Here is a 59,750-nt window from a genome sequence, read left to right on the forward strand (position 1 = left end):
CCCTCGCAGCCTGCAACCCTGGGCAGCGACTGCGTGTGAATATCAGTCTATTGGATTGAGATTCATATCCTATTTGAGGGTCAAAGACCAAGACCTCGTGAGCTTGAACTTCTATCAGCCTAAAGCTGATCAATACCTGGAGATGTATTTGATCCTGGCTGCTAGCACAGATTAAGTGGCCATAAATACAATCAAAAACGTGAGGCTGCTGGGGGAGCAGGAGCCCAGCCGCAGAGATGCCAGCTCCAGTGGGATTTCTGGGAGCAGGGACAAAGCTGCAGGACTGGGTCCTGTAATTTTGGGGAGGCTCAGCCCAGCACGCAGCTGCTGGAGGAAAAAAGGAGGATTTGCAGCAGAGTCAGGACCCAGCGGTGTTTTCAATGATGTTCCTGTTGGACATGGGACCTCTTCAAGTTCCCAGACCCCAGGTATCCCAGGATGTGAGGGGACTGCTCCTGACACAGATCAGAGCCAGCTGCACAACCACTGCTCAGCTTGGCATGGACACCACGGGTGGAAATACCGGGAGGATTAATTGAAAAAACATTAAACAGATCAAATAAGTCCCTTTTTTCCCTGTGTCCCCTCTCCCCCTCTATCTCCAAGTGAAACTTTAAATATATGATTAAAATGACCTATTAAAGAGAAGAGACTCATTCCATTTGAGTATATTAATGGTGATTCTCTGCTGGCTGAGGAAGAAAAAAATCCATAATCATAAGCCTTATTAAAGAACAATATCCTTCGAGAGCTTATTGTTTTCCCCTTTAGAGAGTGAGAAGCCTTGAAAAATAGACCTGGAAACAGAGAGAAATAAAGACACTCTGTTGCACTCCAGACACCACAGCACTCAGGGAAATTACCTCCCTATTTTTAGGCATGTTTACAACAGGCCTATTTGCACTATTACCTTTGATCCTAAACTCTAATTTAAATTATTCTTTTAAACGCTTGGGAGATCAAGAGGGGAAATAATTAGAAGTGGCAGGAAGTCTGAAAAAGCAAGAGGCACTTCTCTGCAGAAGCTGGCTGTGAGATGGGGTGGAGAATGTGACTCTGGGCAAGCAGCAAAGGGCACAAACCATCCTTGCTGTGTGTGGGGGCACCAGTGGCACCATCAGGGCACCTGCAGGATGCAGCTCCCTCAGTGCTGATTTTAGGAGAGAAGCCTCTGTCTGGCCATAATCAAATACAAGCTGGTGTTTATATTTACATGGTTTCACGTCCTTGCAGTGTCCTTGGGGGGAAGAGACTTCATTATCATAAAGAATATGTTTTTATTCCACTACATAAGTACTACTTATTATAGTCTCATATATTTTCTGACACTACCAAGGGGTCTTTATTGTTGTACATCAAGGTCACTGACAAGTAATATATTCAATCTATTAAGTTATTAGGGAGATAAATAATTTGGATGCAAGCTGAACTCTGAACTTTTACCTTTTCCCCTGACAGCCGGGTAGTTTCTTGGCATTCATACTAATCTCAGCTCTGCTTGAATAGTAATTCCATTAGGGTTATGGCTGCAGCTATACATATGCAATGACCTCAAGCACAATTTCTTTATGGACATGGGCAATAGGAATATTAAAATTTTAAGCCAAAGAGGATGTAATGTAACTTTGCATTATTTATTGTAGACACAAATCCTTTATAATATTAAAGGATAAAGAATTAATAAAAGAAAGATCCCATAAACAATCCATAAAGTCAAATGTAGTTCTTGATTTAATGCAATTGCTTTTTAGTGTCTTGTGGTTACAGACTTACACTTCATTAAAAAAAATCTAGTCAAGAACCAGGAGCATCCTGGTAACTCAGTGGTCCCTGGGTGCTTTGGAAAGCAGCTTTAACCCTCTGGTTCTGCTTGTGACAATCTACCCAGGGATGGTCATAAGCCAAGGAGTGGGTAAGCTTATCCAGAGTTATTACAGTTATTTTAGTCCCTGAAACCAGGACTAACTGGTTATTTCAGTCCCTGAAACTGGGATCTCTGCACCTGCTAACAAAATTTCACTCTCTGTGAGACCACACAAGCCAGGTCTTCTTGCTGCCAGGACACCTTGGGATTGGCAGGGCCCCAGGGCAAGTCTCTAAATTGGGAATTGCTGTTTCTCCCCTCCCAAATATTCCACCAAGTAGTTTTCACTCCTGACAAACCCAGCTGCAGGGACTGTGTGCCTCTGAAGCTGCAGTATGGGAACGTCATGTGCCAGATTATGGGAAAGGAAATCATCCCTGAACACTGGAGCAAGGACCTTGCTTCCTCCAGGCTGATGTCGTGTGGTCCTGGTATCCAGAACTTTAACACATCATATTTGATAGGTGTTGACAACCAATGTGTTAAAGCTGCTTTCATGTAAATTCTCTCTTATTTAGGCCTCTAATGTCAAGAGAATGTAAACCTTGCTGAAAACACCAGTAACCTAAAAAATTAGCTAAACTTTGGAGGGAGCTTTTCTCTAATGAGAACAGAATGAAAGTGGAGGAAATAAACCAACAAGACTTTCCTACTAAATTTTATATTGCAAATACCTGCTGCTGTAACATTTTGCAAGAGAAAACCTATAATTATTACTCTTTTCCTGTGTTTATTTGGGATTGGAGCTTGGGATACATTACCTCCAGGGCATTCTAGAACTATCCCTGTTAACTAACCTGGATTGTTTTTCCAGAGAGGAATAGCTGTGTGATCCTGCCTCTAACTGTCCAGGGAGATGTTTTATTTTTTTTATTCCTGCTGCCGAAGACAGAAGTCAAACCCATCTGGGGTGTAACACTGCCACAGTCAGAGTTCAAGCATTTCTTTTCACATTCTCCATTCTCACTTCTTTTTTTTTTTCCTCCCTCATCCATCATCCCCTGCCCACACCCTTTCAGTGTCTTCTTCCGACTGGGAAATCTCTCAGGGGCTCAGAGCAAGTGGTTCCCCAGGCACCTGCAGCCCCCACCCCACTTTCCCTGGGGATCTACACACAGAACACCCCCCAGCACCCCAGCCCATACAGATCTGCCCAAATCCTTCCTTCAGCCCCAGGGCAGCAGGAGCTTTGCCCACGGGGAATGTTTGTGTATGATGTTTTCACACTACAATGTGCCAATCAATGGGCTTGATCCAGATTTGATGTTTTTTTCAGTTTTCAATTTTTTTTTTGGCTGTACTTGCTGGGAATTTGGGCTGCTCCAGCTCTGCCCCAAGCTTTTGCATTGCAATAAGGAAAATTCACTTTACAGCACCATTTTCAAACCAAACCTCTCATGTGTGCTAGTAATTCAGATTTAATAGAACTATTGCTGATTAAATAATTACCCATTGATTGTAGTAGTGAATTGGGGGTTACTGAACTTGAGAAAAGAGCCTTTAAGCACTTAGATTGCAATAGTGAAGCTGTTCTGCCCAGCAGGGCTGGTGACCTGTCCATGAGTGGGCACAAAGCCAAGCAGAGTGAGGAGCTTTGGAACTCCCCCCCAGCAGCTGGTCCCTTCCCCAAGTCTGCTGTTCAATAAATCAGTGATGGATGGGTCTGTCAGGTGGGCACAGCCCTAAAGAACACCCCTGAGTTCTGCAGAATGGCTCTTGGGATGCTCCAAGGAACAGAGTTTGGCCCTTCCAAATGAGCATTCCAGCCTGAGGAGGGGTCCCCTGCAGCCAGGGTGGGCTGGGATATTCCTGCAGCATGCTGGGGAGCACAACCCCCCTCTGCTCGGGGAGGGACACACGAGGGTTTAGCTCTGCTGCTGCAAATCAAACGAATGACATGGATTTGTGGCCTATCATCTTGACAGCCTCCTTTAAACTGCTTATTTTAAAACAGGATAAACAGAGGATTAATAACCTTGCAGAACACAGAGAGCCTGGTTCCTCCCAGGGAAGCCTCTGTAACATCCCTCCCCAGCAGCTGGGCGAGGATCTCACCCCCCTCCTGCCTTGCACCCTGGAAATTGTGTCCCCACGAGTGAGCTGTGTCCCCCTCAGCCTGCAAAAATAATTCAGGATATGCCCCTGACTCAGTCATAGGAATAAGGGGATGCTGAAAGATGATTTTCCTCTGCACTGCTTGATTTAGGAGGGAAGAGGTCTGTGTAGTAAATCTGAATATTTTCTTAATCATCAAAATAAAATTATTTCAAGGCCAACTCATGTTCCCACACTGAGGAACAGTCTGCTCCCCCCACCCCTCACTCAAGTTGGATAGAAATGCTCTTCCAAAACATTATTGGAAGTTAAAGCTGTTGAAAAAATCACAGATTCCTTCCAAAGGAATCCTCTATTTACAAGTACACTTGTATTTACACAGTTGTATTTACAAGTGAGTAACTCCACTGAGCAGCACAGGGGGGATTTTACCCAAGTCCTCCTGTCACTCAGTCTTTCAGGGCAGATTTTCCATCCGTTGCTGCTGGACAGCCCCACAGAGCCTGTGGGTGAGCAGGGAACACCAGCAAGGTCCCTTTCACACTTCTGCCAGACCTTGCTGACTTGAAAATGCCACATTTGCAGCAAAGCAGCAGCACATCTAATAAATCACATCTGTACACTGCTTTATTCACAGGCACTGACAGTTTAGGATTGACGACACCCAGGGCAACCTAATGTCAAGCACTCCTAATGAAAACTATCCCATTTTGCTCCAGTAGCAGCAGCTGCCAACAGACATAATCTACTGGCATATGGAGAAGGCCATGCTAATCCCTGCAAGGTCATTAACAAGAGGGTGAAAATTACATGCAAAGCACCAGCTGTGGCATCCCTGCTGCCTCACACTTGCTGTAGCAGGGGCAACAGAGGTGAAAAATGTGGCTACATCTGAGCAGGCCAAGAGTTGTGGTAGAGCAGAGCTATTTCCACCCCTTCCTTCCCCAGAGCAGGGGTCAGTGCTGCTGGGAACTTGTGTTGATCTATTGGAAGGGAGGAGGGCCCTGCAGAGAGACTCAGATCGGTTGGATGGATGGGCAGAGTCCAACAGCATGAAGTTTAATAAGTCTAAGTGTCGAGTTCTACATTTTGGCCACAAAAATCCCCTACAGCGTTACAGGCTGGGGACAGCGTGGCTGGACAGTGCCCAGGCAGAAAGAGACCTGGGGGTGCTGGTCCACAGCTGGTTGGATATGAGCCAGCAGTGTGCCTTGGTGGCCAAGAAGGCCAATGGCATCCTGGCCTGCATTAGGAATGGTGTGACCAGCAGGAGTAGGGAGATCATTCTCCCCCTGTGCTCAGCACTGTATGAGGGCACACCTCGAGTGCTGTATCCAATTCGGGGCCCCTCAGTTTAGGAAGGATATTGAGATGCTTGAGTGTGTCCAGAGGAGGGCAATGAGGCTGGTGAGGGGCTTGGAACACAAGCCCTGTGAGGAACGTTTGAAGGAGCTGGGGTTGTTTAGCCTGGAGAAAAGGAGGCTCAGAGGTGACCTCATTGCTCTCTACAACTTCCTGAAGGGAGGTGCAGACAGGTGGGGTCGGTCTCTTCCACTGGGCAGCACTGACAGAACAAGAGGACACAGCCTCAGGCTACGTCAGGGAAGGTACAGGTTAGATATTAGGAAAAAATTTTTCACTGAAAGAATAATAAAGCACTGGAATTGTCTTCCCAGGGAGGTGGTGGAGTCACCATCTCTGGATGTGTTTAAAAAAAGACTGGACATGGCACTTGGTGCTATAGTGTAGTTGAGCTGTTAAGGCATAGGTTGGACTCGATGATCTTAGAGGTCTCTTCCAACCTCATTATTCTGTGATTCTGTGATATTCTTCCTGGAAAAGGAGCTGGGAGACTTTCAGGTGTCACAATCTGCCGTGGCTCAAGGAGAGAAGAGCTGCAGGATGGCTGGAGCTCACAGGAGAACAAGGAGGTCTTGGCTCCCCTTGGCACACGGGCAGCAGCCACATCCCACCTTCCCAACAGCCTGACGCTGCTGCCCTCAGTGGAACAGATGCAAAGAGCATCTTCACACCCATCTTTCCAAGCAAATCCATGGAGATATGGTGCCTGGGGAGTGGTTTAGTGGTGAGCCTTGGCTTGATGGTCTAAAGGGCTTTTTTTTCGCCCATAAAGCATAGAATTACAAATGTCTTCCCAGCAGTGAGGAGCAGGATTTCACATGGAAGGGAAGCAAAGCCTCCAACCTCTCTTTCCTCCAACCCCTAGTCCACAAATAAGGCCCCTGTCACTCCAGGCTCACCTCAGGTTTGTACATTTTAACATTTATGTGCACATGAGATCTGCTTCCATAATCCCAAACTCACTCCCAGAGAATATCCTACCCCCATATTTACATAGGAATTCAGGATCTCAGTTTATCTTTCCATTAAATTGCACAAACATTTTTATAAGGTATAAATCAAAAAGTCTGTTAAAACCCCTCAGCAACGACTACCTAAAACAAATCTTTTCCAATTTAAATCCCAACCTGCATAATGATCAATCCCATAAACCCTCTAATTGTTAGCATTACTTTGGGTAATGTTTAAAAACATTAATTTCAAAAAATGTAATAGGAAAAAAGCTCTTTAAATCGGCAAAAAGATAAATGGTCTCTAGCAGCATGACCTTTCCCCATACCACAGTGACATTGAATCATTTTAAAGTTATTTACATTTTCATTCTTCCCTGGAAAAACGTTGACAAGGCTTTCACCGACCATAATGGATTCACAGTAACATCTGTGGGAAGTGTGACTGCATCAAGAGCCCTTCCTCGATTCCTCGTCACACCAACCAGCTTTAATTAATAGTGGAGAGGTGATTCCAGAGTGAGTTGGGCTGGCTGAGCTGTGGGAGGTGCCACAAGAGGGGTTGAACCAGCAGTGTGTCCCTGCCTGGAGCCCACGTGCCTTCAACTCTGCTTTTGCAAGGTGAATTTGGCTCATCATCCCCATCAGGCTGCAGGATGGGCTGTGACAGCACAAAAATACCTGAGATAAGTCTTGGCTTTTCTGTCCAGTCTGTAGTGGAACATCCCCCTGGCAGCTCCCTGGGCAGAGGCTGTGTCGTGGTGTGCACACACTGTCACCAACACACCAACAAGTGCTGCTGCAGAGACCTGTGACCTCAGCAGGCAGGATGAAGTTTGGCACCATCCCTGCACGAATTCCCAGCAGGAGCAGCGATAGGCTTAAGAAAAAATGAAGAGAACTCTGGTTTTCCCTTCCTCCGTCCTCTGCTGAGCATTTGGGGCTTTAGAAAATAAAACATCCATGTGGCAAGCACATTTCTCTGTCTCTCAGGATTTTTTCATAGAGGAGCACAGAAGAAAGAAAGAGAAAACAATTTCTATTTCTGCTCCTTGTTTTTCCCATGTGGAATGTGTTTGGAGAATTGTTTACCTGGGGTGAGTGCTTGGTTGGATTCTGGTGAGGATTGTTTGAGCCTGGTGGCCAATCCAACCCACCTGTGGCTGGGCTTTCAGAGAGGGTCACGAGTTGTGAGTTAGTTAGATATGGGAGTTAGAAAAGGTAGGTTTGTAGTTTTAGTATCTTCCTTTATATAGTATGGTAATGTATTATAGCATAGTTATAATAAAGAAATCATTCAGCCTTCTGGACAGGAGTTGGACATCATCATTCCTTCCCACTGGGTTTGCCTGCATTTTACAGTACATCTCCCCTGGTGGAAGCAGGGGGTGTCTCCTGAGTGACTCCTGTCCCCAAAGACACAGCAAGCCAGACTCAGCCCTGACTCATGAGCCTTCAACAGCTTTCCCAGATATTCCAGCAACCTTCCCTGACATTCCTGCTGCCCATTCCAGCCCTGTCCCTGCAGCCCACTGGGCACAGCTGTACCAAGGCTCCCCTCACTGCAACTCGAGCCCTACTTGGCTCCTTCTAATATTCATGACAAGTAATGTGTCAACCCCCAGAGGCACCAAGGGATCCTGTTTCAGCAGTGCTGTGCCCAAAGGGGTGACACAGGCTCACCTGGGCTCCAGGGTCACGCAAGGGACCAGGACAGGTGCCAGGGCTCAGGGACACGTCCTGTGGCTGCACATCATGGACAGACTGCAAATGTCTGAGCTGCTGCTTCGGTGTTGTTTTGGTGACAGCTCCTGCCAACGCTGGCACTGAGGGGTGGCTCAGGACTTGCTGCATCCCTGAGTTTGGTCCAAACACTTCAACTCGCACACAGGACACAACCCTCATGTTGAAGTGGGACAGAAATATCCCACCTGATCAAAGCATGGCAATTAGCGTTCATCTAAGTTGATGAGATGCTTCAACTAACACAAGGGAATTTATTTCAGAACATAATGATTTTTCTGTTGGCAAATGTAGTGATAGAAACCTGCACAAATGTGTATTTCGATGGAGCTGGCTCGGGGTGGTTGTGCTGCCCTGGTGCTGTGGCATGGTAAATATCAACATCCCACAATTAGCATGCAGCTTATTAATCCCTGCAAATAAATGAGCCTGGTCCTCCAGTCCAGAAAAACACTTGGGGGACCAATTCTTTATTTCCGAGTGTATGATTAGTACAAATTAAAACCAGAATAAGTTTTAATTTTGCCTCATCAAGCAGGTTCATCAAAACACCCTTAACCCCCAGAGTCAGATCCCAATAAAGGCATAACAAGGGGATGTTTCAACTAGAATGATTAGGATAGTCCAGGAAAATTAATTTTGAAGTTCATGGCAGCCTCCTGTCAGAAACAGGCCACAGTGAGGAGGGGATGTTCAGGAAATGAAAATGAAAAGGCTGTGCTAAGCACTGCTGGTGGCAAGGACCTGGCTCTGCTCCTTCTCAAACACTCTCATAAAAGAATCACATCCTATGAAGCCAATTCAACGTGATACACTCAACAACTGGAGCCCAATTCCCAAATACAGAGCCCTGCTGCCCAAATCCTCCCTCCTTTTCTAAGGGCTCCCCGTGGCTCTGGTTTGGGCTGCTCAGAGCCACTGGAGCAGGTGCTGCTGCAGAGGGGCCCGAGGGGCTGCACATTGACCAACAAACCCAGGGCACCGAGGAGAGCACGGGGTGTCCAACTTCACTCTCCAAAAAGCACACTTCAAACCAGTTTCCCTTCAGCACTGCTGCCTTCTGCCACCCTGGCTCTGCCCAGCACACACAGCCTTGCTTTGCTCTGTCAAACCCACAAGGCCCCACCTGGGTTGGGGGATTTTTCATCCCAGTGCAGCCAGGGATGGTTCTGGTGCAGGGATCCACAGTGCTCAGCCCTCCCTCAGCCCCAAGGAGAACACCAGTCCTCCTCTTCTGCACACACAGACACAGCTGGGCTTGTGCCTCTGTGTGTCAGGACCCCCCTGTCCCCAGCACAGGGGTCCCCAGAGATGAGGCAGCAGCAGCCCCAGAGCAGGGTTCCCCCCAGGAACAGCAAAGCAGCAATTTCAGCATCTACTCTCCAGACAATAACTCCTTTCAAATTATAATTCACGTTTGAGAAAACAAAACAGAGCCCAACAAATCCTAGTACAGCTTGTAGCATACAGAAAGAAAAGTAGCCACAGCTCACGTGTGGCCTCAGAAAATGGAAACAGCAAATAAGTTCAGCCTCTCAAATCAGGCTGTGTTAAAGTGAAGGCTCATTATACAGCAAACTGAGATCATCTAAGCTTTGAGGGTTTTTGTTGGGTTTTTTGGGGTTTGTTCTTTTTTTTTTTTTCCATTTGAGAAAGGAATCAGAGGTCCCCCCCTTATCTGCCTCATTTATGGTCCACACAAACGCCAGGACAAATCCTGGGGAAACACCAAGCACCACATCCTGAGATTAAATCAACCCCACACCTCATGATTTTGCAACCATCTCTCCCAAACACAACCAGCACAACTGATCACTGATCAGCACAATAATCCAGAGGGAAGACTCAATCCCAGATCCTATATGGTCAGAGAGTGACCCCGTGATTGTTGAGGGAAATTAGGAATCAGCAAGGACACAACCCTGGCTAAGGGGAACCATTAAATAATTCCTCTCTGGCCTCACCTGCGGAGCCCGGGCGGGCCTTGGTGAGGCCCATCCCTTTTTCCAGGCAGATTTGGGGAAACCAGCTGTTTCATGTGGAAATCAGCCTTCCACCCCAAACCCTGCCAGCCCTGTGTGGGTGTCTGGGAGGGAGGCCCTGTCCCTGCACTTCCTTTCCCTCCTGTGCTTTGCACTTCTGTTCCCTGCCCTGATTTACCCCAGCACGGGCGAGGGGAGCCCAGCCCATCCCTGCTGGTAATGAGTATTCCAGTGGGCTGCTTCCATGGATTGAGAACAACATCCTCCCTGGGCAAAACAGAAGTGATTCCTGAATTAATTTAGATTTCCCGCTGCCTTGTTAGACCAGCTGGATATGGCACGCTTCATCTTCCCTGCAAACAGTGCCGCCGTCCCTGGGGGACACTCAGCACTTTATAAACCTGTCAAGCCCTTAAAGCCGGTGACCGTGAGGCTTCACAACAAAACGTGGGGAGGTTTATGGCCACACACACACACCAGCCAGTCCCAGAGAGGAGCTGCAGCACGGATGGGTTGGGACTGAGGGGATGTTGTTTTGTGCTGCGCTTTCATTTAAAAGCAAGCAAGCAAAAAAAAAAAAAAAAAAGAAGCACCGCATGATTTATTTTAAAGCATCCAAGCTGCTGCAGCCTGCAGTGCTTTGAGAGCGTGTGTGTATACATGGGAAATGGGAGATTGTCTCCAAAGTAATTTGCATTCATTCCCCTCTCCCCCTCCTCCATGCAGGGAGTGTTTTTAAAAGGGCCGATCCTGCACACGGCTGAATACCTCCAACTTCGGGGTGCAGAGCACCTGATCGAGCTGGTTTTTATTTAGGAAACATACTGTTCTGCCAGTTCCCCCTTCAAGTGCTAATTTACTCCTCTACTCTTAGACAAGCTTCACAAAATATTTTTTTTTTTTACACAAACAACATTTTTCAGCACCTCTGTGACCCCGCTCAGGCCGAGCACTCCGGGCGGAGCTGGGCGGGCAATGCCCGGTGATGGCCGGGGATGCTCCCGCTGTCCAGAGCCGAGCCCAGCCCTGCAGCACAGCGGGTTTGGGCTCCAGGCTCGGCTCGGTCCCCGGGGCCGTGCTCAGCTGCCGGACGCTGCCTGTCCCCCAGCTGGAGGGGCTGCCAGCTCCCGGCCGCTCCGCTGTCCCTCGCTGTCCCCTCCCGGCCGTTTGCTCAGCCTGACAAGTCGGCATCTGATGGAGCCGCTGCCGTTTGGGTCCCTCAGGGATTATAAGATGACTGCAGCAGGTCCCAGCTATTCTCTGCAGCCCAGCATGTTGTTGCTTCATTAAACGCCAAATTGTTACATTAATTCTAACTGCCCTGTAGAGATGTAGCTGTCAGGAATGATTTACTCGCCTCCAGCTGACTCGGAGCCTTTTTCCAGGCTCTGCAGAGGCGCTGGAAGAGGCCAGGGCCTGGGTGGGAGTGGGGTGCAGGACTTGTGTCCAGCCTGACACTGGCTCTGCCCTCCCTGGAGAGACACGGACACCCTTCAGACCTCAGTGGAAGAAGAACCAGGGAGCTAAAAAACGTGTGGAATTTGCTTTTGCTGAGCTGTGGGTGGCTGGTGAGACAAGTTTCCTGTTGACAGGCAGCATCTTTGCTGGAATCTTTACTGAGACCAAATCTCTGGGACTATCCCTCGTGCTACCCAGCAGCTCTGCCTGTGCTGCAGGAGGAGGACCTGGAGGTTTTCCTGCCTTCTTCCCGAGGAGGGTGATTTGGGCAGGGGGAGGCCAGGTGGGACATGAGGGCTGTGGGAACACCTCTGGTCAGATGCTCTGATACATCTGGGAGAAGCCACCAGAGGGACCTGAGGATGAGCTGGCTGTGCCCACCTTCCCTGCTCCCTGTGGATGAGGGGTTTCACCTGGCCCACACCCCAAAAGGGGCACTGAGGTCCCCAAGCTCTGTGCCCAAGCTCTTGGTCCCCTTTTGCCACCTCCTCCCCTGGATCAGACTGGGCTGGAGAGGAGGTGTCTGTCCCCTGGGCACGAGGGATTTGGTTTCATTGGCCTCACACAGGAAATCCAAATAAGAAAAAAATAAGCTTCTTCTACTATTTGGCATAAAATCTAAACATTTCTGTAAGGAACACAAGTTTAGGCACAAAGGTGAAAAAAAAAAAAATTGATACAGTAGATTTTCCTCATTGAGAAGACAAAAAATTTCCTGCCTCCCATGTCATGCACTGATGGAAATCAGTGGAGGTTGTAAAGCCACCTGCAAATTGAGCAGTGCAAACCTCCTCTTCCTAACTCTGCCTGGGTTTTACAAGCTGCCAGTCAGTCGGACAGTGTTAGTTTTATTTGCCTCTTTCAAATTGGTTTTCTTTTTAATGGGAAGAAAGCATTTATATTAATGGAATCCTTGAGCCTCGGCCCTGAAAGGAGAGGCTGAAATGCAATCCCTGAATTTGAGCTCAGGACACTCGGGGAGCTTTTTCCCCGTTCAGAGCAGCACAAGCGCCGGCAACTTCCAGCCCCGTTCTGCCCTTCCGAGCAAAGCACAAAGGCAGGGGGACATTTGCATTTCTTCCTTTCTTAAATTCAGCCATCCCCTGGGAATTCCCGAGGGCAGAGGAACAACAGCACCCGTTATTTACTGAGAGGGAAACGATGAGAAAAATATCTGTAAAACACAGGTTCAATTACTACAGTTATTAGACTTTTTTTATAACAACAGAATTATCCTAAAACCAACTGCATTTCTGTCTTTCTGTTGTTATTTCTTAATTTTTAGGAAATAAGAGTGGTTTTTTTGGTCTTTTATATGAAAATATTATGAATACTTGAACTGCCAAAATATTTTGATGCAAAACACCTTCCCAGATTTGGAGAGGGCATTTCTAGACACAGAATTCTTGAAAATACAAGCTCTTCTTTTCTCTTTCAGTGAAGTTCTGCGATCTGCTTGTTTTAAATCCCACAGTTTTCTATTTACTCCATAAATTTCCATAAGAAATGTGACTGTGATGTAACTACAGGCTGGCAGCAACAGTTGTCTCTTTATTATTCACTTCTGGAGAAGGAAGGAGAAGCTGCCGAGCCCAGCTCTGGACTCAGGAGCTCAGAACTGAAGGAAACAAATTTTTGCCTGGGATTTCTCCAGCCCCTGCCATGGCTCTCGGAGTGGATCTCCTGGAGAGAAAAGTGGGAGTGTCTCTGCTGGGTGAGCAATTCTTCCCTAAAGCCGTGACCATGGAGCTGCTCTGCTTTGGGCAGGCTCCTTGTGCTCCCTGAGAGCAGAACCTGGGGTGCCAGGAGGGAAAGGAAGGAGGGGGCGATGAGCATCGTGAGCAGCACAGCCCTCGAACTGCCCAGCAGCGGCCACGTGTCCTTTAGAAAAGGCGAGGAATAAAAGCCGGGATGTTCCAGGTGTCCCCCGGGGCACGGGGGCTGTGCCAGGCGCTGGCAGCCCGCAGGGCACCCGCGGGTACCGGGGCATCGCCCCGGGCTGTGCTGCTGCTCTCATGGGCATGGAAAACCTCTGGGCAAATATTCCCTGACTTCCCAGGGGAGTGGGAACCTCAGAGCCCCACGTGTGTTAAAAAGTGTCTGTCCTCAGGTCCTCGAAGCGGAGAGCTCAGCACCGAGCTCCCAGCAGTGTGACCGCGGACACGTGGATGTGTGTGCTTATCTGGATATGGATTCCTGTGTAAATGCCTGTATATGTTCGGTCAGACTGACTCCCTTAGGAGTTTTTTCCCTTTCTTTCTGATTGAAATATTTCCATATCTGTGTTTCACGTTCGCAACTTTCTGCAGACAGACAACATCGGATTCTACTTCCTGTTGCTGTATCAGCCACCACCTTTGCCACAAATGCTGAAAAATAATAATGTCCCATCAAAAATATGATCAAAGCCAGAGCAGTCCTGTTCAGATCTCCCAAGGACTGCCAGCCTCCCATGTCCTCATTTTTTTTTGTTCCAAAGCATTTCCATATCAGTGGGTTTGCTTCTCTATTGAAAGGGAATATTTCAACACTTTGTTCAATCATGGCATCAAGTTTTAAGAGCTTTTAGTTTCAGGTTTTTTATTTACTGATATTGATGTGAATTTAGCAAAAGACTATGTAAAGTTTAGCTGACAAATTTATTTGTAATCTTGAAGTATTTGATCATCAGAGAGAAAGCGAGAATATAAATAAAAGACACTGGACATCCACATAATCTACAGTTAATTCCATAATTTGTACAGATAACAATATACATATTGTCTTGCCTTTCCTCACAATCAGCTTGCACGATATCCGTGGAAATACACAAATGCCTGGAACAGAGACGTGGCCCCAGGGAAGGGGGTTCTCACTCCAGCAGTGCCTGGGGAAGGGCTCATCTTAAACCAGCCCGACCCCCCGAGAAGGTTTTTGGCAACAAGACATCAGGGTGATTTTTGAGACACTTTGCAGTAAAACTGATGCAAAGAAATTTGAAGGAAAAGCATAAGATCCACAACCCAGATCCACCACCGGTGTCCCTGGGTGAAGAAAATTCACCTCTTGACCTCGTGATAAACGTGGAATTACTTGGTAATAAATACATCTATTCACGGTTTAATGCTCATATGGAAGAGTCAACCTAGCAATCTACAAATTAAAGAGGGGAGAAGCAGAATTAACATATTATTTTCATTTTACAAAGGAAAAGGGCTGTTGATAAATGATTGGCATATTAAAGAGCATTTCGTTTTAGAAAAGTTAATGTAAATTCAAAGTAAAACAAAACATACCGCATTGGTGCACTTTTAAAAAATCTGTTGGAAGAACAGAGAAGTTTCCTACCATGGATTTCTGTAGTGATTCACTATGAACATTTCTCCTATAGAAATATAGACATTGTCACACCTTTCACCGTGGATGAGGATTTTATTTGCCCTTAAAAATGTTTCGGTGTGGATGGGCGACGGAGCACGTCCTTGCTTTGGAGAATGCACTGACAGCAAAACGCAAAATACCTCATATCAAATCTGTAAAGCACAAGTCTTGGTGTTTGGTAAAGACACGAGAATCAGTTTGGTTGGGACGCTCCGGGTGCCAATGGTTGCAGTGCCAGGGCCTTTGTCCACCATCATCATCATCACCATCATGCCAGGGTCCTCTCCGAAATCCCCTCTGCTCCCTCCGTGTCACATTCCTGCCCCGCTCGGCACTCACGGCTCGTCCCTCTGTCCTTTCCAAGAGCAGGTGACATTTAACAGCACCGAGTCCTTTCCCTTCCCACTGCCTGGGGGTGGCCCCGGTATCAAAACTGAGCGTGGTCCACCTCATCCAGCCAGGAGGCCGGGCTGGCCGGGAAATCCGGGTACCCCCCGCTGCTGCCGGTGGAGAGGTCGGAGCTTGGTCCATTCCCGGCCAGGACCCTCATGGGCTGGGGCACCCCTGGTCCGCTCTGTCCCATGATGGCCAAGCCGTTGTCTGGGTAAACCAAGCTGGAGATTAAGGGCTGGTGGCCTGGCAGAGCCTGCAGGGACGCCGGGGACGGGGGGATGCCGTAGGGGCTGTTGGAGCGCAGGTCGTGGTACTGGTCCTGAGCCGGGATCCCGCCGTGCTCCAGGGCGAAGCTCCCGTTGGTGCCAGCCTGCCGCCCCAGCGCAGGGGAGGCTTCGCTGAGGTTGCTGTAAATCCCATTGGAATGGCTCATTTCGGACATGGAGGGCTCATCTGAAAGGGAAAAGGACTGGTTTTACTGGAGGAGCAATGGTCAGTGCTGGAGTGCAAGAGCAGCAGTCACCCAGGAACTCCAGCAAACTCCGGGTATAAATAGATTAAAAGGATGGGAGCCAAGCAGTCACACTCTTCCACTTGTAATTCCTTATTATTCCCATCCTTGTCAATAAATCTTCATAGGCAGCCATGGGATTATTTTTTTTTTCTGAGTACAAACATCTAATACGTCTTGGATTTTAAAAATATGCATGAAAAGTACATATTAAAATATAAGACTGTGATTTAAAAATAACTCTTTAAAGGGAAAGTGAATTCGATGTCTTTCCACTTTTTTTTTCTATTTGGTTTTGAGGTTTATCTTGAATTTTGATATCACTTTTAGGAGCTACCTGAACCAATGCAAGATAAATTCCCCATTGCTCAGGAAAGGAGACATTAAATTAAGATATTTGTCTGCTCAGGAACAGGCTAATGAAACCACAGAAACACAAACTGTTTCTGTTTCTGTGTTTTTAAGCCATTTGTATGGCTTAAAAACACTCCTGAGAAATGAGCAATATTTTTTAAGTTCCCAGCAAAAATTGTTTGTATTCGTTAGGGGCTTTATGGACAGTGAGAGCTGCTCTGTTGCCGGGGATACAAACCTGTTTGTGGCATCGAGCTCTCAGTAATTGTTCGACATTTTTTAGTTATTATTTATAGACTATTCATATTTAATGAGCTGATACACAGTGTGTATAAACAGACTCGAAAATCAAATAGTTTTTAGGAGCATGGGAGGGGAGCTGAGATGAAAAAGTGTGTGTTTATAAATACACAGTCTGTGTAAATATATACAGCGGTTTGCATTTCAGTTTCTCTCCCATTCCTGAAAATGATAGAAAAATTTGGGATGGAGCGTTGGGCTGGAGTTGGGATTGTGTCGAACGTGTTTCTGCAAGTGTAACCCAGCCCGGGGCCCTGTCCCTGCCCCTGCGGGTCTGGAGAGTGCGGGGTGAGCTGCTCTTGCTCTGTCCTGGGTTTGTCACCAGAAAGCTCGGCCCCAAAAGGGGACACTCTGCTGCAGAAGCCGCCTAACACGCAACAATTTCCTTTTTGCAGCACCGGAACAGCTCCCGCAGGACTGAAGAGTCCTAGTCTGGGTTTCCCGGTTTTTGTATTTCCAAGAATCCCTTGAAAAGGCCGTGTCTGTGCAGCGGCTCTGACACCGCAGCGCTGCCCGGGGAGCTCTCCCTGCTCTTCCCGCAGCTTTCGGGCCCGGCCGGAGGCAGAGCGGAGCTTCCCCCGCCGTTCCTCGGGCCCGCCTGTCCCTCGCTGCCGCGGCTCCGGTTCCGCCCGCGGTGGATCCCGCGGCTCCTCCCTTCTCCCGCCTCGGCCGCTCGGTTTCACCCGCTGTTTTACTGCCGCAAATTCCGACCGCGGCCCCGAGGGGGTGAAAGCAGCCGGGGCACGGCAGCAGCTTTTGGGGGAGGACACAGCCCGCGCTCGCAAAGCCCGGCTGGGGCTGCGGGGACCGACCTGTGAAGGAAACCTCGGCGTCGCTGTCGGGCCCCTCCTCCTGGATGCTGTCCTTGTCGGACTTGGATGTCCCCCGGGAACGCTTCATGTTCCTGAAGTACTGCCCCCACCGCTGCCTCCCCGCGTCCTTCTTCAGCCTTTTCTCCTTGGCCCTGCGGTTCTGGAACCAGACCTGCGAGCGGGGCACGCCGGGGAGCTCCGTGCCTGGGGGGCCGCTCCCCGCCCGCCGCCCCCGGCCCGGCCCGCCCGGACCCCGCTCTCACCTGCACCACCCGCATGTCCAGCCCCGTCTCCGACGAAAGCTGCTCCCGGACGTGCCGCGCGGGTTTGGGCGAGTTGTTATAAGCGTTTTTGAGGGTCTCCAGCTGCTTGGCCGTGATGGTCGTGCGGGGCCTCTTGGCCGTAGACTCAGCCTCTGCCGACACGGGGCGAGTTAGGGGTGAAGTTACCACGGGGGACGCGGGACCCCCGACCCTCCCCGGTCTCTCCCTCCGCCCTCCCGCCCGGTGTGTGAGCCTGTCCCGGAGGGCAGGAGCGCCCCGGGCCGCCTCCCTGCTGCCCTCGGGGGTGGAAGGGACAGGGCAAGGGGTACCTCTCTGCTTGGCCGTCTCGTAGTCCGCCTTGCAGACCAGCCTGCTGTCCTCCATGAGGTAGAACTCGTCGCCGGTGGCCAGCTGCCGCTTGCAGACGATGCAGGCGAAGCAGTGCAGGTGGTAAACGAAGTCCTGGGCCCGGCGCACCACCTGGGTCGGGGGGATGCCCTGCTGGCAGGCGGCACACTTCGTCCCGAAGCGCCTGAGCATGGGGGACAAGCGGCGGCCGCTGAGCTGGGGGAGGCCGGGCGCGGTCCCCGCCGGGCCCGGCGCTGTCCGCGGTGCTGCCCCGGTGCCGCTGTCCCGGTGCTGAACCCCAAACGCGCCCGCGCTGTGACACCCGCCCGTCGCCGGCCGCCCCCCGTCCCTTCCCGGGCCGTCCCCACGCACTTGAAGAAGTCTTCCTTGCAGTAGACGCCGTCCCCGCGGCTGAAGCACTTCTCGGCCAGCTGCGTCTGGCAGTCGGAGCATTTCAGGCACTTGCTGTGCCAGTGCCGGTCCAGGACCTTGAGGATGAACCTGTCCACGATGTGCTGATTGCAGCCGGCGCACAGCGGGATCTCTGCGGGGAGGCAGCCCCCGTCAGCCCCGATGGCCCCTCCGCCTTCCCGACCGGCCCGGCCCGCCCCGCCGCCCCGGGGCTGCTGGTGACCGACGGTGGACCCGGGGGTGGCCCGAGGAACAGCACGAAAAAAAGCATTATTCGCTCAAATTCGTTGTTGCGGCGTCGTGGAGAGCAGCGAACGCCCGGGCCGAGCACACTCCGGGAGAAGTGCCCGGGAGAACCGGGATAAACAAGAAGGAAAGTGATGGAAACGGAATTAACCCCCCGAGCGAGCCGCCGGCAAATCTATAATTATCCCAGGCTCTTTTTCCTTTTCCTAAACTTCCAAAATTCACCTGCGAACAACGGCGGGGTAGCCCGAACTGGGTGGGGAAAGAAACTACCAAAAATTACGAGAATTGCACTGAAAATAAAAACGCGGCAGTCTTGTCCCGTCCCCCTCTAGATACCGACAGAGATTATACAGAAAGAGATAAGGATACAGTTATGGAGAAACAGAGATATAAAAATAAACAGATACAGCAGATAAATGTACATATAGATATAAACATAAATATATAGATTTCACTATATAGGTATAGATAGAGATAAGTAGGTGAAAATACGAATATGAGGTACATAAATACAGATATATCGGTATAGATAGAGGCGGAGAGATGTATGACACGGCTGTACAGAAACAGATGGGTACGGACACGAGAGCATTTCTATGTAAAGATAATTCTATGTAGATATAGGAGCTGGATCGCCGTGCACAGGGGTAAGAGGTGGAGGTGATAATCGTTATCCTTAACAATTCACCGCGTCCAAACAAACAACCCCAACAGCGGCAGCGCTAAAGGCGGCGGCCCCGGCCAGGACGGAGCTCCGGCACCGGCAGCGGGCACGGTAGCACGGCACAGCCCGGTAATGTCCCGGTCCAGCCCGGTCCGCGGCTCTTACGCTGCATGGCGATCCGCGGGCCGCGGCGGCTCCGCTCCCTCAGGCGGGCCGCGGGCTCTGGCGCATCTTCCGCGGGGCGAGGGCGCAGCCGCCGCCGGCCCCAGCCCCGCCGGACCGGGCGCGGAGCCGCCGCTCTCCCCCCGCCGGGCCCCCCCAAATCAGCGGCTGCTGTCCCCCGCTCCGAGCGCTGCCACCCCCGCGCCGCCGGGGATTTAATTCGCTAAAGCGGGTTATTTTTAGACGCCGGCCCTCGCCGCCGGTGCCGGTCTGAAGCGCCGGGCAGGGCACCGCGGCGCGCTGTATTTAATCCCCCCCGCCCCCGGGGCCGGCGGCACATCCCCTCCCGCCGCCCCTTCCCGGCTGCGCTCGGCGGGAGGGACGCGGCTCCGGGGAAACGAACCCCGACGGGGCCGGCGGCGGGCGGGGGTCGCGCCGGGGGAGGCAGAGCCGGCCGCTGCCCCGAGCTCGTTGTGAGCCGCAAACCCCGGGATTTGCCCCCGGCCCGGGAAAAGCACCCCACGGTTCGGCCCCCCGGCGGCGCCAACCCCCCCGGGACCGGCCCTCGGCCACGGTAAGCGCCGCCGAGCCCCGCCGAGCCCTTCCCGGAGCCCCGACGGAGCCCAGGACCGCGAGGCCGTGAACGAGCATCGTGTCCTGCGGGAAAAAGGAGTTTGCGCGTCCTTCGTTCTACCGGGGGCTCGATTGCGGCGGTGTCGCCTCCGCCCCCGGAGAGCACAAGCAGCTCCCGGTTGCCGGGTCAAACGCGCAGCTGCCGCGGCCGCGATGTGCGCACCGTGAAGAGCCCACGGGGACAGCCACGGAAAGGCGAACCGGGGGACGACCGGGGGCACCGGCCCGTTCACGGCGGCTGCGGGGCCGCGCGGTCGGGCCCGCTCACGGTGGCACCTCTGTCCCCGCACACCGGCGGGGCCCCCGCCCCGGCTCGTCGTTGATATTTTTTTTTTTTTTTTTAAGCCCCATCGAAAGCTTTCGATGTTGGCGAGAACCGGGACGGCCCCGCTCCGGGACCGGACCCGCTGCCCCAAACCCGGCTCAGCCTTCCGCGTGGAGCCCCGGAGCCCCGGCCACGCTGGGGGAGCGCAGCCCGGTTCTCCCCGCCCCGCCGGGGCTGACCCCGTTCGTTCAACGGGACGAAAGAACGTTTAAGAGCAGAATTAACGGAGTTTCTCTAAAGTGGGGAAAAAGCCGCGTGGGAGGCGGGCAGGAGGGCGCGGGTGGTCCCCGCAGTCGGTGGGAACCGTCGGGCAGCGGGAAGTCCCCGATTCGTCCCTGTTCTCGTTGAGCGGGGAGCGGGGGGACCCCGGGGCAGGAGCCGCCGTTCCGCCGGGCCGGGCAGAGCTCCCGTGAGCGCGGGGCAGCCGCCGCTTTTCCCCGGGATCGACGGACACCTGGAGCAGCGCACGGGGGGCAGCGAGGGGGGCTCTGGTATCGGGGACGAGGCAGAGGAGAGCGAGAGAGAGCGCGGGACGGGCGGGACGGACCCGCCGATGCCGTCGGGCCGCCCTTCCCCGCAGCCAGCCCCGACCGCGGCCCCGACGGTGCCCCCGGGACACAGACGGAGCACGGCCGGTCCCGCGGCTCCCAGAGCAGCCGCCGCTGCCTCCGCGGGGGGACGCGGAGATCTGCGCGCCTCCGCCTCACCTGGGCTCCGCGGGAAGGGGCAGAGCTCCGCTGCCTTCTCCGAACCGGCGCGCACCCGCTCCAGCAGCATCGCGGCCTCCGTGGGCGCCGTCCGAAGTGCGCGGGTGGCTGCGGAGGAGTGGCGGAGCGGCGCGGAGGGGCGCGCAGGGAGCGGCGCGGGGCTGGGCGGAGCGGGGGGGCGCGGGGGGCGGGCCGGGGGCGGCACCGGGCCGCAGCTGGGCCGCGGTTCAGCGCCGGGCTCTTTAGCATCACAAAAGCGGCCGAGGGAGCGCTGTCCCCGCCGTCCCACGCGTGGCCGAGCCCGACGCGTGGGCTCGGGCTGCAGCCGCCGCCCTCGGGTGCAAAGCGGCCCCGGGGCCCCCGCGAACCCCCCCGGCGGCCGAACGAAGGGGGTCGGGGGAGCCGCCGTCGGGGGGAGCCTCCGCCCGGGCCCGGCTGCCCGCCAGCCGCCCCCGAGCCCAGATTTCGTTTGTCCCCGCAGTGCGGGGCTCCCCTGAAGGCGCTCGTGGGCAGCGGGGGGGTTCTTTCCCCGCCGCTAATTAATTAACGAACGCGGAGAGGTAGCGGGTGCCTGACCCGCCGCCAGCGGCGTGCGGCGGCTGCAGGAGGTTAATTGCGCTAATTGAGGACGGTGCGGAGCCGGACGGAGCGTGTGTGTGCGGAACACGCGGGGCTGTGCGGGGTTTGTGTGAGCGCGGCGGCCCCGGGGCTGTCTGGGGAGGTCTGGCCGGGCACACAGGTGTGGGGTGCGTGTGCCCGTGCCCGGAGCCCGTGCTTGTGTTCTGTTCCACGGCACCTCGCGTTCCCGCGTGTGCGGAGCTCTCGGTGCGCTCCCAGGGGCGCGGGGGCCGCGTTTGTCTGCGGAGAGCCCCGTGCGTGTGTGCACCGCTTGCCGCAGGCAGCCGGAGCTGATAATTGTGGTTGTTACTGTGAGCCCGTTAATCCCCCCGAATCCCTTTACCTCCTGCTCGCAGGGGATTACAAATTAATAAAAGCAGCTTAGGGGCGGGAGCCTCCAAACTCACATATGCTCCCGCCGACGGCAGCACCGCGACTTTCGCCCGCCGTGGAGCCCCCAGCGAGCCCCGAACCCCAAGGCACCCAGCCCAGACCACCCAGCCCAGACCACCCTCCCCTCCTCCGCGTCCTGCGGGGCCGAGGGCCGGGTCGGGGCTGTCCCCTGGGATGTTTCATCTGGCAGGGGGCAGGATCCAGTCTGCGGGACTGTGAGGCTGGGAAATGCAGGGATTCACTTTGGGGACCAGGACTGGGGTCCCCAAATAAAGCACCCGGGAACGCCAGGCGGGAGTTGGGGTCCAGGTGCTGCCCGGGTGTGGCCGGTACCGTGCTGCAGTGACACCGGGTGCCACCAGCACCTGCCCCTCCCCAGGGCCATGAACATCTTCTGGGGGCAGCTGATGACCCACACGGTCCCTCCTAAGATCGGTTTTTAAGTGGATTTTTAGTCTGAGCCTCTAAGGAAGCAAACCCGGGTGTGGTGGTGCTGGTTCCCCCGGGCACGGGGCAGGGGTGGGGCAGCTGTGGCCGGGCAGGAGCGAGGGCAGGGGCTGTGTCCCACTCAGGAGCGAGGGCAGGGGCTGTGTCCCACTCAGGACAGGGGGCAGGGGCTGTGTCCCACTCAGGACAGGGGGCAGGGGCTGTGTCCCACTCAGGAGCGAGGGCAGGGGCTGTGTCCCACTCAGGACAGAGGGCAGGGGCTGTGTCCCACTCAGGACAGGGGGCAGGGGCTGTGTCCCACTCAGGACAGGGGGCAGGGGCTGTGCCCCACTCAGGACAGAGGTCAGGGGCTGTGTCCCACTCAGGAGCGAGGGCAGGGGCTGTGTCCCACTCAGGAGCGAGGGCAGGGGCTGTGTCCCACTCAGGACAGGGGGCAGGGGCTGTGTCCCACTCAGGAGCAAGGGCAGGGGCTGTGTCCCACTCAGGACAGGGGGCAGGGGCTGTGTCCCACTCAGGACAGGGGGCAGGGGCTGTGCCCCACTCAGGACAGAGGTCAGGGGCTGTGTCCCACTCAGGAGCGAGGGCAGGGGCTGTGTCCCACTCAGGAGCGAGGGCAGGGGCTGTGTCCCACTCAGGACAGGGGGCAGGGGCTGTGTCCCACTCAGGAGCAAGGGCAGGGGCTGTGTCCCACTCAGGACCAGCAGTGGCACCTGCCAGCCCCGTGGTCTCTCATGCTGTGACGCCCAGGACCTCACAAAAGGCCTTGTGCTGATCTCTCCCTGCACACCCCCTCCTGTGCCCAGACCTGCCCGTGGTCTTCCTCACTTGGGCTTCTGCCATTAATAAAAAACAACCATTAATAAAAACCAACCCACTCAAACGTTTATTTATTCCTGGTTTATTTTTTTTCTTCCCTCATTCAGATTCCTCAGCAGCTCCTGAGAAGTCTGGGCTTAAATATGCACCTCCCCAAGATGATGGATCTGGTTTGTCATGGACATGTTCATGAGCTGTCCTGGCAATAAAGCTCAGCTCAAAACAATTTGCAAACACAGGTAAAGAGCCAAAACGCATCCACTTTGCCCAAACGTTTGCAGTTTATTTTAAACAAGCACATTAGTTTACAATTTAGTACAAAACAGTCACTTTTCCTTCCAAGAGAGGAATGAGACAGTAAAAACCCAACCCAACCAGAACAGACTTGGAAATGTCAAGTTATTGACGTCAAATAAATAGAACATTTAAATTACTGAAATGGTATTGTCACTATTTTCAACACCTCATGTGCAACACCACACCTGGGACTTTTGTTCCCATCCAGCTCTGTGCAGGAACAGCAGGGTGGATGCACTGCTGGATACAGAAAATTAGGAGTTCTCACTAATAACTTCATGGGGTTTCTTTAGCACTTGCAGCCTTTGTCTCTCCTGGCACAAGCTATTCTTTTTATTTTAATATTTCCTATTTGAAAACATCCTGAGAGCAAAGAAAGCTCCATGAATTACAAAGGGCCAAGTGACTGCCCCCAGCACAGCACGATTCCCACAGGGAAGTGGCATTGCAGGAACCTCTGTGGACAACACACCACACAAATAAACCCTCCAAGGTTCAGGATGTGGGGCTTGGAGACAATTTTTTGAACCAGAAACACTTTCCTGGCAGCATCCCCCATGCCTCAGCACAGGCTATTGTTACAGAGACATAAAATTTGTCATTAGAAAGACAAAAATAAACCCAAGCAAACCAAGATTTGCTCAAGTGAATTCAAAGTCAAGAAAACCTTCCCAGATGAGGACATTGGAGTGAAAGCCTTGGCTGGCTCACTGGCAAGAGCTGGAGCACCAACATGGACAAGCAACATCCTAATTTCATTAATTTCATACTTTTATAGTCTGAAGAGACAAAAAAAGCCACTGAAGTTTGAGTATTGATTCATTTTGTTGTGTTTGCAGCAGGGTTGCAGCAATGTGGAAGTTAAATGTGTGTAGCAAAACCCCCAAACTTTATTCCAAACCCACATTTGCTGTTTTTACATGGCAAAACCACCCCTACAAACCCCCAAGGCCTTTTGCTTTCATGTGCAGATGAAAATGAGCAGAATGAATCAAAGCTTATGAAACCAGGTCTATTCTTGTTAGAATTCTAAACAACTAATGACTGAATTTCAACTTGAGAATGTGCAATACTGACAGCAGGGATGAACTAGCTCAGCATTGCTGTGCTGGGTTAGGTTTTCCTGGTGTTTGGATTTTCTTTTAAAGCTAAGTGTCCTTGCTGGAGGGCTGAGAACACCCCAAAGTTACCGGATTTTCAAAAGTCAGTGTGGAATCTCCAGGTTTTCCTCTGAATGAGCCCTGGGATCTCTCACTGGATTCCAGCCCAAACCAAAGGGCCCTGATGAGCCTGGACCCCCTTTCCCAACAGCTCACCATCACCCTTGTGCTTGCAGGGGGTTTGAAATCCAAGCCCAGCAGCTCTAAGGATGGGAGTCACAAACTCCTAAAGAGGAAAGACCCAGGATGGTTCCTTCTGCCAGAACTCTGGAATTCTGAGGGTCCTTCAAGGGCACAGACCCAGCCCCTCTGCAGGAATCTTGGACTGACAGGGTCCTGAGAACTGAGATTTCTTCCTCTGACACATTCACAGCAGCCCCTGAAAGTTGTTCCTCTCTGTGGGTGTTACTGTGATAAATTTCAGCTACAAGGGACAGTGAATCTTTGCAGCTCAGTTCTGTCTTTCCAACTGGATGCTGCAGAGACCTGTCAGAAACACTCCATTTTGTGAACAGCCAATATTTGATTATAAAAAAAATAACCCTGTGGAGTTTCTGTGCTTTTTTGTTGCCAGGCTTCAAACTTTCTTTGCTGGGGCTTCTGAGGGAAATTAGAGGAGGACACACCAATGGTATAAATCCAGGGAATTGGCCAGGGACTCCTTATTCCTTCTCATGTAACAGAGGAGCCAGCAAACCTTCAATTAAATTAAAAGTTGCAAATGTAGAATTGAAAGGAAAAGCCTTTTTATATAACATAATTAATCTGGAGAACTCACTGCCACGAGAAAACATTGAGGCCAAAACCTATTAGGATTAACTAAAGATTAGGTAATGGATAACTAGAACATGCTCAATTACATTGGATAGGATTATAAACTTCACTATCCAGGACGTGAATTATCCCCCCCAGCCAGGATCACAGCACCTCCTACTCCCAAGGATGATTTTGTAATGTTTTCAGGATTTCTTCTCACTGCTGCTCCAAGGACCCCACACTGAGCTGTAGAGGGAACTGGACATCCCAGAATGGGGCAGCTCTGTGTGGAAATACCAAGGGAAGTGTTAATTGCTCTCTTGTGATGGGGAAATTCAACAGAAGAAACTCAATATTTCTAGATTTTCCAATCTGTTCTGCCACAATAACACAAATCATGCTGCCCTTCACTAAAAACATTGTTTTCCTTTCCTAGAGTTCATCAGGATTTGTTTCCACCTGGATAACACCATAATTACTTGGCAATCAGATTCAGGCTGCTAATTGTGTCCCAAAACTCTCACCCTAGTGATGACACACACATATCCTCGTCTGGAACGCACCAGAGAATGGATGAATGATTTGAACATGAAATGCTTCCTACTTTAAATATGTAAATAATATTTCAGAAAGTCACAGAGGTTTAGAATTGATTTAATCAGAAGAGAACTCATGTTTCCTGAAAAGAAACATCAGAATTCCTGCTTCTCCCAGTGAAGCAGCCAAGGTACCATTCAGCACTCGGGAAGGTGAAATCAACTCTGGATGAATTAAAAAAAATAAAAATAACACCTGACTTGAAAATACACAAAACAATATCCAATTTCCTTCTCCAGCAGGCACAGCAGATTGCATAATGCAATGTTTACTCTGGAAATGAGTAAAGGATGTTGGTGGGAAGTCATGGAAAAATCTTAACTGCCAAATGCAACGCTCCCGTGCGAGGACATTGACGTGGCCTTGGGCAAAGCCTGGGGATCTCAAGGCCAGCTCCACCTGTTCAGCTGAACACCTGGGAAATGCCTCGGGAAGAAAGGGGCCTGACCCAAGGAATACTGCATATAAAATCCCTGATCATAAATATTAAAGCTGTGTCTGGGACCCAACAGCCACGTACAGCGAGAACTCCTACACCGAGGAACGGTGAGCCTTCACTTTCCAGCGCTTGGACCTCACCCGGAAAAAAAAGTACATGATCATTAAAAACAAGGATGATGCCACATAGAGGATGACACACAGACTCATGTCTAGGTTGGAAAATCCAATCCCCAGGAAGGACACAGCCTGCCTGGTCCCTTTGAGGTTGACGGATGCAGCTGCGCTTTTGCCGCTACCTTGGACAGCTCCAGGATTTCCCATTGGCTTCTGGAACACCTTGGAGCCCGGATCTCCTGGGTTCTCCTTATCCTGGAGCTTGTTTTCTCCATTTCCCACCGAGTTCTTCAGCAGGTTTTTGTCTTTCACCTCCCTCGTGTCTCCCTGCTCGTTGTCACCGGGGTCAGTCTGGCTCTCGGTGTATTTATAGAGAATATTTTCACTGCTGTAGTGGGACTTCAGGAATTGCAGCACTTGGGCTTCATTCCAGCTGTGCAGCCCTTTGATTTCTTCATGACATGCAGGACAAATGTCTGGAGTTGGCCACTGAACTTTGGGGAATTTTGGATCTTCAGTCAAATCACCTAATTGGGAGGAGAAAAATATAAATGGGAAAAAGTCAGGAGGAATGAACTGGGAAAGCTGCACCATCAGACACTGCCCAGGGAGTGTTTTCCACTTTCAGTGAGGTTGGCATAAAAAGCCACAGCACAATAATGGAATTAAACAAAGACAATCACAAATTTTGGAACTTTTCTCATCAATCCCGACTCCAAACATGTCAAAATACAAACACTAACTCACAAGTATTTCCCTTTTCTCACAGTAAAAGCTGCAGCATTTCAATCCCAACCCCAAATCCTGCAATTGCTGCTTCCAGAAGGCAGGAACACCCAACAGTCTGGGCCCTGCAGGGTTAACCTGAATTATGGTGCAAAACAAACTGCTCTTTTCACTCCTTAATCCCTGTTTTCTGCCTGGTTTGCAAGAGCAGCTCCAAGGCCAGACACACAGATATTTTCATGTTTCTGGGTTGTGAATCATTCCATCCCAAGCTTGCTTTTCCACAGCTCTGCACCATTACCAGAACAAACATTGGCAGTATTTTAAAAGCCACGTTCAGGTTTAAGACGTATTTTTCAGCTAAAAAATAAGTCTTTAAATACATAACACTGTCTTGGATTAGATCTGATTTCAACATTTCAGATGCTCACAGCTCTGGCCACGTTTCTGAGCTGAACGCTGCAGCTGGTCTCACACTTTGCTCTAAAAACCAGTATTTTAAAATTTGAATGGAGATAATTTTTAGAAAAAAATCTTCACCTGCTAAAACCCCTAATTTATTAACCTGATTAGTACACTAGCACTTAAAATACTTTAGAAACAATCATTTTGCATTTTATTCTCATTTTATTATTTTTATTCTTTTTAAAAGCAGGAAAATTCCCCTGGGATTCAAAAGTCATTTAAAAATATTTGTCTGCTTGATATTTATGAGCAAAAGAGCAAATTGGCTTTTTTATCCTAAAGATCACCCAGCAATCAATTTGTTTCAATAAAAAATGCAGAAACAAAATGTGTTACAGCAAGGTTACAAAGAGAAAACTCCCTGTACTTTATGTTTTCCTGCCAAAGAGGGAAATGCTGTAAATCCTGTGCATTCCAAAGGAACAGGGAATAATTCAATAAGGCAGAGCCACATCCAGGCACCTCCTGACCCCCACCCCAAGGTGTTTTCATTGACCAAACACCATTTCTCACACAGCACCACAAATACAGACGCAGCTTTTAAGGATGAAAATATATCACTGTCCCACAGAGAAATTTTAGCAAACTGAAAAAGCATAATTTAACATTATTATTTATTCCAGTGTGTTTATACTTCTTACTAAAAGGCTATTTTAGCTGGCTGCTGCATCACCTAAATCAATATCCATGTGAGTTTTCCAATACCTTAATGTTCTAAATAAGTGCATTGCTCCACCACTTGGCAACTCCAAGTCCACAGGAGTTGCCTGTTAGAGGAACCAAAATTAGAGGATGTTTTTATTTAATCTCTTATTATTTACTTTTTTTTTTCTCCTCAGAGAAAGGAGGCAAACTGTTTGTACTCACAACAGTATTTAATTCTTCATAAATCTTGGGAATGCAGCAGGAGCATAATATGAACACAATGTAGCATATTGAAATTGTAACTAATGCTGCATTACCCAGATCCATAACAGCAGACAGGGATTTAGTGCAAAGAGAAACCAATTTTCTTTAGTGCTTTAGTTACTTGATACCTCCATAACAGAATGGATTAAACACAACCAGTATTTTAACAGCACTTTCAACTGAAAACACAGGGATCTGGAGGGGGCACAGATTTCCTTTATACAGTAATTTTATTTTTATTCAGATGCTGATCAGCCAAGAGTTGAGGCTCTTTTATCCTGAGGAAGCCTCTTGCTCAATTGCCATCATTTTCCAAAACAAAACAAAGGCAGGTTTTAACCCTAAACTGCTACAGAAAGAAATGTAATTATTTTTTATCCACTGCTAAGCAGCTGAATGGCTCCTTTGATTTGTGCTCCAGGAAGAGCCTCACCAAGCAACAGGTGAAATCTCAGAAGAAACCAGCTCTGAGAATGATGTTTCTCACTCTCTACCAGCTCTGGCTCAGGAGTTTCTCTCCCCTACCTGCCAGCCTGTTGTTCACCACGTTGTGCTTCTCCCAGAGCCACAGAACAGCCTGGTCCAAGCTTTTCACAGAATCCATGGATTCTTTGGCCATCTCCTCAAAGTGCTGAGCACAAGCCTTGCATCCAAAGAAGTGCTGGATGTATCTCCTCATGACCTGCAGCACAATTTGGGGGTTGTCCTCAAGACCTACAAGACAAAGGACAGACACAGCTCCAACAGCAGGAAACTGAAAGTGGGGAGAAGGAAAGGAAAAGTTGCTCCATTCTTGTTCCACAGAATTGACACCTGATCTGAAATGAATCACTTTTGCAATTTACACTGGCTGTTTGTACCAACACACACAACATATTCAGTCTGTACAGCTGTGCCCAAAGCTACCCTGAACACCACAATCAAACAAAAGTCAAGTGGTCTCTACAGCAAAATTTCTCCTTTCAGAGTATCTTAAAAATTGAGGGGAACACCAAACTTAGTTAATGAAAACCAGACATGATTTTTATCAGAGGACATTGTGAAATTGTTAAAATATGCAAAATACACACTTTCTGTATGCCACAACTCCTGGGGAATTAGGGACTTTCTCCAAGCTCTTGCCCAATAACTAAATGAATGTTTATATTATGCATTCACCTCCATATTCATGCCCAGGCACTGAAGTTACGGTGATTTTACTACTGAAAAATCAAGAGTCAAACCCCCTCTGGTGAGTCCTGCACAGGGTGCCTGTGAGGGCTGTTTGTTACTCCACAATTCTGAGGAATTAGAGAGCACCACAATCTCATTAGAGTTATTAATTCCATGGCTTTTCTGGCAGGCTCTGAATGCACAGAGCAACTGCTGAGCAACACTTTGGAGAATAAATCAGGAATTCCTCCTAAAATAAACACAAACACGTGATTCTTTTTATAACATTCACACTAAATGCAAAAGAATAATGAATTCAGCAGGAAGATGAGGCCTGCACAGGCTGAGAACTTTGTGGCCTTTCTTGTGTCAGCAGGTAGCTCCTTACATCTCTAAGTGCCTTGGAAACCTGATATAATTTGTTGAAATCCTAATGGTTTCATCTCTGTCGCACAGAATTTCTGATTCATGCTTAATTGACCCAGTAAATTATGTCAAAATGTATTTTAAAATGTCCTGTGTGTTACCACGAGCACACACTTGTCAAATTAAACACATTTTATGGTGCAGATTGATCAAATTACAGACTCCTGCTGCTGAACGCCATGAGTAATTTACTATTGCTTTGTTTTCTTGGAAAAAAAAACCCGAAACAACAAAATCTGCTCAAACTATCAGAGCAGTCATCTGTTACAGATATGGGAAATACATAAAGATTGTCATCAACACCTTTATTTAGGACAACAACAGGATATTCTTAAACACAGCAGCAAAAAGAAGTCTTTAAAGCCCAAAAGAAATCCTAAAAAAACCCTGATTTCTCCTCAGCCATTCAATATCTGTGATTGAACAGACATGTATAAATAAAAGCTATGAGATTAAAGCAGATTAAATTACTGCATTAAAAGAAAGGCTGGAAAATTATTTTGGAAGTTAAAACGAATTTCAGGCAGAACAGTTTTACCATTTATACTGAAATATGTATTTAGGAAAAACAACAATAACAAACACAACCAGCAAATTATCTCTTTGTGGAGAAACAAGAGATTCACACACAAATTTAATTTTATCTGTTCTCCTGTGCAATGGTACAACCCTGAAAATTCATTTTGTGGGGAAATCTGTCAAATTCAGCAATAGATTTAAAAAATGCCAGATAATTTATTATAAAACCCACAAGCCTGTCTTATTCACACCAGCACATCCTGTTACCTAAAACCACATTTCTTGTCATGACGTGTGCTCAGGAAATGATTTCTACGATGATTTTACACATCCTTGGCTGTGAGCAGTTCTGTCCTGAGTTCCTTTGGATCCCTCCTGCTACTCCCACTGCAGGTTCAGATTTCCCCATTCAGCATGAAAATGCATCAGACATAACCCAATAAAATCATTTTATCAAGAAAGCCACAGGGAGTTCACCCAGAGTGCCAGGCCCTCGAGCAGAGGGGATGATCAAGAAAAATACATCTGCTTCAGAAAGAAAACAATTGCAAAATGGCTCATTTTGTTTGTTTTTTCTTTTATCAGCCCCGAGATGAATCTTCTATTAACATCTGCCATGTATCATTGTGTAATCCTCCTTTTCTCTTTCCTCCCAAACTACTGCAATTCAGGGTAACCCTAATCTTTAAAGTGGACAAGAACCATAAAACCCTACCTGTGGTGGGAAGGATTAGGGAGTGCATCATGCTTTTTAGTAGATGGGATTTAAACAAGCAATAAGGAGAGGAAAACCTCCCAAGACATAATCCCACAGTCTCAGACTGACCCAATTCTTTCACCATAAGAAGTGATCATCACATATCTGGCCCGATTTACAGCCAGGGTTAACTGTGCCAAAGAGTTCTCAGGTTCTAAAATGTGTTTTTTAACTTCAGGCTCATGCCTGAAATACACAGTTTGAGGGGCAATTTTGTGTAGTTAAATATTAAGAATTTTTTTTTTAGATTTAATCAGAACATTTTGGAACTAAGAGGGGAAATTTAAGTTATGCAGGATCGTGCTGAACAGCTCAAAACCATCCAGCACAAACCCCTCAAACTCACTGGGCAGTGAATGCACTAAATTGAAGAAATTCAATCTACTGCCCCATGAACAACAAACAAAACAGAGAAACAAAAGCCAACAACAGAATGATTTGCTATCAAAAAATGCCTGTTCTGCAGGAGAATTATTCAGATTTGAAGGATTTTCACTCTGACTGCAAATAATGCTTGACAAATGCATGGATGTAATGTGAAATGGATGTAATGTGAAATAATAAAATCCTTTTAAACATACAATCAACAACTGGTAAATTGAAAATTTCTGGGTTTTATGATGTCCATGTAGAATTCCCATATTCCTTGGAAAAGACATTTAAAAGGTTTTAAATGAAAACTAAATAGAACTGTAACCAAACAAAGCACTGTCCTGGCAAGAATAAAAAACAAACTTTTAGCATCAGTGATTCTATTTTCATTGGGGAAGGAGAATAGATTTTATAACCAGCATGTTTCTTAAACAGGAATCATCACTAGAATATTAACACTCAGCTTCACAAGATGCTGCAAGTCTAAAAATGAGCAATTTTACAGAGTGCTGGCAAAGTTGTAAATCACTGCAGGGATTAATGACAGGTACATTCAGCTGAAAAAAAATAAACCAGAAATCGTAACATTCAGTATTTAAGAAATAACATTATAGAAGGATCAGCTAATGGCTCTACAACTTTTACAGCTACTGAGCTGTATGGTAAAACCTCATTTTACTCAAATTTCATTCCCAGTGCAACCTCAGGTAACCTGAATCATTTTCATCCCTTTTCAGGGAGCTCAAAATTTCTTTGTTTGAAATTCTCTTTTTATTTTTTCCCTTTTTTTTTTTTCTGCTTTATTACTTGCAGCTTTAGGGCCACACACTTCATTTAGCACATTTCCAAACCTTCCTGCTGCAGCCAAGCTCTGACCCCTGCTGGTGCAGCCTTGCAGCCACTCTCCTCCACAAAACTGATTCCCTGAGGATTTATACACCAAAAAATATTTGCTGCTCACCTGTGTTTACCAAAGCTTTTGGGCTCAGTGCAGCCTGAACAGTGAGGGTATGGAACAGCTTCCAGAGGGAGCAGCTGTAGCCCCTCAGCTCTGGTCTGCTGCCCTGGCACCCAACCCACTGGACTTTCCTGGGGAGAAATATCCCAGAAATCTGCAAAAAAAAGAGATGTATTTAAGGTATGTGCTGCTCTGGGGCCTAAATGTCCCACTGAGTGTGGCAGCACTGCTGATCCCACATGGAATTGAGGTGATCCAGGGTAAAGAACATTAAATGACTTTCTGCACTTGTTAATCAGTTCATGCTTCAGGCAAACAAAAATCCTCATGTCTCAGATACTCTGAAGCATCATCATAAAACTCATCCCTGTTGGACAAGATACAGATTGTTCAGTCATTGACATCAAACCTACGAAAATCAGTCTGACAGAGCACACAAAGTAGTTTAACCTGTGAAGATTTTTTTTTTTAAGAACACAACACACAAAAATATTCCTGTACACTGCCAGAGCTCCAGCTTCTCTGGGCAGATCCAAATTTCCCTACTACTCCACAAGGTTTACATGATTTACAGTGTAAAGCCTTAACTGGCTGTAAAATTCCATATTATTTCTTCTTGGAACAAACCCACTCCTTATTCATTGCACCTGAAATGCAGTGCAAGATTTTAGTTTCTGAGATTCCTCTCTCCTCTTCCTAAAACACACAGGAGGCTTTCAAATTTCAGACAGAAATAGGGAAGAAATTGTGAAGTTCTGAGCAAAGACAACCCTATGACAGGGCTTTGCCAAAGTGGGATGGGATTCCAGCAGGGAAATTAGAGAGTAATTTGGGGCAACTCTTCAGGAATAATGCACATTTCAGTGGGTAAATTTCCCATCACTTAAACTCTAACCTTCAAGAGAATCCTGCTGACAGCAGGCACAGCAAAATCAGAAATATCCTCTAGGCATCTTGCATCCCTGGGGATGACATTAGGGAACAAATATTGCTTGCTCATTATAAAACCCAGCCAGGATTGCGTGTTTCAATTCTCTCATTTCAATTTCTTTGTGGGGATGTGGGTTGTTTTTTCCTGCTAATGATTTCACTTTATTTTCATGTTAACCTTCTTATAACTCCATTATGACTGGGGGAGCAGCAGTAAGTGATGTCTTAGATTGACAGAGAATCTTATCCTTTCCTAATGCCCTGTTTTATGCTGGAACTGGGAACAGCTTACCCGCATTTTGTTGTTGACCAGATCCAGGATAGCATCATAAGGGATTTTGTCTAATGGAAGGCTCACCAGCCACTCCTGCAAGGTCTCTAACAACTTCACCACGGGCTGACGGCCAGGAAAAAGCTGAGAAAAATAAAAAAAAAACAAGGAAGAAAACATTTTCAAGCACAGATCTCATTAGCAACAAGACGCTTTTGGTTTTATCCAAAGGTTTTTGCCATCTGTAAAATGCTTCATTTTGTTTTTCTGAGGAGCAAATTAATTACTTGTTCTGCTTTCAGTAAAAAGCCACCTCACACCAGCTTTTGCTTACAAAATTCAACAAGTTTTTTTGTGCAAAATGTTAAAAATTAAGCAGGCAGGAATGCTACGGAACAACTTGACATTATCCAGGATTTCACATTAAGATAATTCAGTTCAGAATGTTGCTCAAAACAGAGTAAAACACCTCAGTGAAACAGAGAGGCTGAAATCCTTCTCATTTCTGGAAGATCAATCAGAAAAATTAGTTCTTTTTAGTCAGATTTCTGTAAGTTTAGGAGTAGTTATCCAGAATAACATCTTTATTTCATGTCTAACAGTGATTTCCAAAGTGATCTGGAATCAGGGACTTCCTTAACCCAGAACTTACAGGAGCCACAGCCTGGCAGATGAGTGTGAGGAACTGTAAATCAGTGGTAAGGCCATTATTTTACAGCAGAAATGCTGTTCTGTTTAATAAGGCTTGGAATTATTACAGAATTAAGTCAAGTATCTGCCATTCTTTAGGACCCTTCCAGAGGGAGCAGGATTTCAGTCATGAAAATTCCCCAAGCAGGAATCAGAGATCTCTGTGCCTTTGGATTGACCATCACTATAAACAGGAGAAGAATACAAAAAATTTCCTAACAGAAACACTTGAAAATATGAATGAGAGAAACGAGGAAATTATTACATGACAAAAAAAAAAAAAAAAAAAAAAGGCAAATAAAGGATAGCAACCCCTAGTAGCACAGGGGAGGTGGAGATGAGCAGGCACCTAAAAGAGAACATTCCTCATTTATCATCAACAGCCAGGGAATCAAATGACATCAGGAACCATAGGGAAGGACAGAGGATGCTTTAGGGATAATATGATGGAAAGATTACCACCACACTTTCTTAAAGAAATGAGGCCAGCTGGAGATTTCTGACCTCTGATGGCTGCAGGGGGGAGCTGGCTGGGTAAGGAACTGTCTGTCTGATTTTCAGATAAACCCAGATATTTGGGAATGGTTCATATAGGCCTTATTATTCCCTTAAGAGTTATTAATTCACTTGTTAAAAATAAATCATAGTGTTAGCTACACACTGAGTAAAAATAAAGATATATTGGTCATTTCAGGAAGCTGGCATTATAAAGCAAAATAATTTAAAATTTGTTCAAGTCATATCACATTACATTACATGTATTTTCTTTTCATGCAAATGTAACACATAAGCATTTTTAATTTTAAATACTCAATTATATTCAATAGCTCAGTTATTTTTGAATACGCATTTAATCAAAATCAGTACCACAATTATATTCAAAATTCAGACAGAAGCTACTAACATCTCTAAAAAGAACAGCATTTGCCAAGTATGCATTAATGAAATCCAAAAGTCAAGAATGAAAAACAAAGGTTGGTTTAATCTCACTGAGTAACAATAGCTACTTATCCTGAAAATCTGATAAATGGACTATATTTACAGTGTTTGTTCAATATGTTGCAGACTACTTAAGCTTTATTTAATTTTGAGCCCCCTAAGGTGAAATTAAATTGCATTTTAACCCTGTAAGTATGTCAGAACAGCAAACAATACCTCAAAAATAGCCTTTAAATAAACCCAGCAAACTCTTTTTTAAGCTACTGAGGATGCACACACTCAAACACTGTGCAAGTCATTTTGAGAGACTTACATCCCACGATAAATCTTCTGGTGGAGTCACTTTATCTTCACAAATAATCACAGCCCAGAAGTGCCTACCTTGGCAGAGATGGTGACAAAGTCCTTGAAGGTTTTTAGCTCAGCTCCCTCGAGTGCCTTGTGCGTGGCCAGCTCCACCCGGAGCAGGAAATGCAATCCTGACTCAAGGTCAGCCATGTAGAGCCGGGACCTGGAACACACATCAATCCTGGGGGGCTCTGGCAGCCTCCTGCCACTCCCTTCCCCACCACTCTCAGAGGTAAAATTGATGAGAGGAGGTGTCATTAAAGCCCCCTCCCCCAGCACTGGCCACCCCACAGAGATTGCAGAGTCCTGCCCAGCCTGAGTGGCACAGGCAGAGTTTGGACAACTGAGGCACAACCACACACGAGAAAGTTTTGCTTTTGTTTTTTTTATATTTGACTGAAATTTTGCCTCCCAGCCAGCTTTACCTTGTAATGAAATTACAGCCCTGGTGTAAGGAAATTACAGCTTCTCTGCTGGGCTGACCACAAACATAAACAGGACATGCTCTGAACAGGGGATTCTGCACAGGGCAGGGGTGCAAACAAGACTGAAAATGTCAGTGTTGGAAAGGACTCAATTAGAAATCCTCTCCCAACTGCAGCAGTTTTGCTGCAGGTCCTTTACCTCCCCAGTTAAAACACAGCAGCTCTTAAGAGTTCTGACACGTACAAGTAAACCATATAAACCAAATAAAACATTCTCCAAGTCCCTTCTCACAACCAAATATCTTCATAACTAAACTTGCTTTACAAAGTACAAATGCATCAGGCACACAGCCCCAGCTTTCAAAGCTTTTCAGGCAGTGTGAGACAGAGCAATGGAACTGAACACACACAAGTTCACAGAGTTCATACTTCTTGTAAGAATTCAGCAGCACTATTGTTACTAAAAAACAGAATTAAAAAACAATCATTGAAAAAACTGGCTGCTCCCACCTCATAAATAACATGCAGGAAAGAACATATTAAAAGACAGAATCATCTATAATCATACATACTACATCTATAATTTAATTTAAGCCACAGACTTATTCTGAATTTATCTCCTTAATTAATGAAGTACTCACTTAAGTTATAAAAACCAGCAAAATTCTGCTTCAAGTTTCTTAAATAAAGAGACATCCACATGAATGCAGGAGGTTCTCCAAAAGGATCCTATTTAGAAGATACTTGGAGTGGAGATTCATGTCAACAAGATTTTGCCTTTCTGGAAAGCAGCTCAATTTAACTAAGTTGTTTTGCTAACTGAATGTTCCATATAAAGTATTTTATAATAGTCACTGAAAGAAGATGACACTAATAGTGTCCATGAAAGGAAAATAAGTATTATATTAAAGCACTCAGTCCCACATCTTTTCCATCTAAAGATGCTGAGGGATTATCTCTCTGCAAAGGCTTTGCATCCTTCTCTCAAAGAGGGAAAGAGGGTGAAGATAAACCTCAGAGGATTTGGGGTGATAAACATCTTTTACACTGACTTTATTATTTTCTATTATACTTGCATTTGACAAGCCCTTTTCAGTGGGCACTGTTTTACTATTGCACAGAGAGAATTTCTTACAGAAATGTTACAGCTTGGTATTTCACCATGTATTTTTTCAGGGACACTGATCACTTCTTTCAGGTAGTGGGTGATAAGTCCTTGATATTTTCAAGGCAATTGAATGTTTCACAACACTTCTGGTAAAACCATTCCTTCCAGAGCAGTGCAGACATCTGCTGCTAAAACCAAAATACCTCAGTAATTTCACCTGTGAATTGTTTGAAAAGCTGCTCACAACTGAACTGAACGGAGTGAAATGAAGTAAAATATGGAACTGCACTAGGATTTTATAATAAATTACAGCACAGCTTCCCATGCAGCAGGAAAAGGCTGCAGGTAATTCTTAATAACTAAATTTATAAAAATCAAGGGCATCACTTACTTATCAAACTCTTTCCACACCTTGATTTCTGTGCTCTCCTCTTTGTTTTCTGGAGCAGGCAGCTGCAGTGGCAAAAGGAGTTTTTTCCTTACACCTGGCAGTGACTTTAAATATGAAGAAAAGAAAGACCGTAGAGGCTTCAAACTGCAAAGGGACAAAGATCACTTTTAATCTCAGACTAAGTGAATGGCCAAAGCAAATAACTGTATTTATAAAATAAGCTATTCACTTTGGTTTATGTTTTACAGTCCTAGTGCAGCATGGCCTGTTTTGATAAAAAGTGAAAAGAATTAATGTTCAATTTATGAAAAACAAATCACTTGGATTAGGGGTGTGAAATTCCGTTCAAAATAAGAACAAATAATGATTATCCAAATGTCAGTTCACGTTACACAAGAGATGGGTTTTTTTAAGAACTTTGATGCTTCATTTATTTTTTCCACTTTTATTCCAAAGTTTTATTCCTTTCAGAAGTATCACAGTAATAAACTGAAGCTATAAATAGGCAACAGTGATAAGTAAAAGCAGTATTAGGTCTTTTATTGATAATACAGGGAACACACAAGTTCAGGCAGTACAATGTATTGATGAGGTGTCAGGACATCAAATCCTGACATTTTTATAAGTTAAGTGAACCTCCCCATAACCCTCTGACAGATAATTACTTACTTGTTAATTAATCCATGGCTGCCATTGGGTTGTATCAGGTAGCACGAGGGGACTGAGGTGACCCCCAGTTTCTCCAGGAAAGGTTTATCAAAATTCAACGCTCTCCTCACCACGATGTTTTCATACTGGACCAAGTCTAAGATAACCTGGGTAATGAGAGGATGCCATGAATTATACATTGTTCAAGGAACATCCAATCTTGCAGGACAAGACACATAAACAGGTGAAGTGCATCATCCTTTAAGGGCATCATTAAGCTGTTTGCAGGAAGTGCAGCTATGGCTGCTCTGTGCACACGAACAATTTCACTTAAAGAAGATTTACTCTTCTCCAGAAATTATTACTCCTATCTTCCTTTTTTTAATTTTATTTTTTCTTGGTCTATTCTGGTCTTTTCCTCCTTCCTTCCATCAGTAATGACACATGGCCTCCTTTTGTTCAGCAGTATGGGAAGGTTTGTCCATTTTGTCATGTGTTGTAAACATGAAAACAATCCTATTTTCTCTTTCACTAAACTATTCTATAAAGCTCAAATACTACATAACACTAACAAACACTTTTTACCCTGAAAGCAGACTCCACTTTGTGTTAATCAAATGACTCTGTCTTCCCCTCTAACTGTAGATAATAAACAGTGTGATAAAAAGCTGAGGAACTTTATAACCTTCATATTTCTTCAGTAATGCTCACCTGCATCACCACAGCAGCTCCCAGAGAACAAATGCCTGGAAGCATCCTGATCCCAAAGTGATTCCCACTTTTGGCAGCACAACCTCCTCCACTCATGACACTGGGCCACCTCAGCATCAAATCTAATTAGAAACATTTTGCAGACACTGGATGCTTCCACACAGATTATGCTTGGATAATTATGTATTTTTTTTCTTCACTTATCCTAGATCTTAGCAGGAAAAGTAACAGTTGTCTGAGCTAACAACAGTCTAATTGGGTGGGGAAATGATGCCCAATCAAATATTTTATTGGGAAGCAAAACCTAGAGACTTCCACTTCCTCAGTGTTTCTGAACTGGGTAAATAATTTTATGCTACCATCTTAATTTCCCAAAATTTATATGTGAAGAAAGGGAACTGGAGAATTTAGATTATTACAAACTATTGTCCAGAAGAATGAGTGCTAAAAACGGTTCTCTAGTGGTAAATAAACAATAATGTAATCTGGCAGTATTTTTGTTGTGATCTTTCAAATTCTTGAAAGAAAATTGTGCTGAGAATTAAATTGATAAATTAACCTTCTAGTAAAATAAGAATGGAAGAAGTTAATATGACATTACTTTCTGTTGTAAGCAAGTTCCTCTGCGTGAGTGAACACCACAGCCCTGTCAAATCCCTGGGTTTTATGATCCCCCAAACATGTGTGACCTGCTCTAGTGCTGCATTTAGGGAGTTGTTGCTTGGCTAAATAAGCTCAAACCCAGCTGGTTTATGGTGGCATCCATTCACAGCCCCTCTGTCCCTCACAAGTCCCACGTTACCTCTCGGCCCACGTAGGAGCTGTTGCTCTCAAACACAATGGCTGTGTAGTGGTGGCTGTTCTTGTCAAAAAGAGATGGGAGATCACCGGACCTTTGTGGAAAAGAAAAGCAATTTAGCACAGAATGCAATATTCCACTGTTACTCATGGAATTTCCTTTTACAATCTCATAGCAGAACCGGTATTAAAAAAAACCCCAAACTTTTACAGTATTTTTAATCTTCTACAGTTTATTTAATTAACTGAGTAAACAGAGAGCAGCTACATTTGAAAACAAGGAACTTACAACACTGGATCCAGTGGTGGGCAAGCAGGAGGTCTCAGCTCCTGGGAATGGTTCTGGAGGAAGTCAATCATCATCTGACGAAGTGTTTGCAGCTCTCGATCTGCTCCTGCTGGGAACAGGTTCCAAAAAGACACAACCTTCAGAAAACTGGGAAAAAATGACTCACATGAAGGTTTGCTGTGCATGCTTTTCTGGGTCAGGTTTTTGCTTTAAGTTCAGACTTAAAACTCAGCATACTATTTGGCTGAAGAAAAGGAACTAAGGATTTTGTTGTAGGATTTCATTTCAATGTTGCTGTGAGATCATATTTAAAAGCTGTCTTCCCACCCTAAAATTAATAAAACCTCAAGACTTTTCCAAATGTATCCATCTGCCTGCCTTGCTGATTTTCTCTTCAAACAATGATTGATTCTCAGTGTGAACATTTTCACAGTAGTTGCTGTGGGCAACTTCAGCAGGATAATAACCACAAATTAAAATCAGCCACGGTATGTAATTCCTACCAAATAGAGAGGCCACACAGCCATGGAATAAGAGGAGAAAATAACTGAAGTGTGAGAATATTTTATTTGCTTTAAAAGAACCACATTAAAAAGCAAAAAATACTTGAAATGCCCAAGAGGTAAAACTAAGGTTCTCTTGTACAAGAAGGGTTAATGGTGCAGGTGGTCTGGTCTCTCCTCTGACCTCTGGCCTTTTAAATGTTCATCCATGGAAAGGGACAACATTACTTTTGTCCCAGACAAACCACCTCAAGCTGTGATCCTGACAAACCCTGGGATAAGCCTATTTTCAGGGAGTCACCATCTGAATAGGGGCTCTCCCAGTGCCCCTCAGGATGCCTGGAAAGTGGCTGAGGGATCAAAAGTCAGGATTGAGCAAATTGGATCTCGTGCTGATGAGGAGTGTGGTGGGGGAAAAAGGGATTAAAAAAATTAACAAGCCATTGTTAATTGCTAAAAATTAACAATTTGTGACAATTAAGAGCTACATTAAAAAAAAAAAAAAAGAAATGTGATTCCTAAGTTTCTTGGAGAAATGTTTTGCCTGCTTAAAATTCTGATTAACACTTCGTAGAGTACTTGAAATATTCTGTCTTAAAGAGCTATTTAGTGTCCACCCCATCCCTGCCCAAAGGAATTGACAGGCAAGGAATTGACATTTGCTTGTTGTGTGACACAGCCCTGGCTGACAGGAAAACTGCTCTGGGAATTTCTCACAGTAAAATGTTCTTACCTTGGTAATTCTCTCCAGTTGTGAACTGCTTTGTAAATGCTTTGAAGTACTGTGTGGGAGAAAAGAAAAGTCACTGTATCAGACAAAAAAAGCCCAGTTTAAGAACAAAAACTGCTTTCAAGAGTTTTTTACTTTCACAGCTCTAACTACAAAATATTTATATTTATCTGCTCAGGAGATTGTTTTCCCTCTTAGCCTAAGAGTTCCAAAAACCTGTTTTTTACCTACCTGAGGGCAAGAGGAAAAATACCTTAATGCATAATTCAATGGTGGGTATTGATCCTGCACTGCAAACATTAACCCAAACACAAATGAACTGATCACCAAATCAGTGCTACCAACTGTGTGTGTACTTGGAACACTGTTCACATTTTCCCAACTCCCTCCAGTGGTTAAACAGGAGATCTAAGGGAGCTTGGCTGCCTTCTGCTACCAAAAAAAAAAAAGAAATGGAACAGATTCTGTGTTTAATAAAGAGGATTTACACCTAAAACTTTGGAGAGTAGAAGAAAATAAAAATATTTGTTTTACTATCAGGGTAAAAGATCACAAATCCTACATTGAAATGTTTCCTGTTCCCTCTCCTGCCATCACAAACAGTTTATTCAACGTTCTCCATCCACCACATTCTGCTCACACTTAAAAATGTGATTAATTCAGACTGACTGAGAAGGTAAAAACTGCATTTACACTTAAAAATGAACAATGGCAGATACTTTTGGCTAACACAGCATTCTCTTCAAAAGGCAGTTTAAGCATTCTATTATGAAAAATATGAAATTAACCACAAAAATAGTGAAGGATCTATCAAGGGTAAATTTTTAATTGGTCATGCAATAAGCTGTTTTCATGAGGCAATTTCAATGTGTTCCCTTTACTTTTACACACCAAAACTAAAATCATTATCCTGTAACATCTAAATTTGAAAAATATTTATACAAATGGTTATTATCTAATAAATCTATTGAAACTAGGGGTTATATACATGTGATAACATGGTACTTTACAGAATATCTTCTTTCAGAAAGAATTTTTCAGCTTCAGAACTGAATTACTGCTCAAAACAGCTGCATCAGCTCTTGCATTCAGCAAAACCCCCTCAAATGAATCTTTTATCAACTCTGCAGTTTTCTCAGCAAAGCAAAACTCCAGCTACAGAACAATGAGTTACAGAGTTTAGTTACTAGAAAACATGCATCATTTGCCTAAGGCAGGATGTTCTGCACTTACCCTAAGAGTTGGGTAGTAGTGAATCCCATATTCTTTGCACGTCTCATAGTTCCCTTCTTCCCCACAGTCCAGCACTCCAACTCTAATTGCAGATTCCCAGTCTGCAAACAAAGATAGCTTTCAGTTTTCAGCAGGAGTGACCACGGATCCCAGCTGATGAATTACCTTGCTTCCCATGGAAAGCAGCAACAGGACTCTGAGATTCCAGTGGCATAAAAATCCAGCCCTGGGTCGATTCTCATTTGCCATTCATTTCCATCCCCCAGTGTAATACAATCTACTGATTTTTAAAATAACTAAAACCTCCCTGTTTTTCTTGGCTGCAGCAGTGTTTTCCATGCACCTGAACAAGAGGAATCTCAGCACACAATGCAGCAGTTCCAGTGGTGAATCCAGCAAGATGAAATCAGGGCCAATCCAACACTTGCAAGGAACTGGATTGAATTCCTCAGCTTTTTCTATTAGCTGTGCTCATAAAATAGAGCATGCAGAATGTATATAACTGCATAAAATTCATCCAACAATTAGTCATCCTCATGGCTGTCAATTACAAACCCATAAATTCAATGCACCTTGTATTACAGCTTTTTTAACAAGCTGCTTTTTCTCCAAATTACAGTTTTCTGAGAGGCCTCAGAATTACACACAACACTAGCTCATGTAGTGTCTGCTGAAAGCTGTGTTTATCTGACAGTATTGTTCAGAAATACATTATTTATACCCCCAAAAATACCTGACGTTTAAGCAGAGTGTTTAATAGTTGAGTTTGAGCATCACTCTTTCCTTTATATCAATAATCACGAGAGTTCAAGGATTTCCATAATATGCCTATATAACTTCAATAAAAGCTTTCAACTAACTTACACCTTTTTCCTTCTTTTTTTTTTGCTGGGAATTTATCTTTTTGAGCCAGGCTCTGCTGCAGCAATCACTTTAAGGAAGAACCACTCCAATACAATCCTTAGACAGTTCCTTTTTAAAGCAAAGTTAAATCAAACCAGCCGTGGGCAGAATTTGAAGGTCCCCCACAATTCCCAATAAAATTTAAAAAGCACTAAAATTAAACCTGCTTTTACAGCAAAGAGCATGAAAGCTTCATCAAGTTCAAGAGCTGGTGGAGAGGTCTGGTCTGTGAAATTTAGCTTGACCTTTACTCGTGTTTGGAGGAGGCCAGGGCAGCTGATGGAGAGGTTTGTGCTGAACATGCCAAGAGCTGAGCGGGCACCAGGAGAGCCCTCAAACACGCTGGAGCAGATGGGCACCCATTCACAGCAGCACAAAGGACACAACAGCCCATTTCATCAAATAAAATGCAAAATACAAAAGAAAAGTTTGGCTTCTGGTTATCTCCTTCATTCAACTTTCACCACTCCTCCTCCTTTTTCCACCTGTCTGGATCCTCCTCCACGCCATGAATGGGAGCTCTCTGAACACAATGCAAATAACCCCGCACAACAAAGCAGCCCCAGCCCAGTTAAACACTCGGGTTAAAGAGCACCAGCTGGGATGTGCTGCTTAGCATTCCTGCTGCTGGAAACGGAGCTTTCCCTTTCCAAGGGATGCCAGAGTTGCTGGAGTGCACAGCCGACACTCTGGAGTTACTGCAGCACTGCAGCCTGGGCTGGCTTTTTTTAAAATGCTGATTAATTTTAAATTAGCATAAGTGGTTTTGAAATACTGACTCACAAGCGATGGGAAAGAGGCAGACGAGAGATGCATTAACCAACACAATCTCTGTTTATGCTAAACAAGCTGCAGTGAATGACAGGGCTGTGTTGGACAAACTGGAATCCTGCAGGTGGGTCAAACCTCCCACGTGAGAAATGCCACCGAGCATCGAGCAGTGAATTTCAAGGAATTCACTTCCTTTCCATAAACCTGGGTGTTTTCCATCAGGAAGTTTCAGTCAGGGAGGTAAAAGGCTCTTCACAGGCACCTCTCTCTCACAGCTACTTGAGAGTTGTCTGTTTTGACACTTGGCTGTTTCCTGAACAAGGTGACTGCAGTTCCCCACCACATGTGTTCAAAGAACAGTTTCTAGCAGGAAGTCATTACTGCTGGATTTGAAACAAAACCTGCTAAATCTGGACAGTTACTCCAAATCCTGAGGAGTGAATTGATTCTGTGTATAATTCACAGGTTGTTCTATGTGGGATTTCCAAAGGTTTGTTACTACTTGTAATTCCAGCCTGTGGATATTTTGTTGGATGGACTTAATCATCTTTTAAACAGAAAAATGATAATTAACTCTAATGGCCACTTTGGCCACTGCTGTAATAAAATAAAATGTGTGATCAGGAAAGCAGCAGCACTGATTGAGCTCAAAGACTGTTCTGAGAGGGAGTATCAAAATAAAAACATAAATTACACAAAAGCAAGCACTGATCCTATTTTTCAGGAGGATTATGTTCTGCTGTGAAGTCTGCAATGGTAGTATTGCCAAGATTTAACAAATTAGAAACTAAATTAAAATTAGGTCTATTAGCACGGGCCTTTTTTGGACACAGCTGGTGCACCAATTTAACTGGATTTTGTTTGGACACCAAATCAGCAAACATAATCCCAGTGATCTAGGAGTTCCCTAATGTAGAATCTGCATCCTCAAGGATATTCTTTAATATCCAACAGATGAGTATTTTTGGAAAAGAAATGTTGAGACAGATTAAGTGGGCAAAATACTTTGGGTTTGGTTTCTTTGATGAAATTACCAATGAAAAGTGTGACTGTTCTCAGTCTCCTAAAATCCATTCATCCAACTTGAAAATGGAAACATTTGGCTGACAACACCAAAAGCCAATAGCATTTGCTGGTTGTGCCAATGTCCACAAACATTCAAAATCCACTTTCTAAATGAAAGTTTTCATGAAAACTCAATGGATTAAAGGAGAGAGGCCTTTAACTGATTGCAGTGATACAAGTGCATAACAGCATCTGCAGGTGAGAAAGAAAATACGTAATTGAAGAAGTCTTTACAAGTTACAAAGGTATCACTCTGCTGTAATCCTACCTAAATACCTGTCTTATTTTGACCAAAGCTCTGGCCAGTTTGGGCTCTTCATGCTCTCCACTGCTGTGCTCAAAGACCTCCTTGTTACTTCAAAGAAGGAGAAGATCTAATATTATTTTAGCCACGAGCAGATTAAAGCAGGAGAGAAAATGTTACATAAACTTAATGCAAATGAAACAGAAGAAAGTTACTGGTTTATAAACAAACCCTTCATGCAAGTAAGGAGGATTTGAAGTGCTCTGAAAACCATGACAGTTCTGTGTTTCTCTGCTTTTGAGTTTTTGCTCACCAATCACAATTCCTCAGCGTGTGTAGGATCTATTTTAGGGTGGGTTTCCATGTCCATAGATCTAAATGTACACCTAATACTTCACCTACATTTCATGTGAGCTGTTAACGCTTCTCAGAGCTCGTCAGTTCCTCTCAAAGTGAAACCATGAGTGCATTAAAACTGCTGTATCCATCCTGGAAACATCTCCTGGGTGAAATGGGAATTAAGAGTAGTTTAAAAGCCTTTTCACTGCTATATTAGGCATAACATTTCCTACAAATCTGATCTCAGATTTCCTCCCCAGCAGAAGTACTGAACTTTAATTGATACCTCAGGGGCCTGTTTGTTTCCTTACATAGCCTCTGCAAATAGTGTAAAACTCTTCAGCACCTGCCAAAAAAACTGAGCAGGCTAAGAGACAGCAAGGCAGGTCCCTCAGCATAAGCTGTAGATGCCAGCATTACTTTTAAAGTCACCAATTGATAAATCTGAAAACCTGGTTCTCACTTTGCTTAATTTTTGTATTACTTTCTGGTGGTCCTTTTCCCCCTTTGAGCCCACCCATGCTACACTGAATTTGCAAGATATAAATCAAGTGTTTGCACAGCCTCTCCAGTACCACAGTATTTTTTGTTTATCCTCTGAAACAAGCTGCTCTCTTTATAAAACATTTAGAAGATAAACATTGTGCCTTCAAGAGTTCACAGGGCCACTTACATGCAAACCACACTGCTGTGTGCATGCAAGGTAATGCTTTACACTTGGATTCCTTCAAAACCTTTAATTTGGAGATGTGCTTCCACCATCCACCCCTTGCTCTGTCCCATGTGCTATTTTGGCTGTGTGGCAGCACCTGAGCAGGGGATGAGGGTGATGCTCACACTCCAGAGCAGGGGATGAGGATGATGCTCACACACCAAAGCAGGGGATGAGGATGTTTGGGTGATGCTCACACACTAAAGCAGGGGATGAGGGTGATGCTCACACTCCAGAACAGGGGATGAGGATGATGTGGGTGATGCTCACACACTAAAGCAGGGGATGAGGATGATGCTCACACACCAGAGCAGAGGATGAGGATGATGCTCACACACCAGAGCTCCTCCAGAGCAGGGGATGAGGGTGATGCTCACACACCAGAGCTCCTCCAGAGCAGGGGATGAGGGTGATGCTCACACACCAGAGCAGGGGATGAGGGTGATGCTCACACACCAAAACACCTCCAGAGCAGGGGATGAGGGTGATGCTCACACACCAGAGCAGGGGATGAGGATGATGCTCACACACCAAAGCAGGGGATGAGGGTGATGCTCACACACCAGAGCAGGGGATGAGGGTGATGCTCACACACCAAAGCAGGGGATGAGGACGATGCTCACACACCAAAACACCTCCAGAGCAGGGGATGAGGGTGATGCTCCCACGCCAAGGCACCACGGCTCACACAACCCCCGGGCACACGTGGCATGGCCCACAGGGACACAGTGACCGAGGCCCCGCGGTCACCCAGCCCAGCGCCCCTCGGGGCACCGCCGCGGCCCTGCACCGGCTCCGGGCACGGCGGGAGGCCGCAAAGGGCCGCGGTACAGCGGCCGGGCCGGCGGGGCCGTGTGCCCTGACCCGCTCCGAGCCTCACCTTTGACGTCCCCCGCCAGCGCTCGCCAGGTGGGCGCGAAAGCGATGCAGTGGCCGCAGGACGAGCTGTAGAACTGCACCACCCAGGCGGCCGAGGAGTTGAGCAGCGCCGGCCGCACGGAGCCGGCCGTCAGCACGGTCAGCGGGTCGTGCCCGGGCCGGTACAGCCGCGCCGTGGCGGCGGCCGCCAGCAGCAGCAGGAGCAGCACCGGGAGCGGCACCGGGAGCGGCACCGGGAGCGGGAGCAGCGCCCGCCGGCCCCCGCCCGCCGCCGCCATGTTGGGACGCGCGGAGAGGGGCGGGGCGGGGCCGCGCCATAGCAACGCGCCGGCCATGGCGGCAGGGCCTGAGGGCAGCGGGGTCCGGCCCGCGTCCCTGAGCGGAGCGGCGAGCGTCCCGCGTTCCTTGGAGGAGCCGGGATTGTCCGTGCTCCTGAGGGGACCGTCCCGTGTCCTCTGAGGGGATCCGGAACCGTCCCGTGTCCCCTGAGGGGAGCGGGGAATGTCCGTGTCCCTGACGGGACTGTCCGTGTCCCTCAGGGAAGCAGGGACCGTCCGGTGTCCCTGAGGGGAGCAAGGAGTCCCCGTGTGCCCTGAGCGTTGCAAAATACGGAATATATAAAATTTTTATTAAAGAAGAATGTTCTTTGATGTTTGATTCGATCCGTGAAACAGAGAGCGACCAACGAGCTCCAAGTGTTAGAAAAGCGCTCAAGTGGCCACGCACAGGAACAGGTTACCCAGGAAGGGTTTGGAGTCTCCCTCACCGGAGATATTCCAGAGCCATCGGGACACGATCCTGTGCTCTGGGATAACCCTGCTGGACCAGGAGCTTGCACTCCCGGACCCACTGTGGTGCCTTCCTGTTTTACCCATTCTGGCCTTCTGTGAGATCACTCGGTGGCCAAATCGATGTGATAATTTATATAGAAGAAGAAGTTTTAGCTTCACGAGTCTTCTCGCTAAGCAGAGATGAAAGCAGGGCAGCCTTTGGGTGGAGAGCTCTTTCATCCCTAAGTACCTCTCAGCAGGGACGAGGCTCTCTCAAACTGAAGCTCTGATAAAAGGCTGCGTGTAGGTGGTTTGAGAGAAGCTCTGTCCTTTCCATAAATTCAGGATGAGCACTAGTAATGGATCTTAGCACCTTTTCACTCTGGCCCAGTATGGAAGTCTCCTTTCATTTCTAAATACAGGCTCAAGAATTTTCATTACCTTAATGAGAAGCAGAAACCAAACAACGTCCCCAGAGAAAGGTTTCAGAGGATTTAAAAATTCAGATAATGAAAGACTAAGGTCTCTGAAAAGATAATTCTTGCTTCTGTCGCTCACAAACACTTATTTTAATCCTTGAAGAACAAGTAGGGAACAAAGGGGTTTAAATTCTTACTTCAGGCCCATCGGGGGAGTTCAGGGTTAGAACTTAATTCATCATTGCTTGTGGCCAACAACCCACAAAGAGAACGAGAGTAAAATTCTGCTGCTTTTGCCTTTTCCTGACCCTTTCTTTTATTTGACCATTAAATCTAAAATTGTTCAGACACATATCTTTCGATCCATATCCACAGCTACAACCTAAATGGTTTCTCATATCACATCCCAGTTTTGGGGTTTTCTCTATTTTTTCTGGGTACAGCAAGCACAAAAGAGATGGTTACAATAGCAAAGCCCAACAGCTTCCAAGAATTGAAAAAACTTGTAGCAGCTGCTAATTAGGATTTTAAAAATCTGCAGTGCCTAAGATATTTTAGAGCACATTTTATTTGGAAGAATTGTTAAATGTGTGAAGATGAAAGAGATGGATTACAAGAGAATTAAATGTAAGGTTTAACTGAGAAATAATCATTTTCTATGAAAGATAATGACTCCTCTTGAGGCTAGTATCAAGATTTATTGACCCAGGAGGTTAATATTGATCAAACCCAAGGCAAACAAAATATTAGACCTTGAAGGAGAGTAATCTTGATATTGAAGCCTTGCCACTGAGTGAACAGGTCAATATATCTGGGTGCCAGAATCTCAGCTTTTGAACACAGAATGGTGGGGGATATTAAACATGTCTGACATGTTCTGTGTACACACTTTTTATTCTCATCAGCAGGAGATACTTTATAGCTGTGTCCTTCCCTGAGAGCACCCTGAGAGGGTTCAGGCTTCACTCACAACCCTCATTGCAAATCTGATGGGTCTCTGCCTCAGGTGTAACGTAAGGCTAAAATCAAACAATTCCTTCAGCTATTTATTCATATCTAAGTGATATTTGTAACAGATTTCGTTCCAAACACAGGGATCCTGCTGCTGCAAAACCAGAGTGAGAATAAACTGAAAAACCAGAGTGCTGCAATTTATAGATTTGTCATTGTATCCAACACTAAGTCCAGGAAAAAAAAAAATGAGTTAAATTCTGCTATAAACTGACAACAAGAAAACAAGTAACTTATGTGGATTAACTAATCAATGAGGATAAAGTCAGAGACATGGAAATGAACCACTAGAGACATGAAAGTAGTTTATAGGATAAGATCACCAGTTAAGGTGCTGGGGGCAGAAGTTGCCTTTTTATTTCTGTTCATATGGCAACAAGCATGGGAGGGTTTAATGTGCCCAGTAAAACAAAACAAAAATGCACCCATTCACTGCTGAGAAGAGCAGTGTGTACAAGAGAATCTGTAATTCTAATTGGTTTCAGTGAAAAATAAATAAACAAAATAAACAATGTGTATCATTTTATTCAGAAAACAAGTACAAGAAAAGATAAGGCAACAGCATTTAAAAACACAAACAAAATGTCTATTCCCCCAAGCAGATTTTAAGTACTGTATTTTTAAATCTTAAGTTTTATACATAATTTATCTTTATTGATCCTGATTCTAATTTTATTTGAAAGAATCTCTGAATAGGATTGGAAAAAATCTGATCTCTTTACAATCAATTATTCAATAATGAACAGTTTCTGAATTCCAGTAAGAAATATTTGCACGGTATTTATTTTAAAAAGAACAAAAATTTGATTTTCTCAATACAAAATAGGTGGGACTACAGCAATTAGCACAGTGAACAATTACCATGCTGAGGAAATGCTTCTATTTCCTTGTCAAAATCTTGATTTTTCCAGTTTTGCCAATACAAAAGCAGTATTGATTTCCTCTCTTTTGTCTATTAAAGCACTCTCAGCACCCCACATTCAGATATCATAAAAATTCAATGGGCTCCTGTGAATTGCATGATAAATAACCCAATTACAGGCACACATCTAATTGTTAGGAATTGAAGGTGCTGATAGAAAAAATCTCCAATTTGAAGTGCATCACATCGGCATTTGCCTCATTTGCATAAAATTATAGACATTTAACCTGATTGTCTGGCTCCAGGTCCTGCCATTCCCTGTGCCACCTCTCTGAAGCCATCTCCAGGCTCCTTTTAAGCAGTTCCACAGCATACTAAAAGAAAAAAGATGGTGCACAGTCACCTTTCAAACAGGCTTTTTTCAGATAAATCTTGCTAAGAACTCTGATTGTGTCAAGGATCAAGCTATCAAATATGGCTTCAGCCATCCTCATCTTCACTGTTAATTCATCATCACCATAGGAAGTCCACTGAGATTCTTCTTTGCGGAGCTCCTGGATCTAAAATATAACATGGAAACTAATTTTTACTTCAAAAAGAAGAGCTTCACAGAAGTACTGAGACACTGCACCTAATCCAACAACTTTACATCTGCATCATTAATTTATTTAATTTAAACCACTCACAAGAACTGGAAATACTGGATTATTAATTCAATTTTTTAATAAAGGCAGTTATTTGAAGTTCTTAAGTTAATTTAAATAAATGTGATTCTCACAAAAGGATGAGAATTTCTAGTTTAAATCTAGAGGAAATAAACAAGTCCCCATTGGAAATTCTGCTTACCAGAATAAGGTCCACTCTGTCTCTCTTACAGTTTCCATACTTGGTCATATTTAGGAATTTTCTTTTCATTTCTAAGTCATTCTTTTCCAGGTTCATTATTTTAATAATTTCACCCTGAACAAATGTCTACAAAATAAAGAAGGCTGAAAAGAACTCTCCTCATAAGAATTCTGGTGCTGTGAAGGTTCCAGATGAGTGACAGGTGCCAGTGTGAAGATCCAGCTTTACGTCCACAAACATCCCAAAGTTTAGGGGACTGATCTAGAGGTAGCTGATCAATACTGGCCAACCAGCAATTTTAATCATAATATTACTTTAGAGGTTACATACAAAATAGGAGAGTTTAAAGGCCCATTCCCATTCTTATCTCCATACATATGGAATATTTTGACTAATCAGCTCGGTTATTTATGCTGACATTTCAGGGTAATGCTGTTTCTTCTCCCATCACCTCAGTTACACTGCCATAATCCTCCCAAATTTCACATTTCTTTTTGCCATTGAAACCTCTGCTCTTTCCACTCCTGTTCCTGTACTTTACATTGCCAGAACATACCTTGACATCTCTGATGTCTGTCCTTCTGCAGAGATGCCTGGAACAGGGAGATCCCACTTCTTTTTTCATCCATGGGAACGTATTTGGCTTTGCAGTCACTTGATACTCTTCACGCAGCAACTCATGGCTCAAATCAAATATAACCTGTAACAAACTCAGCATGACACTGAAGTCAGGAAAATGGGATTCCAGTCCCCAGCTTTCCATGGAACTTGGCTTTTCCTGAACAGACCCAACCAGACACTGGGTCAGGTGTACAAGGCCTTATGGTGGAACTCTGGCAAAGGTCTGGACTGTCTGCAAGGACATTTATTCTACTGGAATTATTCTGCAGCAAATTGCAAAATACTCCTGGTAGTACCTTTCAGTGTCCCTTTAGCTATATTTAGTGTTAGCAAATAGAATAACATTAAATATTAGCTAATATGATTCAGCCTCCAGAACACTACAAAAGTTAATTAACAGTTAGTGCTTTAAAAATACCTGATTATACATCCTCTTGCTTTCTGCTTCCAAAGCATTCCTCGAGAGATCACTATATTCCAAGTACTTTGGCACGCTGATGTTCCTGAAATTTGATTTTATGTTCTCTGGGGTCCATAATTCTTCCACAGCATATGCAGACAAATTTTTAACATAAGAACTGTTATGTGGTATCACAAGAGGGACTTCCACAGTTTTCTTCCAAGGAGCTGAGTGCCACTGGTCTGATTTGTACAAGTGTTGCTTTTGTGTCTGTCTCACCAGCATGTTTTGGTCAGAATTAGGCTGATCAAAATCTTCAGGGCTTCCAAAAACACCGGCATCGAGGATTTTTAAAAGGATCTTCAAGAGAGAAAAAGAAAAGACAGATGATGTATTCTATATTTTCAGAGGTCTTGAGATTATTAGCAACTGATGAAGGTTACGCTTAAAGCCATTTTATTCATGGGCTCAAAGAAAGGCTTACTGATGTATTATTAAAAATTCCAATAAAGTCCCATTTTCTTTGTTTGGACCATACATGTACTATCCAATGGATACAGAATAACTCCTTAAATAAGGAATGGGTCACATGAAGTGAGCAGCCTGGTTCCTAACATTGATATAATTTCTATGGATGATAAACTGGGCCACACAAATTATTGCCTCTATAGACTCAGCCTCAGGGCCAGCACTTGAAATAAAAACTTTCTCACTGTACTTACAGGCAAAGTGGTTGGAGAAGTCTCTGGAGATAAATGAAGTATCTTGTCTGCTTTTGATCTGTGTTTTCTTTTAATCTTCTTATATTCTTTAACTGCATCATCTATAAATTTAGTTACAATTCTGTCTGTTACTGTGTGACAACCATGAATGCAAAGCGTATCAAAATCACCCAGTAAAACATCAGAAACCTTTGCTGATGGTTCAGATAAGGCAGCAACTGAATTTTCTTTGAGGGGAAACGGTTTCTGATTGTCTTCTTGCCTCAGGCCGTTGCCATAATTCATCATGTCTTTTTCAAAGGCATTTTTATATTTGTGTTGAGCTGTTTCAGAAAATGCAATTAAAATGTCAAACAGAAGTTTTTTACTGAGTTCACTTGCAATATCATCAGCAAGTTTAATTCTTTTCTGATCCTCTACCAAGCAGCAAATATTTTTGCTTGTGTTTACCTCATCTGTCTTGCTTTTCTCTGGAAGAACATCTGCAAATACAGTTTGTTTTATTTGTGCCAGTTCTGTTTTTTCTTTATCTGATCCCAAGCACATTAAGTTTTTTTGCCAGAGGAATTCATTATTGTTACTCTGGTTGGAATAAGGAAACTTTTGCCCTTTTCCAGACAGCAAGGCACTGTGTAACCCAGACTGGTTTTCTTTCACTTCTGAACCTCCTGCACTGTTTGTGTCTTCTGCTTTCTCCTCTGCAAACCCCACTCTCTGCTCATCATCTTCAGAATAGTTGCAGTCTCCTTTGAGGGAGTCATCATCATCATGGAAGGAGTCAGAGTCTTCATTCCCCATGGAACTGGAACTATTTTTGTTAACCCCAAACAGGTGTGAAATCTCATCAGGTCTGACAAAGACCCCACAGTGCTGAGCACACTCAAAATACTTCACCCCTTCGTAAGTTCCAGCATTGTCACCTTCAGCTTTGTCCAGTGCAACACCAGCCCAGTGCCCACTGCCAAAATGAGTCTGGCCTTTGAATATCAGAGTTCCAGGCTGGCTCTGCTTTACCAACACTCTGTCCCCAGTTTCAAATGATGATAATGGGTCATCACTGTCATCCTCAGTGCTGAGCAGCTTTTCATACATTTTGCATTGTTTCATTGGGAATTGAGGACTTTTACTTTCACCAGAAGAATCTGTCTTTGACACAGGCAGAAACTCCAAATGCTGCAAAGGCATCTCCTGTTCTCCATGCTGGTTTTCTGATAAACAGCTGGAAAGAGCTGTAAATATAGATTGTTCTGAGAGACAACCATCCTGAGTTGAAAAAGCACCGCTTGTCTCTGTACTGAGCAGAGGAAATTCTTCAGGCACAGTGTTATCAGGTAATGGGGGTAATGCATCCATTTCCAGTGATATATCTTCATCCATGCCCTGACTAGGCTCTGAGCCTGTCATTTGTTCTGGTGGAGATGGGAAATCATCCGTGCTGGAGGCAGGATCACCATTTTTCATTGCATCTGTACCTAAAGGGGGAGGAGGAAGATCTTCACTTGGAAATGACAAATCCTTTTTGTTAGAGGATGGCAAGTCAGCACTTCCAGAGGACAATACTTCATCCACAGGACACAGCATTCCCAACAAAGTATCCTCATCAGTTGGAGGGACACCCTTATCACTACTGGAGGTTGCATCAGTGCATGAAGGGCTGGCAGCTGCATCATTCCCCAGTGTTGGGATCTCCTGAGAAGAGGGCTTGTTTCTGCTGCAGCTTTGTGAGGCACCCAGGTGTGGCTCATCCACTCCCTCAGAAGGGTTTTCAGACTGGGAGCAATGTGCTGACTCAGTTCTGGAGGCATTTGCTTTGTCTGCTGGCATGAAGGAAAGCAGATGATCAGTGCAGCCATGATCCAACACATCTCCAGGGTATTTTTGGGAGAGAGATGAAGTCTCAGCTCTGTCATCTTCAGGCAGCTCACGTTCATTGTGTTTGTCACTAGGTGATGTTTCCTTTCCATTGCTTATTGCTATTGGCATCTCTTTTGAGAGATTAGCAAACACATCACCACTGTCACAGACAAACTCTTCTGGGACACTGACATCTGTGTCCTCTCCATGCTTCAGCTCTAATTCTGGGTCTGAAATGGAACTTTCTGAGAAGCTGATACAAACTGCAGACACTTTTTGAAATTCTGAGTGAGAAGAGTCTGATTTGGCACTTTCACATTTCCAAAAGAAGTTATTTGACTTGGACAGTGATTCAGTGGAAGTTAATCCCTCAGAAAATGCTTTTAAATTTAGTTCATCAGAAGCTTCATGAGAAATATGGTCCAAATGCTTCAAACACTGACTGGCATCCACCTGATGGATCTCTTCCACTTCTTTAACTGGAACATTTAAAATATTTTTTTTTAAAAATCAGCATTTAAAAGAAAAATATTTTATAGAAGAGCTTGCTGATAGATCGTTTAGAACACTCAAATCTATCATGCTCCTCACTATGATATCTAGGAGTAAATTAGGAGTTGGACTTTATGATCCTTGTGGGTCTCTTCCAAATCAGGATATTCTGTGATTCTATGGAATGCAGAAAGATGGTTCATTAGAAAAATGACAGAAATAGGAAATAGTGCCACAATATGTAAATATTTATATTACAGAAATTATGCATACCCAGAACTATGTAAATTATATAACTGACTCATATATAAACAGACAGTTTTATTTTTCACCTAAGAAATATGAGCTATGGATAAAACCTGGAAACAAAAATAACTCCAGCATGTCCTGTCCAAGTCTATCTTCAACTGATCTATGTTCTTTTAAAAAGAACAGCCTTAAACTCTTGAAAAACTGTATCAAAAGAGAGCAAATTGTTAATGACACATTCAGAGTAAGTTATGATTTTGTTCTGGGGAAGCAGTATAATCATCTCTCTTAATAAACCTCTGAGAGATCCCCACCATCTTGCCCAGCAGTGATTTATACATTGGTTATAGTGAGCAAGACACTTTGGTAATAAATGAGAAGATTGTCTCTCTTTCTGTCTGGATTAAAATTTGATTGAAGTAGTTGAAACAGATTAGACATAATAGCATTAAATATGATTGACCTGCTCCTTCAAGAGTATTTTTTGCCTGAACCAGGCATAAGTTACTCCAAGTAGGAAGCATCCCCAAGCCTTTCACTGGGTACTTTCTGCCACATGGATTATCTTCATTATCTTTAGGGTCAGGGTTTGAAATAAGTGCCTTTTCCTCCAGCACAGATTCCTAGAATGTAAATATTTAGGAGACAGAGTTAATATTTTAAGGAAAAAGTGCATGTAACCCATACACTTATTTTTGACTACACGTTCCTAAGTGCCAAATGAGTCTTGTTTTGGTCCTATTTAAAGGCAAATGTAATCTGGGACACCCTTTCTTTAGGCATTAATGGAATTGCAGAGGTAGTCCTTACCAGAAATACACACTTTTGGCCTTTTCTTGTAACAAGTGTGGCTACAGATTCCATTCCAGCTGAATTCTCCTGAGCATTAAGGGACTGCTCCAAACCTGGGAACTCCTCCACCTGTTTCTGGTGTTGTACCAGTGATTCCTTGTTCTCAGTAGAACAGCTGTAAAGAGTTAGACAGGGAATGCTTTGTTCCTGATCAGTATAAAATATGAACAGACCCGTGCAGGTGGATTAATAGCATAATCACCACTCTGCACTCCTGCACAGGACAGAGATCTATGGACAATCAGCCAGAATTTGGGTGCATTTGAGTTCCACCAGCCCTTTGCTGCTCCAGACTGACACCAATATTCACTGTTCTCCTACGAGCAGCCTTGTCAGTAATAAGAAGTGAAAGCACAGCCAAGAAACCTTTTAAAGATTTCTCTGACTTGTAATCAATAACACCATGAATAATAGATCAGTTCCATGCAGGGATTTATTTGAAAGCCTTCCCCTGTGGGGACTTAAGTAAATGCACAAACCTGACTCACCACCCTGCTAAAGCTCTGGGTAACACTGAATGAAAGGGAGGTTTAATTCATATTGATAAATATATGTCTAACTGCTTTTTTTCCTCTTCCTGAAGCAAACTAGATTTTTGTTCTGAGCAGTGTGGATGCTGTGGGGTTCTCATTCACACTGCTCAGCTCCTCCAGCCCAGCAGGAAACAGACAGGGATGCTCCTGGGGAACAGCAGGACAGGGATTTCTCAGTCTGACTAAACTCCTGAATTATATCTCACTGTAGGATTTTACATGACACCTCTGTGCTTCAGTTTAAGCCTAAAATTTAGCCCTGTGTATTACAAAATCCTTCTCTGGTTAAATCCTCAGTGAAGCACAGAGCAACTCTGAGGGGCTGAGTGATACAGAGGCTCAGAGCAGAGGGTGACAAAGGAGTGAATTTCCCCAATTAAATCAATACATTTCTACTCATTCCATATTGGTATTGTGAAGGCCCATTAATATATAGTTGCAAAGTGTTTGGGTTTGTAGTTAAAAGCCACCATGAAAGCATAAACTGACATTAGCAGTTGTGTGGCATCATTAAAGGTGCCCTGAGGAACTCACCATTTGGGACAGAATGATAAGCAGTGATCTTGATTTATCAACTGCTTGAACACAGAAGTTTTAAAAATTTATCATCATACACTTCCTGTTTAGAGTATCTAAAGCTCACACAATTATCTAGGACATACCTGTCTCCATCTTCTCCACTGGATCTGGTCCTACCTACAGCAATCACTGAGAAAGGTTTTACTTACCCCTCACATTTCTTGCTCCTTCTATGCTTTAGCTGGACACAATTGTCTGTACTCCCTGACTTCATAACCTCCTGCTTTCCAGCCAAACTGGGCAGCTTTTCCTGGAGTTGTGCTGTTGAATGCTGCATCATTAAGATTTCTCTCTGCTGCTTTAATAAAAGCTTTCTTTCTTGATGGGCTGCCCTGTAGATGTTTTTCAGGTGCTGGATTTCTGCCTGAACAAAGCAGAGAAAAAAGAGCATAACAGAGTGAAGATAATGAAGAGCTATACTTAAAAATATGTATAATGTTTCTTCACATAGGGCACTATTAATCCTAAAATACTCTGAAAATTCAATACTTTCCTTTTTTATAAAAAAATTGCAGTTTTATTTTTCAACCTGTGAAAACTGATGACAGGTAAAGGGATGTTTTGATGGCCTGACAAGTGGTGAGACCTTTAAAAATTGTCTTCAGATCATTCAAAACTACAGGATGCTTGTGGTTTGCACTAGGAATTCCTTTACTTAAATGAGAGGCTCACACTACGTAAGGAGCAGGACAAATTTTCTGACTACCAAGTGTAATTATGAACCTAGCATAGTGGAATAACCAAGACTATAAAATTAGCTGTCAGATTAATTTAATATGTTTCAACAACACAAGCATAAATCAGTGGAACCCTACATTATATGACCAGTTTGTTATGGCATAAATAGAAAAATCCACAATAACAGTAAAGTAGAAGAAGAGGAAAAAAAGATGTTTTCTTTTATCCAAGATTTGCAGACTGCTGACTTTGGCACAAAAGCCACCCCACTGTGGGTATGTAGGAAACATGCAGAATAATGGATGCAAAGTGATGATTTTTTTTTTTTTATTTAACACAAACCCCACTTGCTCCAGCAACTCCAGACACCTCTCTGTGCTGCAACCTCCCTGTGGATATGAGATGAATGCCAGCTCCTCTCACTGCAGCATTACCTGCTCCCATTTCAGCTCCATCAGGATTTTGTGCTGCTTTGCTGCCATGGCAGAGGCTCCAGTACTATCCTGCAGATTTTCCAGAACACTGGAAATCACAAGGATGAGAATCAGAGTCAGATCATTAAATGCCTTGAATTTATGGATGGGAGCAAAGCTCCTCTCAAAGCACCTGCAGGCATAGGAGGCTCTGCAGAAAGTTCTGATGCACTCAGAAGACATCTCACCACCCTGGGGCTATGGTGCCTGGACCTCTCCTGAAGCAACTGGAGTCTCCTGAGCACTGGGGGGCTCCTCGCAGTGTCTCAGGGTGGTCAGTGCTGAGGGACGCCCCTCACCGTCCATCCTGAGGGCTCCTCATCCATGTTGAGGGATGTCCTTCACTGTCCATCCCTGAGGGCTCCTCATCCGTGCTGAGGGATGTCCCTCACCATCCATCCCTGAGGGCTCCACATCCTCATCAGTGCTGAGGGACACCCCTCACTGTCCCTGAGAGCTCCTCATCCATGTTGAGGGATGTCCTTCACTGTCCATCCCTGAGGGCTCCTCATCCGTGCTGAGGGATGTCCCTCACCATCCATCCCTGAGGGCTCCTCATACTCATCAGTGCTGAAGAACACCCCTCATCATCCATCCCTGAGAGCTCCTCATCTGTGCTGAGGGACACCACTC

At 45.6% G+C, this 59,750-nt stretch overlaps 3 protein-coding genes across 9 annotated transcripts; all 3 read right to left on the bottom strand.

The window, feature by feature from the left end:
* Positions 1-15,201: 15,201 nt before the first annotated feature.
* Positions 15,202-20,976, bottom strand: LHX3 (LIM homeobox 3). The gene is made up of 6 exons (XM_053996599.1): positions 20,907-20,976; positions 18,128-18,299; positions 17,737-17,939; positions 17,408-17,559; positions 17,145-17,316; positions 15,202-15,620 (listed from the first exon to the last, which is right to left on the bottom strand). The coding sequence occupies exons 1-6, from the start codon at positions 20,974-20,976 to the stop codon at positions 15,202-15,204; spliced, it is 1,188 nt and encodes a 395-aa protein (XP_053852574.1).
* Positions 20,977-23,437: 2,461 nt separating this feature from the next.
* QSOX2 (quiescin sulfhydryl oxidase 2) lies at positions 23,438-48,379 on the bottom strand. Of its 4 annotated transcripts, XM_053996684.1 has the most exons (13): positions 47,758-48,379; positions 42,844-42,944; positions 41,614-41,662; positions 40,378-40,486; positions 40,093-40,183; positions 38,601-38,746; positions 37,932-38,075; positions 36,041-36,170; positions 34,052-34,174; positions 32,833-32,983; positions 29,171-29,359; positions 26,728-27,072; positions 23,438-25,676 (listed from the first exon to the last, which is right to left on the bottom strand). In XM_053996684.1, exons 1-13 carry the CDS (start codon positions 48,089-48,091, stop codon positions 25,597-25,599), a joined length of 1,992 nt encoding a protein of 663 aa, XP_053852659.1. In that variant the 5' UTR covers positions 48,092-48,379; the 3' UTR covers positions 23,438-25,596. The 4 variants fall into 4 exon arrangements, with proteins under 4 accessions (XP_053852659.1, XP_053852658.1, XP_053852657.1 ...); XM_053996683.1 differs by having other exon boundaries at positions 23,438-27,072; positions 40,378-40,483; positions 47,758-48,377; XM_053996682.1 differs by having other exon boundaries at positions 23,438-27,072; positions 47,758-48,377.
* Positions 48,380-50,482: 2,103 nt separating this feature from the next.
* On the bottom strand, positions 50,483-54,607 carry LOC128817748 (centrosome-associated protein 350-like). 4 transcript variants are annotated; one of them, XM_053996540.1, is made up of 5 exons: positions 53,408-54,607; positions 52,704-53,045; positions 52,221-52,364; positions 51,665-51,790; positions 50,483-51,192 (listed from the first exon to the last, which is right to left on the bottom strand). In XM_053996540.1, exons 1-5 carry the CDS (start codon positions 54,590-54,592, stop codon positions 51,091-51,093), a joined length of 1,899 nt encoding a protein of 632 aa, XP_053852515.1. In that variant the 5' UTR covers positions 54,593-54,607; the 3' UTR covers positions 50,483-51,090. The 4 variants fall into 4 exon arrangements, with proteins under 4 accessions (XP_053852515.1, XP_053852518.1, XP_053852514.1 ...); XM_053996539.1 differs by having other exon boundaries at positions 51,103-51,378; XM_053996543.1 differs by lacking the exon at positions 51,665-51,790.
* Between the last annotated feature and the right edge of the window lie 5,143 nt (positions 54,608-59,750).

The sequence above is a fragment of the Vidua macroura genome, chromosome 21, assembly GCF_024509145.1.
Source record: "Vidua macroura isolate BioBank_ID:100142 chromosome 21, ASM2450914v1, whole genome shotgun sequence".
NCBI classification, from domain to species: Eukaryota; Metazoa; Chordata; class Aves; order Passeriformes; family Viduidae; genus Vidua; species Vidua macroura.

What these genes read in the sequence shown, in the direction of transcription:
- LHX3 (XM_053996599.1), bottom strand. Translation starts at nt 20,976, where the DNA reads ATGCTGCTGGAGCGGGTGCGCGCCGGTTCGGAGAAGGCAGCGGAGCTC. An exon ending in TGCAAGGAAGACTTCTTCAA is followed by an intron (nt 17,940 to 18,127) that starts GTGCGTGGGGAC and finishes CCCCATGCTCAG; the next exon opens with GCGCTTCGGGACGAAGTGTG. An exon ending in CGCCGAGGTTTCCTTCACAG is followed by an intron (nt 15,621 to 17,144) that starts GTCGGTCCCCGC and finishes TTTCCCTTTCAG; the next exon opens with ATGAGCCCTCCATGTCCGAA.
- QSOX2 (XM_053996682.1), bottom strand. Translation starts at nt 48,091, where the DNA reads ATGGCCGGCGCGTTGCTATGGCGCGGCCCCGCCCCGCCCCTCTCCGCG. An exon ending in GCTCCTACGTGGGCCGAGAG is followed by an intron (nt 38,747 to 40,092) that starts GTAACGTGGGAC and finishes CTCATTACCCAG; the next exon opens with GTTATCTTAGACTTGGTCCA. An exon ending in GGTGAACAACAGGCTGGCAG is followed by an intron (nt 27,073 to 29,170) that starts GTAGGGGAGAGA and finishes CCTCCCAATTAG; the next exon opens with GTGATTTGACTGAAGATCCA.
- LOC128817748 (XM_053996539.1), bottom strand. Translation starts at nt 54,592, where the DNA reads ATGCCTTTGCAGCATTTGGAGTTTCTGCCTGTGTCAAAGACAGATTCT. An exon ending in CTTCTCCAACCACTTTGCCT is followed by an intron (nt 53,046 to 53,407) that starts GTAAGTACAGTG and finishes TCTCTCTTGAAG; the next exon opens with ATCCTTTTAAAAATCCTCGA. An exon ending in ACAGAGTGGACCTTATTCTG is followed by an intron (nt 51,379 to 51,664) that starts GTAAGCAGAATT and finishes GTTATATTTTAG; the next exon opens with ATCCAGGAGCTCCGCAAAGA.